Genomic DNA, 72,089 nt, shown 5'->3' with positions numbered 1-72,089 from the left:
CAAAATTTTATAGTTTTAAATTCAATATCTTCCCTGGGGCCGGACAAACTTAAATTGTGTTTGGACCATTGTGTGACACCATACATATTTTAGTATCTATACAGGGTGTACAAATAAACATAGCTTTTTCTTCAAAATTTACAGAGAGATACTTTTGAATTACAATTTTATTATATATTAACCCCTATTCCTTCGGGGGGGGGGGAATTTTGGCCCCCCCCCCCCTGTACTCAAAAAGTATTAGTCTGATGCTGTTGAAATTTTCTGACTTTTCTTAAGTACCCATGAGCCCTCCCTTTAGATTTTAAACCGGGCTTTTATACTAACTGCCTGAGTCACACTGCTTGAATGACTCGCGTTTTCCTGTAACAAACTAAATCTTTGTTTTGACCCACTTTCAGTTTTCAGTCTATGAAAATTTTAGTTTTTCAGAAAGTCTTTGAAATTAGGAAACGGATTAGTCAAGTTTTGCAAAGGAAATTTTGCTATTTATTTGCATGTAACACGTCAAAAGAAATTTGCACATTTTTAGTTTTTCGTAAAACCACATCAGGTTATTTAAAATTTTCCAAAATATTTTGCATATTTGAAATGGCATTGTCAAGGGCTTTTCAAAAATGTACATTTTATCATTTTTTGGACACTTTTATTAGCAAACATTTAATTATATAACTGGATTTTGCAAAAAAAAAAATCATACAAACTTGCAATGTCTTTCTTGCAGATTCTATAAGTAGAGAACAAGACCTTTCCGATGATTTATCATTTGTCATATTTTGCATAAAAAATGGGCGTATCCTGGTTTTCCAGTACCCCAGCAAGGAAAAAGGATTAAGAATAAGAAATCTATTTCTATATGTACACCCTGTGGCCTGTACATTTACACCCTAATGTAATAATATTTTATTAAAAACTTTCTCAAGTGCCCGGTGTTGCCCGTGCAAATTTTTGAAAACGCATTTTGGAATAAAAAATTAGATTTAAAAAAAAATTTAAAGAGAATTTTTATTTTTAGCCTGTGTTACTTCCGGGACCCTAAACAAATCCAGTTCATACGGTTAAGCCGTTCGGCCAGCTATAGCTGACATATATATATATATATATATATATATATGATCGAAGAGCTTTACAATATAGATAACAGACATTTAAAAACATTTGTTTATCCTCGCACAGGAATATTCAGTATACTTATAAACATGAGTAGTGAAATTTATATGGAGAAATACATTTAAACAGAGAAATAAAATTTTATTGAAATATGTGGAGAAATGCATTTGAATAAAAGAATGTACACTATTTGAACATAACATAACATAACATAACATAAAGAATCTATATGATTAAGCTCTTCGTTCATATTTATTTGTATGTAAGGATGTACGTATATATATTTATATGTCAGCTATAGCGGATTAACCGAAAAGGCAGGGGGTGACATTTTTTGAGGGAACTCTTAATTACCCCAGAAATAAAAAAGGGTAAACAAATCGATTTTTTTCTCTCTCCAAAAATCATTTTTTTTTAAATCACAATATTTTCAAAATTCAATTTTTTTAAATTCCACGGGCAACACCGGGTATAGTATTATCTAAATTAATGTATTTTATATAATAGAAAAATATATGGAATTCATACGAACTATGAAAATCTTATGCTATCTTTAACTCTAAAAACAAAAACGCCTATTTGGAACAGAACGAACGATCCAGCTGAAGATCCTTTTAAACGAACGTTAAACGAACGTTAAACAAACGTTAAACTAAGGTTAAACGAACGTTAAACGAACGTTAAACGAACGTTAAACGAACGTTAAACGAACTTTAAACGAACGTTAAACGAACGTTAAACAAACGTTAAACTAAGGTTAAACGAACGTTAAACGAACGTTAAACGAACGTCAAACGAAAGTTAAACGAACGTTAAACGAAAGTTAAACGAACGTTAAACGAAAGTTAAACGAACGTTAAACGAACGGTTTAGACAAATTAGACAAAAGAAGAACGTTAACTTTACGCGACATCAATGGTACGTACGACTTTGTGACTTAGTTCTTCTAGCCTTGATTTCATGCACAAGTATTAGAAAGCATTAAGAGAGGTAGGAATAAAAATAAGATTTTGATTTGACGTGAAATTTACTTTAGTTTAAAGTGCAGCTAGAGATGAGCATAGTTTTTTTGAACGAACAAAATTTTTATGAACAAACGAAAGTGTTCGTGAAAAAGGTCGTCGTTCCGAAGAAAAACGAACAATGGACAAAAGGAAATTGATCATTCGAAGAAATGAAAAAGATTTGGAAAAAATATCCTTTTTTACTGAACGAACAATTTTATTGAATAAACGATCCACTGAAAGAACGGTTTTACTGAACAAAATGATGAAAAATGAACGATACTTTAGAGTACGAACGAAATAAATTTTCTTTTGAACGATTGAAAAAACGAACGAAATGGATCGTTCACGAAGAATGAACGAGCGAAATGAAAAATGCAGCCCTAGCTCTGAAATGAAATTCTTGTCTTGATTTTAAAAGATTAGGCGGCAAAATATGTATCTGCAGTATACTTTTCAATTATTCATATTTTTGAGGAAAACTTTATATTCTTCATGTTCTGGTTCAATGTTAATAAATAAACTTTTATTTAACCCTTTTCCCAGGGGGACCCCCCACCCATATTTCCTTGTTGGGATACAAATCTAAATTTAAATTTTAAATAATCTGCAAATTTTTTGGCAAATTTACTAAATTTAAAGTATTTCTTGCAAAATTAAGTTATTTAGCAAAAAAAAATTATATAAGAAAAAGTGCACAAACTATGATAAATTTAACATTTTTGAAAAGCCCTTATCCCAGCGAATTTTAGTATTCAAAATATTTGCAAAATTTTGTTAAAATGAAAATGTATTCAAGGAAAACTGAAAATGTGCAAATTCCATTTAAAAGCGTCTTTGCAAAATTCTACAACAAATTTCTTCGCAAAAATTGTGCACCCTACTTTATTTTGTAAGCTTTTTGAAAGCCTATAAAAGTCGAAATCCAATGACTGGAAGTAGGTGTAAATATATAGATTAAGTTTGGTATAGGCAAAATAAGACATTCAGGCAGTAGGTATAAAAGGCGTGAAGGGAGGGGAAAGTGTTAGTTAGAATAGTAAACAAATTTGAACAGCCTCAGAAAAATACTATTTGAGATATGTCCAAAAAACGTTAGAGGGTCATTGTGACCCCCACACCCCAGCTGGAATAATGTTAAGAATCTTTCTCAAGAGTATACGATGCACCTCAATCTTCTGAGGTTTGCCTCCTAGAATATAAAATAAAAACTTTGAAACAGAAATGGAACTGGTAGACATAAGTTATGATTTTAACTCGTCCAAGGAATATGAAATGAATTTGTTCAATGCATGGATCATTTCACTTAATAAGTTTATTTTCAAGGAACTGAGTTGGGAACTTTAGAATGGGATACCATTAATCCCGACTGCTTAATCCGAATATCCCATGTGGCCACTTTTGATTTCTTGCTTAATCCACTCTTTTTTTTGGAAAAAGTACAGAAAAATCAAAAACCAGTTTTTTAAAATTAAGAGTCCTTCCCGTTTCTGTATATTAATTTGAAATGGCGCGCAAGATTTCAAATTTATCGGCTTCTGATACGCGACTTTGATTGGCTGAATTTTTTACACTTTTCAGGATACAAGTACAAGATTAAGTTAGTCTCGAGATTATGAAAAAGAGAGGATCAAGCATTAATCTCGATATCCACCAAGACAAACTCCTGAAAGACAAACTCCGGAAAGACAAACTCCTGAAAAGACAAACTCCTGAAAGACAAACTCCTGACGAGACAAACTCCTGACGAGTACTTGAGGAAAGAGTACTTGAAGAAACCAGTACTTAAGAGTACTTGAAGAAACAAGTACTTAAGAGTACTGAATAAAGCAGTATTTAAAAGTACTTGAAGAAAGCAGTACTTAAGTGTACTTGAAGAAAGCAGTACTTAAGAGTGCTTGAAGAAAGTAGTACTTAAGAGTACTTGAAGAAACCATGTACTTAAGAATACTTTAAGAAAGCATTTTCTATTCTTTCCTAAACTAACTCTGAGGGCTTTTGTAGTACTATAATTGTATACTACAGTTCACCCCAGAAACATAAAAAAATTTATGAAATGTCGTCTTGCTTATTTTCAATGGGTTTTAAACTATTATACGTATATTTAAGTGATTGCAAAAATAAAAAAAATAGCTATGATTCATGAATATACAGGAACAGTTTTAAAGAGCTTCGTATAAACAATTATTTAAATACTAAATATCTCTGCAGCATTTCATTATTGCAGGAACTTAAGAATACGACGTTCTATAAATTCTTCCGATGTCTCTTTATATTTGAACTTAACTGTATCTAAAATCTTTAATCTTTTCCTTTATTTTTTGGCAAGGTTTAGAAGTGTAGAAATCTTGAAAAACTAATTACACAAACAATTTCTTTCTCTATAATATATTCAGTATGGCCACATCAAATATATTGAAACTACATTTGAAAACCCATCTGTTTCTTTCTAAACATAACACAGGACTGATAGAAAAGAAAAATCTAAAATCAGCAATTGGAAAAGCCAATTTTTCAAGAATTAAACTTCTTTGAGTTTAGACAGGCAAATTAACAATAACGTCATAGTAAAGTAGGTTGCACGTTAGGTTGAAATCTTTAAGCAAAGTAAAGTAGGTTCCACGTTAGGTTGAAATAATAATCAACTCCACTTATTGAAAAACTATTAAGAAGTAAAAATTATTTGAATATATTATATGTTACCGGACAGAGGCCAAACTTAAATAATTTGAGCCGCGGCTCAAATATGGTAGGTACCACTTAGAATTGTATTCAATGTTTCAAGATTTAAGCTTGCGCTCAATTGAAACAGGTTATTGGCGAATTTGAGACACTTCTCAAATTCATTAAGTTCGGACTCTTCTAAGTTTGTTTTCTTCTATACTTGTGCACAAAATTAAAACAAGAAAAGCAACGAGTTGACAAAGTACGGGCAGCCGTAGTACATTTGAATTTCCGAGCCGAATCAACCTTTTCGGTCCCAGTTTGTACCCAAAATTTGTTCTGTTGGTATTTTTTATTTTATTTTTTTTCTTAAAAACGAAAAATATTATGATCAATTTTTACATCAAGAAATTTTAATGAACGTCTTGGAACCTGCTGGCGGAAATATCACATATTCTAGTCTGTAATGGCCAGCATATTAAAAAAACAGACCCCTAGCTTTAATGGTTCGGTTGCTATGGAGGTTTTTTAAAAAAGGAGAAAAGGTCGGAAAAATGTAAAAACTCTAGCTCTGTAAATCTGTACTGTAGTTTGAATGATAAAAAGTTATACTATTTTAATTTAAACCGTCCTATACCCTTCCCTAATCATTAAAAAAATGTATAAAATCTTTAAAAATACTGTTTCTTATTTGTCGAGATATGTCAAAAATAAGAGTGCTAGGAAAATAAATTTAGTGGGGGAGGGGGGAGGTGCCCAACGCCACCAAGCCTGTTAAGACTTTTAATTCATGAAAACACACTGCAATTCCTATTCATATCATTGAAAGCATACAAAAATTTGATATTGTTAGAAATATGAATGTCATTTTGGGTACTTTGGATGTCTTAAATTCAAATGATGATGGACGGAAAAATGTTAGGCCTTGAGTTATCTATCTATCTGTCTTTCAACACAAATTTGGAAAATGATTGTCTGAAAAGGGGTTTTTATATCAGGTTTCATGCCATCCTTTTATCCCTTTAGTTTATAATAAATGTTTGTGAAACGTAAACCGATTCTTCCAATTCAGGGATATTTAGTAAAATCATAAAAAGAAAACAAGTTCTATGACAGGAAACTCTATTAACACTTTTGACACATTTTTCATCTAATTTTAAAAACTTAGTTCTATGACAACTGTCAATTTCTGAGGCTGATGCTGTCAGTTAATTTTCCGCATGCACTGCTAAAAAGTGTCAAGACGACTTTTCATAAATTAACATTTTGATTATATATACCCTAAATGATCCCCTTAAAATCTTTTTCTGATCAATGTAAAAAATAGCGTCGTTTTTATGAAAAGTGTTTAATTTTCCTCAATTCTTACATTGTTTTTTTGTAGTAGAAATGCGTAATCCACTTTTGAAAGAAAAAAATAGAATTGAAATCATTTAGTTTCCAAAATGATGAATATGAATATCTATACTTCATACTTAATCAGACAAAGCTTTCAACTGTACTATTGTGAATCAAACATGCCATCCTATAATTTCCCTTTATGTCATCTTATCTTTTCTTATCTTTCTGTACTTTGATTCAACATTTTCAGGCCTTTCTAGAAGGTAAAAACTTCATCTGCTAATAAGTATGCAAAAGGACGCGACATTAGGATAATATGTTTTCTGGGAGATCACTTAAACCTATGGAANGTGCAATTGAATTTGATGTTTATTATTTTTTAATGTTTTGCAGTTTGTCTAATAATTCTATCTTTTTGTCTGGGTCTCTTAAAACTTGTGGCCAAGGCCCAAAGACATAGAGCATGGAAAATAAAGAGTTTAAAGGGACTGTAAAGGAAAAATAAAAGGGGGTGTAGGCTGAAACCTGAGAATCTCTGAAGTTGATTAATACATATACGAGTCACTCTGGGCTGTAGTAAATTTGAATTCGAACCGGACCTGCCCAGTTTGTACCGGCCTGCCAGATAACAGCTTGTATTGACCCGATCCTATGGTACAGTACGTCGCCCTAACCAGACTAACATACGACAGGGGTCAATTTTCTTGGCATAGTCCCGTCGAAGGGCTAACTATGACAACTAACTATAGCGCGTTCAGACTTTTTACAGTACCCGGCCTAATCCTAGGGCCTATTTGACCAACCCCACTGGCTTAGTCCACCATGGAGTTCTATCTGCTGTTCGTGTCTCAAAAAATTAATAAACTGTGTCAAAGTTATACCAAAACGAATATATGTAAAATTTTTTATACAATTTGTAGTATTAAACAGATTATATTCAACAAATACGCTCCCAATCTGAAAACATCGATATCCCAGAGGAGCCTGAGTCGCCTGAGAAACTTAAGTTTGTTCCTATTATTATTTGATTTTAATAATTTTTCATTTTTAATAGATATAATTGATATTATTATTTATGCGTCCGATGTCACCAGAACTTCAACCAATGGCAGTGCAATATTATTGTCATGTGTCTCCGTATGTATCACGTGACCAGTATAATTCACTAACATTGGAGGGAGTTCTGGTCACGTGATACGGACGTATTACATACATATATACGTTTTGGTATAATTTTGACACAGTTTGATGTCTCAATTTCTCGAGACAGGAACATCAGATAGATGTCTTTTAGGTATCTTTCAACTCCTGAGATTCTCAGGTTTCAGCCTATACCCCCTTTCATTTTTCCTTTACAGCCCCTTTAAGCTGATCACATAATCCAATCCGATCTACGTTGTTTAAATAGCGAACAATGCACATGCATGCATGTTAATTATTAATTTCAATATACACACTACATTTCAGTTCACTTGTTTCACGTCAAACTAAAGAAAATTGCATGTAAGATTGATACATTTATCTTTCAAACCTTAACTCCTCTTATTATAGAGCTTTGGAGGTCGCAAAGTTGTGCAAGTAATGTCAAATAAATTTGACCTTCTCCATCTGTCAAGTTTGCAGTTGGTTGACTACATTTTACAACCATTTGCATGTGTAACATATTACAGGATTAGGAATTTTAAAGATGGACTTCTCTGTTTCTCTCTGTGTTGAGATGGAATAAGTTTTTAAGAAAATGGTTACTAATGGTCTGCTAACCTTTACAGGAAAACTTTTCCACGAATTTGTGAAATTAATTTAAATTCTAAGAAAATAAAAGTTCTCTTTTAAGAATACGAAAAATAGATATGGATTTGAAAAAAGTTTTAAGAATAGGTATTTCATTTTTAAATGGTTTCATTTCTGGCTTGCAGTGTGATCGAAAGAATGATGGAATGTATGCTTTAANTTCCCAATATAATTTATATGAATAACATAGAAAGTAAATTTGCAATTTTATTTTCGTATAAATTTTTCCTACTCCTGCTTTTGGCAAAAAATGTGCTGAATAAATCACTTCTTCGATTTATCGCGATGGTCTTACCCTGCTGGGATAATTTAGTTAAAGGAATTTTTTTTCGATAAATGGAAATCTTTACATTTGAACATAAAAATGGAAGACTTTAAAATAGTCTGAAGAGAAAAATATATAAAAGATAGAATTATGGATTGCGTTCAAGAAACGGGCATAAAGCATAAATCATAAAAGTTGTCACTAAATTTCTGTGGTTTTTATGAAACACCCTGTGCAATGTACCATGCCGAAATCAACTTATCACTCTAAGATCTCTAGCTTTATGTAATTCCAATATAGCAAACCAAATTGATAAAAGTACATAAAGGACGGGTTCACCGATTTCAACATTGGGGTATAAGAGGGATCATGTGTGTTTATTATTAACTGTCCCATACCATGCACCTCTGAACCTTTAGTAAAAGTAAACTCAACCTAAAGTCTGACCGCGTAAACCTTGTTGCACCGGCTTGTCCTATTCAGTGTGCTTTATTTACCCAGTGTCCGGGCGATACAATACAAACTGGGACCGGGTCGGAAATTCAAATGTACTACGGCTGGTACACGACAGAAAACAATGTTTTGTACCGAAACGGAAAATCTGAGGTATATGCCATCTATTGTGAATCACCCAAATTGATTTTTTTTTATATTTTATCATAAGACTTGAAGAGTGTTTTGGCCAGCTAAAAGTAAAATACTTACTCATCAGTAGTTAAGTATCTACCTTTAAGATTAGACCTCTTTCTCTTTACGAAGTTGAATGTTGAGTTTAACCTAATTAGAATACTGCAGTTTACCAACATATAACATGAGGTTATTGGTTTCTAACAGTTCATTACATATATTGAAATAATACTGCAATACTCAGAACAAGACAAAACAAGAAAATAAGAAACCAGATACAAGAACCAGCAGGAGAACAAGAGAACAGGATAACATGATATCAGGAGATCAAGAGAACAAGAGAACAGGAGAACTGAAGAACTGGAGAACAGCAGAATAGGATAACAGGAGAACAAGAGAAAAGGAGAACAAGAGAACAGGAGAACAGGAGAACTGGAGAACTTGAGAACAGGAGAACAGTAGAACAGGAGAACAGGCGAACAGAAGAACTGGAGAATTGGAGAACAGAACAGGAGAATTGGAGAACAGGAGAATAGGAGAACAGGAGAACAGCAGAACAGGAGAACAGCAGAACAGGAGAACAGCAGAAAAGAAGAACAGGAGAACAGGAGAACAGGAGAACAGGAGAACAGGAGAACAGGAGAACAAGAGAACAAGAGAACACAAAACAAGAGAACGAGAAAACAGCAAAACATGAGAACAGGAGACTTCATTCCGATCAACGAAAATAATACAGACCTCCTAACCCCCCCCCCCACATCGACTCCCTCCCCCTTCCTCCCTTCCCGTCTCTCCCTCCTCCCTCCTGTTCACAATAAAAACTATCTATTGGTTTGTGTGTGAAGAGTGAAGAAGAAGAGTATAAACCTAATGGAGCCAAGTGTATTGGGACCACTTAATTTCTAGATTTATCTTTCAACTACTATCTTAAAAACGTGTTGTAATAAGGTACTTTATACTTTTTACAAATATATATATTTATACAAAGTATAAATTAAAGACGAAAACTTTTGATTGGTTTGACGACTCAACTCGGTATCAACAATGTGAACTTTTGAATTAAAACGTTTATGTTTTGAGTCCGATCCGGGTAGATTCAAGTATTGAAAACAGATTTTAGAGGCAAAAATTGCGATCTCTGGCGTACTTTTTTCAATAAATCTACCGAATTTCTTAAACCTGAGATCAGGGCATTTCTTTCCGATTTATTCCAGAATTAAGAAAATATAACTCTTGAACAAATAACGAATATAAGTCAAGCTCACATATAAAAACAAAACGAACATTACATCGTTGCTCTGCTTTATTTATAACTAGCCGAAGTGCCCGGCGTTGCCTCCCGTGGATTAATATAACAAAAATTCGAACTTTTGAAAACGAAAAAAAATTAGAATTTTGAACAAAATTTGAAATTATGAGCCTAGGTTACCCTAGGTTACCCATGGGTTACCTGATAAAAATTAAGCCAATTTGGTTCAGCCGTTTCGCCGCCTATAGCTAACACATATACAAATATTTACATATATGAGCTTTGTTGTTATTGACCCAGTGGTTACCTCAAAAAAAGTTATCTAATTTGGTCCAGCCGTTTGGCCAGCTATACCTAACATTCGTATAAACAAATATATAAAATCAACTTATTATTCAATCAAAAAAGAGATTTACATCCTCATACATAAGTCGTGTATATATGAGCGAAGAGCTTTATTAAATAGATAGATAAATGCACAATTTGTAATTTAAGCGTGTCCTGTTCTATAATTTAATTAAAGGAATTGTTATAATTTTTCATTTAAAACGCTCCGCTGACTAAGGATGAAGGATGAAGAGAAAAAGAGAGAAAAATAGGATTAATTGGTAAAAATGTGATGAAATAAAAGAAAGAAATTTAACAAATTAAATAACATAGAAAAGTTTAAGTTTAATAAATTAAGAAAGTTTAAACTAAGTCTATCGATGGCCCTGATTAGCTAATGCACTTAATTGAATGAAACACTTAATTAGTGAGTTAGTGAGTTAAATCTGTGCAGACCAGAAATGCAGGGGTTGCTAGAGCTAAAGGCCCTTCAGAGAATAGTTTTCTGTGTATAAAAAGCTAGTGTTAAATTGGATAATCTTCTTCCCATACTTTTAGGAAAAGTTAGCTGGAGAAGGGTATAATATGAAAAAGTAAATATTGGGCCGGATTCTAGAGTTTTATAAAGTAAAAAGTTGACATTTAGTCTTTGATCCTTTTGCAGACCAGATAAAATAAACTTTATATTATGTTTCCCTTTTCTTAAATAATTAGGTTACGCTTGCCCAGGCAAGAAATAACAATTCAATTTGGGCTTTATATCTGATTGAATCACGTACTCACATGTATTATAAAAGAAAGAATAAAAAATAAACAAAGAATAATTCTTGTAACAGACCTCAACTATATATATTCTACTTAAGTGGCGTCAAAGAAATTATTTTGGAACTAATATATCTGAAGTTGGATTAAATGGATTAATAGTATGCAACTGGATATGTGCAGTGCCTTAACTGAAATCTAGAAAATCGAGGTTTTAATGATTCCTGCATTTTCTTAAAAATTAATTTACTCATACTATGTACTAATATATTTAAAAAAAAACTTTGATAGTTTTTATTAGTGTGTATAATATAAATGTATATTATGAAAGTTGACATAGCAGAAAATAGAATGATAGGAAAAGCCTTTAAAGTTTTTATGAAGGTGTAGCATATTTATATAAAATAAGAAACATCTTATTCATTACTGGATCAAGATTATTTTTATAAATGTACACCTTGGATTATATTTCAGATTGCTGTATACACATTGCACCTTACATAAAGTATGTCCATTATTCAACCTGTCGTCTTGCCATTCGTGAGAAAATAAAAATAATAAAAGTTTTGTTTAAATTTCTTTGTAAAAGGAAATGATCAAAGAAATAAAAAATTTAATTACAAATAAAGCTTTTTTGTTTAAATTTCATAAAAAACAATGTTTGTTAAATTATTTTTTAGCGGTAAATTGATAACAAGTACTCATAGATACAGAGACTTTAACTTCTACTTTTATTTATATATAATATTAGGCTTTTAGGGCGCTTCGCGCGCATCTTCTATTTCAACTTTTAACTGTGGCTTTATCTGTGACCATATTCTCTTCGTACAGTATAAAAAATAAAATAAAAAGTTTGCGGATTTCATAATAATTTTTCGAATGAACGGACGTCTCTGTCCAGTCCATACAGATATTCTAATTTCTAACTTCTATTGTCAATGTTTCTCTAGTACGTGACAACAGTTACAGGGTGTCAATAAGTAGAAAAATGGCAAGCAACGGAAAGTCAAGAAAGTTTAAGAAAACCCCCCCATATAAAAAATACTCAAAAATCTTACTTTTGTCCTTTATAGCTATAAAAGTTTCATTAAAATGTAATGTAATGTAAATATGTCTTTGATATCATTATTTATAATAATACAATATGTGTCGTTTCTATGAAAATATAGATATTTTTTAAGAAACGTTTCCATCTCTTTTTTTCACCCACAGTATTAAGAGGGATTGTCTGATGAGTCCACTTAAGTGAATTACATAAATCATTTATTAACACTTGTTATATGGAAGTGTGTAAATAATCGAATAGTTTACATAGTTAAAAAAGGTATCAATATTTTTTCAAAAAAGGGGTTTTAAAGGGGGGGGCAAAGTGTTGCCAAGGGGGGCACAGTGTTGCCAAAGGGGGCACAACAATTTTTTCTGACACACGCCTTCAAACTTGATAGAAATTCATACAGAGCTGAAAACTTTAGAATAATGGATATTGAGATTAATGCTTGATCCTCTCTTTTTCTTAATATCGAGACTAACTTAATCTTGTACTTGTATCCTGAAAAGTGAATAAAATTCAACCAATCAGAGTCGCATGTATGAAGCCGATAAATTTGAAATATTGCACGCCATTTAAGATTAATATACAGAAACGGGAGGGACTCTCTAATTTAAAAAAAAACGGTTTTTGATTTTTCTTCTATATCCAAGAAAGAACAGTTTAAGAAGAAAATCAAAAGTGTGTCCATTGGATACTAAGTTTAAGTAATCGGGATTAAGGATATCTCATTCTAAAGTTTTCGGCTCAAGTCACTTTAACTGTAAAAAATTCCAATTTTTGATGCTTAAAATCTCATGGATTCTCAGAATGGACAGACCTCGTAGGTCACCATATAGAACAACTTAAAATTGGCCATGTTAGGTTCTTGGTATTCATTTTCTATTCTATCCAAAGCATACTTTTCACCGTTTTTGATTTTGTAGGTTTAATATTGATCATCAATACCTAAAAAGGATTGACCCCCAAAAGTCAGAATCTGAAACTTCTAAAAAAAATGTTGTATTCGGTGCACAGTTAAAGGTTTTGATGTTTGGTCCATGTTTTACTGTTAGTGATTGACCTCCACAATTGGCAATTGCATAACTCTTTAAACCCATGACTTATGAAGGATGAAAAACAGATTTATTTTAGTTTAGACTTGCGGATCTATACTGAAGAGAATATGGAGGAAATTATCTTTTTCAGATAAAAAGTGATAATATAATTTAATTGTTACTCACTCATAAAACACAATTAACTCTGGAAATACAAACTCTTGAAATACAAACTTTTTACATAAAAACTCCTGAAATACAAACTCTTGAAATACAAACTCTTGAAATACAAACTCTTCACATACAAACTCATGAAATACAAACTCATAAAATACAAACTCCTGAAATACAAACTCCTGAAATACAAACTCATGAAATACAAACTCATGAAATACAAACTCATGAAATACAAACTCATGAAATACAAACTCATGAAATACAAACTCATGAAATACAAACTCATAAAATACAAAGTTATGAAATAATAACACTTGAAATACAAACTCATGACATCTAAACTCATGAAATACAAACTCATGAAATACAAACTCGTGAAATACAAACTCGTGAAATACAAACTCATGAAATACAAACTCATGAATTACAAACTCATGAAATACAAACTCATGAAATACAACCTCATAAAATACAAACTCATGAAATACAAACTCATGAAATACAAACTCATAAAACACAAACTCATGAAATACAAACTCATGAAATACAAACTCATGAAATACAAACTCATGAAATACAAAGTTATGAAATACAAACTCATGAAATACAAACTCATGACATCTAAACTCATAAAATACAAACTCATGAAATACAAACTCATGAAATATAAACTCATAAAACACAAACTCTTGAAATACAAATTCATGAAATACAAACTCATGACATAAAAACTCATGAAATACAAACTCATATAACACAAACTCTTGAAATATAAACTCATGAAATACAAACTCATGAAATACAAACTCCTAAAATACAGAAGCATGAAAAATGATCCGAAAAACAAAAAAGTCGAGATAAAAAATTCCGAAAGGAAAATATGAATATTCATAAAATGGCATTTAAATCTTGGGTGCAAAAGCATTTTCGTGTTTTCCATGAATTTAAATTATTAAAAATGTATTTATGAAAAGAAAATCTTGAGGAAGTGAAAGAAAGACACTACTAGGTCGAACAGGGTTCCGATTAAAACCAGCACAAAAATCTCAGATCTCTACAGGAAGAAAACACTCTAAAGAATTCTTCCAACTGCAGGTTCAATCTGTAGCAGATTGCCCAATTAATTTATTATAATTATAAAATACAATATGCAGAGAATGAAAAAAATATCCATTCAAGAAAATAAAATCTTTGATAACTCGGAAATAAGTGATAATTTCTAACATGGATAAATTCGTCCTTTAAATTAAAAATAAAAAGAATAAGAAACGAATCTCAGTTCTATAAAAATAATGTAGTAATGTCTAATTCATACCTAAATGTGCTATTTCACAAAAAAATATTATGTTTAACTGATGTAAAAATGGCGGACACAGTACAGATTTTAGTAAAGTTTACAAAACAAAACTGGTTTCGTTTAGTTATTACAAACACAGTCCCTCTCTCAGCTCGGGGGTTTCACATCTTCTAAGAGAAGGGCTCAGGGGCGGGGAGTTTAAAACGAGATGATTACGTTGCGTAACATGCGTAACATTGCGTAACATGTGAAACATTGTGGGGAAGAAATAAAAAAGTTTACTGGACTGGATTTCAGGAATAAAATGTAATAAAAAATGTTCGCGAAAACTCTATTCATACATTTTTCAAGTATTTTAACAATTGTGCTGACTTGTGACAGTTCACCATCTTAGGTGTTCAAATACAAAATTCAAAATTTTATATTTTAGAACAAAACGTTGCTTCTTCGTTAAAAGAATTTTTAATGCATAACATATGTTATAATTACAAATAACATGTACAAACAATAGGAAGAAACTGCACAGAAGACATTTCGCCTACTTAAAAAACTGTGTTTGGATTTAAAATAAAAATATAAAAGTTCTGTGATTTTTGCCATGATGTGTACTTTTCGCTTCTGATGGGCCAGAATGTTAATAAACTTTGTTAAAATCTAAATAAACGTTGATCGAATCTTAAAAATCTTTGAAAGAATTTCATAAAACTATTGATAGAATCTCTGAACACTTTGATGGAATCTTGTAATACTTACAAGAATATCATACAGCATTTAAACTATTTTAGAATCTCATAACACTTTGATATAATATCATAAATATTAAATAATCTCACAAATCTTTAAAAAGAACATAAAAAAAAATTCCGCACTGAAACGTCATTAAAAGGGAATGGGCACATTACCCCCCCCCCCCATGACACAAATTTTCAAGGGGTCACGCCTTACTTTTTGGAGTCAATGAAACCACGCCTTCATTTTTGGAGCTATTTTCATGAGATTTTGCCGAAAGGTTAGATTAGTGATTAACTCTAGAAATTTTTTTTAACGTAAACAATAAAAATATAAGATAATTTTCCTCGCATTTTAATCTTTTTATTTTAATAGATTTTCTTGATTTTTAGAACAAATAGGGCCTGTATTATGGTAAATATCTTTCCTAATTTTTTATGCCTTTATGCAAATAAAAAAAATTATTTTTACCGCCATCAAAATCAGTAAAAAAAATGGGGTAAACATCATTATTTTTAAAGATAATTTACAAAAAGTTTGCAGGGAATTTAGATTCAGGTCTGGAATAAGTTAAACTAGCATTTTTGGCGGATTTTGTATTCATAAATCTTATTTTTTTGTCTTTGTTGCATCTTAATCTCACTAGTATAATTTTGCCCTCTAAAAAGGGAGTGACTGAATAATTTCCTTTCACAAAAAATTAAAAATACACTTTTGCAGCCTACAGATGCGCTTTACATACAAATACACGAATCCTTCAAGGGAAATGTGAAATAAATTCAAAAAGAAAGAATTATGTTTTCTTTTTTTCTTCCTGTTCAGTGTAATGTATGTATTGGAACTTTTTTGATTAATATACAGCTTATATTGGATTAGTTACATACACAGATTAAGAAAGTAATAAGCATAAAGAAGAAAATGATTAATAACACTTTTAACAGAATTACTCCCTCTCTCTCTCTCTTTCTCTCTCTCTGTATATATATAAACAGAGAGAGAGAAATATATATATATATACAAACGCACTGTGATTAAACTCCAACAGAGAGCAAAACTTTTGAACGTGATGTCGCTAAGCTTGAGACTTTAACTCAATAAATCTTCACAAAATTTAGATTTGAGCTGGATAAACGCTTTGAATCGGTGAATCTGGCCCTTCATTGGTGCAAATGGTTGAGCCGTCTAAGGATACAGCAATAATAAGTTTCTACCACAAACAATATAAATTTATATTGTATATCGTACAGGGTGTCCCAAATAACATTAGATCGTTTAGAGCTCATATAATCTTTACGAAAATTCAGAAAATTTAGAAAGATTGAATAGATGAATCTTTTGTCTAAAAAAGACAAAAAAAATAATCCCAAATAAGAATTAAGCAAATTCCTCAAAAAGGTTTTATTTATCATGCTGAGTCTGAGACCAGTCTTGCTGGAAATAATATAATTGTTCTTTAAGATATTTTCTTCAAATAGAATACAGATATTATTATATATGTGGAAAAGGATGGAAAGGATGGAAATAGATGGAATGGATGGAAAGGATGGAAAGGATGGAAAGGATGGAAAGGATGGAAAGAATGGAAAGGATGGAAAGGACGGAAAAGGATGGAAAGGATGGAAAGGTTGGAGAGGATGGATAGGATGGAAAGGATAGAAAATATGGAAAGGATGGAAAGGATGGAAAGGATGGAAAGGATGGTAAGGATGGAAAGGTTGGAAAGAATGGAAAGGATGGAAAGGATTGAAAGGATGTAAAGGATGGAAAGGACGGAAAGGATGGAAAGAATGGAAAGGATGGAAAGGATGGAAAGGATGGAAAGGATGGAAAGAATGGAAAGGATGGAAAGGATGGAAAGGATGGAAAAGAAGGAAAGGTTAGAAAAAATTGAAATGATGAAAAGATGGAAAGAATGGAAAAGAAAGAAAGGATAGAAAGGATGGAAAGGATGAAAAAGAAAGAAAGGATGGAAATTATGGAAAATCTATAGATTAAAAAAAAGAGTATTGTGAATACTAATTAAAGGGATTTTGTGGATTAAGAGTAAAGAACAAGATTAATGTAATAATGAGGATTAAAGAAAAATGATGAGATTCAAGAAAATACAAATAATGAAAAATGGAAATTAGGGAGACCAGCAAAACTGTGGAATATGGATGGGTTTGTTATTATTTTATTATTATTTAATTTTGAGATCAAGCATCAAGATCTATCCCGATATTCATCATTCAAAAGTTCCCAGCTCAGGATAGAAAACATAAAAAAAACCGTTTGAGAATTTAAAAAAATTTAATCCAAAAAGAATTAAGAAATATGAAGTTGGTAGTTAGACGGTTTAAGAAAAACTGACCCCCCCTCTTTACAGTTTCGTTTCCGAGATCCATCTTCTCTCTCTCTCCCTCCGCCCGGTCTCTCGGAGGTTTCAGGTTAACAGATTCTCCGAGATAGTAAGGTAACAGGAACAAAAATTCGAACCTATACGCTTGGACGAAAACTTTAGGTTGAGATGGAGCTAAGCTACAACGCGCTAATTTAGCTAAGCTCTAAGGAACGATCTGATTTAGATGTTTTCACGTATTCACAACAATGTCCAAAATCGTGGGATTTTTAGGAAAACATGGTTTACAGGTACAATTATCTAATATTAGCATTTAGCAACAAGAAAATAATATCATATTTCCAGTGTCCGAATTAATGAATTTAAGCCGCGTCTCATATCTCTCAAAAACCGGTTTCAATTGAGCGCCGGCTTAAATCTTGAAAAATTAATACAATTTTAGGTGAACCAACCATTATTGAGCCCTGGCTCAAATTTAAGTCTCGGCTTAATTTCTTTAAATCCGGCCTCGGCATAAATAACTTCTTTTGTCAGGTGAGCTTGAATTAAAGGGAGATCGGCTATGTAAGGTAGTTCAACTGAGTATGCAGTGTTGTGGACAAATTCTTTAGAATTCATTTGAGACATATAAAACTTTTTAAAGATCTGTAAATCCTTAGTTTCAGCGCAAAATCGACGTTCAAAATCGTACTTTTGAGTAAATACGTTTTCAGAATTGTTTTTTTTAAGTTATTAAATAACGACGACAAAAAATGCAAACAAAATTCTACAGTAAAGTGATTAGTTGTTAAAAACGGGTTGAGCAAATAAAAATTAATCTTATCATTGAAAATAAGTAATCTCGTTCAATTATTAGTCTATATTTTCTCATTATTCTTGTTTCTAATTATTCACAAAGATTTTCTTCAGATTTTCTGAAATTATTATTGAAACGACGACATTTGAGGAAATCTGCGAATAAATTCAAGGAAAATAAGAAATTCAATATAATGATGAAAACGAAATAATTGATTCTAACTTCGATTTATTGACACATTTTTTTTGGGAAATATGTTCCTAACGATCAAATTAGATTACTGTATAATTTTTACTCTATTTTTCGTCGTCGTTATTTAATAATCTAGAAAAACATTCTGAAAACCTATTCTGGTTTCACGACTTTATTTTCTTAATATGATTCAAATCTATAAAATTTGATACGCATTTGGAAAGCTCTTGGGCTCTATTTCAATATTCTGCAAAAAAAATGGCAAATTTTCAAAAATCAAAATATTTATTGCAAAATTTAGTTATAAAGCAAAAAAAGCGCAGAAAAATTACACTAATTGCAAAAAAATATACATTATTGAAAAGCCAGCAAATTCAAATGTGCAGAAACATTTGCAAAATTTTTAAAACATGTGTATTCAAGAAAACTGAAAATGTTCAAATTAATGATTGATTCTAACTTCGATTAATTGACACATTTTTTTGGGAAATATGTTCCTAACCATCAAATTAGATTACTGTATAATTTTTACTCTATTTTTCGTCGTCGTTATTTAATAATTTTTAAAAAACATTCTGAAAACCTATCCTTCCAAAAGTACGATTTTGATCGTCGACTTTGCGCTCAAACTCAGGATTTACAGATCTTTAAAAAGTTGTATATGTCTGAAATGAATCCTAATGAATTTGTCCACAACACTGCATACTCAGTTCAACTATCTTACATAGCCGGGTTGTCCATTTAATAAAATGATGAATTAGTGATTTTAAAAGAGAGAAAAAATACTATGGTTATCACATCAAATCCGTGGCACTTATGGTGGGACCGTGGGACGTGTCATCGTCGTTCTTTGTGTATTAACCCTATTTATTCTGATTTCATGACTTTATTTTCTTAATATGATTCAAATCTATAAAATTTGATACGCATTTGGAAAGCTCTTGGGCTCTATTTCAATATTCTGCAAAAAAAAATGGCAAATTTTCAAAAATCAAAATATTTATTGCAAAATTTAGTTATAAAGCAAAAAAAGCGCAGAAAAATTACGCAAATTGCAAAAAATTATACATTATTGAAAAGCCAGCAAATTCAAATGTGCAGAAACATTTGCAAAATTTTTAAAACATGTGTATTCAAGAAAACTGAAAATGTTCAAATTTCCTCTAAAGGCGTATGTGCAAAAATCTGTGCAAAATTTCTTTGCAGAGTTGTGCAATCATCTTTTGTTATAGGCTTTCCAAAGAGTTATAAAATGTTGAAATCCAATGACAATAAGTAGGTCTAAATGTAGATTTAGTCAATAAAATAAGGCATCTAGGCAGTTTGCCTGAGGAATCTGGAAGTAGGTACAAAAGCCCAGCTTTTAGCCTTAAGTGATGGGCGTGTTAGTTAGAATAGTCAGAAAATTTGAGCTTCCTAGCTCAAACACTTTTTGATTACCTAAGAATGGAGAAAGCAACCAACAGGCTAGTGAGAAGAAACCAGTGCTACACATACACTAGAGCCCTACTAATTGAAGCAATTCTGCCATAGATATACAAGCAAAATGTATCTAGGAATTCTGCACAGCTAGACAAACCAAATTATTTTGTCTCATGTATATAGTAACATATAGTAACATATGATAGTAAGCTTAACAATGATTAAAACTAATTCCTAACAGTTAATGATGTCTTGACTTTCATTTACACAATCAAAAACTTATTTACAAAAAGGTTTGGGGGAGTGTATTCTAGCCGGAGTGTTGCATTTTTGTCAAGTAATAAACAAATGATGGGCACTGATGGACATGTCATTTACACAGGCTGATCCAACTAAAGTGCAGAAAGAGAGAATTTTTACGGAGCCAGTGAACCCAGATAACAAAAAAAAGAAAGGAAAGGATAGACAGATGAGAATAGACAGAGGAAAACAAAATCATTTCTTAAAAGGAAACATTCCTTATTTTCTTTCTTTTTACTTTTTATGACTGACTGGGAAAAGGACAAAAGAACATAACTCAATTATGTTTAAAAATCCAGCTTTCTACAAGTTATTAGCAAATCAACGCTACATGCGAGTAAGAAAAATCAATTATCCAAACCTAATAGTTAAAACTAAGGAAAATCAGGAAGCAAGATGAACCCGCGTAAAACAAGTGTTCACTATGGTTTATAGGGATACCCATGGTCAAGTTTTTTCTTGAGACAAGGGTGCAACACAAAACCAATCTTAAGCAAAACAAAATAAGTGATAGACCTAAATAACAAACTGGAAATAGGTATAATGTATCGTTTTATTGTGTATGCGTGAGCTTATTCTTATACCTTTTAATCAAAATAAACTATTAAGTTATAAATAAGATGTCTGCCTAAAGCCTTGACCAATATAATAGTAGTAATAATGATAATTTTCTAGGCCATCATTAAACCACTTTATCTAATGCACTTTCAATATTTTAGCTTTATTGCCATAAAAAAGGTAATAACTGAACTGAAATATGATAAAAAGCTTGAAATTAAATATTCCGATACAGTGCAGAATGGCATGGTATAAGGCCAGTAACCAATCGAATGGAAAACTATTCTATTATTGCAAACTTCTCTCATCTCCTATTCCTCGACTCATCATCTTCAACTTTACTGGGGGAGCATAAACTACATAGATAGTTCAGTGTCCGAATTTAATTAATTTATGCCGCGTCTCAAATCCCCCATAACCGGTTTCGATTGAGTGCTGGCTTAAATCTTAAAAAATTGAATACGAATTTAAGTGGAACCAACCATATTTGAGCCGCCGCTTAAATTTAAGCCCCAGCTCAAATTCTTTAAATTCAGGCTCAGGGGACATTATTTAAAAAAACGCGATTCGGCCCATTTCTTAAAGGTACTGTAAACTTGCAAAGGGAAAATGAAAGGGGGTATAGACTGAAACTTAAGAACTTCACGACTTGATCGAGACCTATAAGAGATAGAAGGCTGAAATTTTGCATTCAGCCTCTAATTTTGGTCGTTTACATGGGTCACGAAGAAAATTTGAGATAGGAGGTCATTGACCTCCATTTTGACGTCCATGAATTCTGAAAATATGGGAAATTACCCCTTTTTCCGCTCTAATTCACTTATTATTAGTTAATCAGGCATGTTTTCACATTTTTTGCTTACCCTTACATCATGTGCTGATATTGACACATATATATCCGACCTCCAGCTTGACCTCCCTTCAATAAAGACCTCTAAAAAGGTCAATGAAATCAATGTAAATGGGTCATGTGAGGTATCAAATCATAGGTTTTTTGGTGTTCCGATTCCATTCTGAGACCCCTTTTTGATCTCAGATGATCTTGGAGGTCGTGACCTCCAGATATCAATGACCTGGAGGTCAAAATATTGAATCAATGAAAATGGGTCATGTGAGGTATCAAATCATAAGTTTTTTGGTGTGCCGATTTCATTCTGAGACCCCTTATTGATCTCAGATGATCCTGGAGGTCGTGAAATCCAGATATCAATGACCTCCGGAGGTCAAAATATCACGATTGGGGTTTGGTTTCTTCTGAATAACTTAAAAACGACTTACATAAGAACACTAAAACTTCTTCACTTTTTCAACATAATAGTTGTGAACAAATTTTGCAACAAAAAATTTTTTTTGATGCATAAGGTAGGGTGGAGGACGGTCAAACGGTGGGTCGGTGTTTCAAAAAAATCAGAAATGGTTAATAACTTTTTAATTAATTAAACTACAGGACAAAGACTTATGTATTTGAAAAGCCCATGAAAAATATATATAATAACGGTGGCATATGTTAATATTTGATAAAAGTAAAATTAACTATTTTTGAAAAAATTTCTATATACTTTTTAAAGTTATAAGTCTAATTTTTTTTTAATGAGCAGCTGCCTTGAAAAGTTGTACTAGGTTCATGTATCACACTGCTCTTTCTCAACTCTAATGGCAAAATTGTAGGGGTGGGGGGTGGGAAACACCCCCCACCCCAAATTATATTAGAAAAAAATAGTCCAATCTGGATCGGGTTAAACTGCAAAAAGCCTTTAATAACTATATACTGTATATTAAAGAAGACATTTAAAATTATTCACCAACTCTTATGTTTTGTGAGACACACTGTATCATATCATGTCCTTTCTGTATCATCTTAATTCCTATTTATATCATCTCATGTCCTACTTTTATCATCTCATATCCTATTTATATCATATCATGTTCCTTCTGTATCATCTCATATCCTATTTATATCATCTCATGTTCTACTTTTATCATATCATGTCCTTTCTGTATCATATCATGTCCTTTCTGTATCATCTCATGTCCTATTTATATCATCTCATGTCCTACTTATATCATCTCATATCCTATTTATATCATCTCATGTCCTAATTATATCATCTCATGTCATATTTATATAATGTCATGTCCTATTTGTATCATCTCATATCCTATCTATATCATCTCATTTCCTATTTATATCATCTCCTGTCCTATTTGTATCCTCTCAAGTCTTATTTATATAATCTCATGTCCTACTTTTATCATCTCATGTCATATTTATATAATGTCATGTCCTATTTGTATCATCTCATGTCCTATCTGTATAATCTCATGTCCTATCTGTATAATCTCATGTCCTATTTATATCATCTCATGTTCTATCTGTATAATCTCATCTCCTATTTATATCATCTCATGTCCTATCTGTATAATCTCATGTCCTATTTATATCATCTCATGTCCTATCTGTATAATCTGTGGAGAATGATGATTGAACCCCAATAACTCAATAAGAGACTGTTTGCTTTTAATTATAAGTTTAAAGAATTCCCGCTCTCTTTAGTTTATATAGAATCTAATTAAGAGAAATAAGGGACTTTATAGTACAGGGTGATTTAGGATTCACTTTAAACTTGTTTTTTCCTGTGCGAAAAAATCAAAAAGTCCCTAAAATGACTCACTTCAAGGCAGATCACTTATTTTAACCTTGGAATCTTCATATTTAAAGAGATTCAGGTCGTCTTCACAGTTTCATCCTTTGTGTGTAACCTTGTTTATACTGTATTTCTGGTTTGATTCTTTTGTAAAATATTCAATCATACTTCTGAATGATTGAATTAGATTTTTAAAAATTTACTTATTACTAGTGAATGCTATTGACGCGCCCATCTTCTATTTCAATCGTGAATATGTTCTCTTTGTACACATTGAAAAACAAATAAACAAACAAAAATTTTCAAATTTTTTAAAATCAAATTTTGTTAGAGACAAAATTTTGAAAATTCGATCATCCATAACCCTTCCCTGGGGTCACGCGATATACCACAAAAAGTTTGGGCCCGATCGGTTCAGCCGTTTTGACGTTTATTGGACACAACAGACGAACAAGCAAACAAACACCAGACAAGAAAAGTATATATATAGATTTAGATGTTGAAAAAAAATAAAATCCTAAAAGTGCAAGTTTTTCTCAATTTCTTTGGCAACTTCTGCACTGAGAACTTTAAACTCTAAAGTTTAACAATATTCAAGCAGACCTGTAGCTGAACCAGGAAGGATTGTCGAAGTACGAGTATATATATATAGAAAGGGTAGTGGATTCTATATTTTGTCCTGTCTATACCTTCATCTTGCAGGGCTCACATCACTTTACAATTGGAGAATGTTTTAGTATCTATCATTTACAATGCAATAGTATCTTTACTCACAATTAACCGAGTATTTTATATCGCATAGAACTTCCAAGCAACATTTTGTCATGTTTGAAGGGAGATAATTTACCTAAACCCTGAGAAACCCTTTCACAATATTCTAATCCTGGATAATCAGGCTTCTATAGATTTAATTCTTCTACCAGGGTTTGGATACATTCAACCAGGGATTTACATGTTTGTAAACTTCAAGGGACTGTTCAGTAATTTTAATCTGGTTTTCATTTAACCCTATCTCTGCTGGGGTACTTGAAAACCAGGATACGCTGGGGGGGGGTCAATTTGCCCCCCCCCCTCTAAATCCCATGTTTGATGTCCAAATATGACAATTGATACATCATTGGAAAGCTCTTGTGCTCTACTTTTAGAATCTGCAAAAAAAATTGCAAATTTGCAAAAATTGAATTTTTTAGTTTAAGCATTTTTTGATAGCTTATAGCTATAATAGTTACGATAAAGACTTTCGATTTGAAATTTAATTTTAACAAGCTTTTAAACAATATTTATCCACATAATCATGGAAAAAAGTAAAACTATTTACTACTCTTGCTGCTCTTTGTTTCTTTTGTAAACGTTTTATTCGAAAAATACACTGGTAAACAATCAAAACTTTAATGAAAAAGTCGTCTTCATTGTATTGATATAAACGCCGACCATGTATTTTAATTTTAAAACAGGAGAGGAAAGACTAAAACGGTAAACGATAAAGCCATGAGAATATATTTTTCTTTAATCACAAAGAATGGTTGGTTACCAAACTAAAACTTGGTATACGTAGAGGACGAATCAATTGTTTTTACTTTATGCATTCATAGAATTCATATATTAAATTTTCATTGACCAGAGCTAAAAACTTTAGAATTGGATATCCTTAATCCTGATAGCTTAATCTGAATATCCTCTGTGGAAACTTTTAATTTTCTTTTTAATCCGCTTTTGTTGGATATCACATTTCCTAACTACATGTAATAAAGATACTTTTGATTACAAATATAAAGACGATGCTATATTGATTGGGCCAATACCCGATTTAAATAAAGTCAGCTGTTCACAAGCTGGCTATAAGAGCATTTAAAGAAATATAAATTCAATCATGTTAATGTAAGGCTAATAAAAACACATATTTTATCACATTTGAGGACTATAGTCATTTTGAACGTTAGTCTTAATAAACATTTATCCAAAGCTTACGTTCGTTCAATCGATCATTAGTTCAATTGATATGACATCTCAATGCGGGAAAATTAAAAACTGGTTTTTCAAAAGTTAAAGAGCGCATCTCTTATCTCTAGAAATTAATCTGAAGACTAGATTAGTCTCCAGATTAAGAAAAAGAGATGAACAAGCATGTTGATCTCGATATCCACAATTCTAAAGTTCCAGCTGTGTAAAAATAAAAGGTTTCTATTCAGAGAACCAAATTTACCCCCTTCTTGCAGAACTTTGTAAAATCTTTAATTGAAAAGGTTTAAGCCTAAATTAATCAGCTAAAGTAATAATGTGTTTGAAAAGAAAGATATTAATCCCTGGGAAAGAAAGAAAAATACTTTAGATTTGGTGCTGTTCGTTTCTTTCAATCTACACTACATCAAAAACGATAATAAACTAGATCCCATATTATATTCAATCATTTAATGAAGATAAAAACTTTTTTAGATAAGAATACAGCAATTTGAAAATAAACTAAAATTTGATACTTTTGGATTAGAGTGCTAAAAATCTAAAACGTTATGAAGATGTTTTGCTCGTTAGTCCTGAACCTCTGAAGGTGTTTATCTACTGAACGAGGAGAAAAATAAAATAAAAACCCGCCAAAAATAAATATTGTTTGTTATCTTTTCTATTCTTTTCTTGATATTTGTGGCAGATTGCGAACAAAATTTAATATTTTCTCATTTAATAACCATGATAAAGAAAACCTGATATTCTAAAAATGTTCTTCATTGTCTCACTCTAATAAAGACACGTACTACAATTACAATTAATTATAATTTTTTAATAAAATCGAATTCAAATTCATCTCTAGTTAGACAAAGGTTTTCAGGATTAAACTGTTGGAAGTCTACTTAGCTTGAAGTCAAATGATGGATATTCGGAATATTTTGATTTTTTATTATAACTGTTTCTGAACTATAACAAATTCTGAACTTTTTTGATTTAGAGCATAAAGTTTTAAAAAGGTGGCTCGGACGAGATAATGAGGGGAAATGTGGCTCAGACGAGAAATCATTGTGGCTGGCCTTCCTCCCTTCCCTTCATTATATCATCAACTTGAATAAAATCCTCTGTAAAAAATCATCAAACAGAAATAAAAACAGCGCCAGTAGATTCAGTTTTTTAGTAAACACTCCCTTTAATTAAAGTGACTAAACCATGGACAAACAGTGAACACTCCCTTTAATTAAAATGGCTAAACCATGGACAAACAGTGAACACACCCTTTAATTAAAGTGGCTAAACCATGGACAAACAGTGAACACTCCCTTTAATTAAAGTACAGTGAACACTCCCTTTAATTAAAGTGGCTAAACCATGGACAAACAGTGAACACTCCCTTTAATTAAAGTGGCTAAACCATGGACAAACAGTGAACACTCCCTTTAATTAAAGTGACTAAACCATGGACAAACAGTGAACACACCCTTTAATTAAAGTGGCTAAACCATGGACAAACAGTAAACACTCCCTTTAATTAAAGTGGCTAAACCATGGACAAACAGTGAACACTCCCTTTAATTAAAGTGGCTAAACCATGGACAAACAGTGAACACTCCCTTTAATTAAAGTGGCTAAACCATGGACAAACAGTGAACACTCCCTTTAATTAAAGTGGCTAAACCATGGACAAACAGTGAACACTCCCTTTAATTAAAGTGGCTAAACCATGGACAAACAGTGAACACTCCCTTTAATAGTTGCTAAACCATGGACAAACAGTGAACACTCCCTTTAATTAAAGTGGCTAAACCATGGACAGTGAGCACTTTTGACCTAACAATGGATAAAAGCATAATTAGTTAAATCATGAATCTTTTGTTCACCATCAAATAAAATCACTAATTAGTCCGTTTGATTTTGTAGATTTTCTACAAAATTTACAATTTTGAACTCGGCGAGTTTGATTTTAAATTTGAATAAAGTTTATAGAATGATTTCCTAGGATTTGGCAAAATAAACCAGAAATACTTAAAACAGAAAATAAAAAACTAAATTTGCAATAAACAATATGGTGCAGATTATAAACAATATGGTGCAGATTATAAACAATATTGTGCAGATTATAAACAAAATGGTACAGATTATAAACAATATGGTGCAGATTATAAACAATATGTTGCAGATTATAAACAATATTGTGCAGATTATAAACAATATGGTGCAGATTATAAACAATATGGTGCAGATCATAAACAATATGGCGTTGATTATAAACAATATAATGCAGAATACAAACAATATGATGCAGATTATTTACAATATGGTGCAGATTATAAACAATATGGTGCAGATTATTAACAATATGGTGCAGATTATAAACAATATGATGCAGATTATTAACAATATGGTGCAGATTATAAAAAGTAGGGTGCAGATTATAGCAATATGGTGCAGATTATGGTAAATAAATTAGATTTTAAAATAAGAAGAATTCCAGGAACATCTATATTTATATTTATTTAGTAAGAACAAACAGAATATAAATCCTGTTAGTTTGCATTTTATTCAATTTAAATTGTTTGAAATCTTCAGTAAATAATAAATATGTAAGTATAGTGCATTCTCCCAACTTGTTCTCAGCAAAGTACTGAGAAATGGAATAAGAAGACGACTTTTAGATTGACTTTAGGTCTTCTTTTCTAAATATTTGCAATTACAGAGTCCATACTTGATGAAAGATGGTTGAACCTTCCAGACCTGGTTCAACCAATTCTCTTCTACAGATTGAACTGTCAACTAAGAAGTAGTTGAATAACGACAGTGCAGTTCAGCTACTTCTCGTTATTTATTAAATCTTGACCCTGAGCCCGTTATTAAGTTTTCCAGTTTTTTATTGATGTTGTAATTCACTTTATGTTTTTCGGATTAAAAAAATATGTAGGTGTGTGTGCATCAATTTAAGATTTTCTGCTTTTTCAGTTCTGCCAAAATAAAATGTTCAACAAAAAAAATATTTATTTTTTCACGATGTAACATGATAAAATTATCAAAACGTTAGGTTTGGTTCAAGAGATAATGTCACAAGAAATCTCAAGAAAACGACATATAATTACAAGAAAACGAAATATAATTACAAGAAAACGAAATATAATTACAAGAAAACGAAATATGATTACAAAAAACCGACATATAATTACAAGAAAACGACATATAATTACAAGAAAACGACATATAATTACAAGAAAACGAAATATAATTACAAGAAAACGACAAATAATTACGAGAAAACGACATATAATTACAAGAAAACGACATTTAATTACAAAAAACGACATATAATCTCAAGAAAATTACATGTTTTTACAAGAAAACGACATATAATTACGAGAAAACGAAATATAATTACAAGAAAACGAAATATAATCTCAAGAAAACGACATAAAATTTCAGAAATTAAAAAGTTCAGTAAGACACACTTATAAGATAACTTGCATGAAACTTAAAGTTTTGTCATTTTTTGTCAGACATTTATTCATGTTTATGATAATCTCTAATATTTCATGACTTGCAATTTGAAATAATGGAGATATTAAAAAATCAAGAAATATTATTATTACGGTGTATATATTTTATATATATTTTATATATATATTTTAGAATTTTATGCTTCCAACAATAGTTAGTTGCTTTTTATCAAATAATAATATTGAATTTCCCTCTCAGAGTTTTATGTCATGAATATCATTATTCTTTTATCCAAACCAAGGTTCTAATACAAGGAAAGTTATTCCAGAGGTGTGCGCATTTTTTGCACTGCAGTGTACTGTCTTTGGGCGGAAAAGTAAACACAAGGCGGATGTCTCAGTCTGACATGGGAATCAATTTTCAAAAATAATCTATGAAATATTCTGATCATAGGAAACTATTATGTGAATTATCAAAATTATCAAAATTAAATGATTTTATCTTTCTCGGATACTAGACGAACACTGATGCATCTATTCTTGTTTACAAATCTATTCTTGTTTTCAAATTCCGACCATAGAGAACTGTTTTCAATATGTACGCTGTATGTTCTTTTTTACCTTTCGTTGAAGTCTGAATAATAATTCCCGTAACCCTTACCCCCACCCACCCACAACCACCCCGTTCCCCACCTCCGAAAACCATAGTTTCGATATTATCGTGGGAGCATAGGAGAATTTAAAAGAATGTCAATATGATAGGGAATCATAAATCGCATAGTAAATTTTGAAATTTGATTGAATTTAATAAACCATTAAGAAAGGAAATCAAAAAAATAAATCAAACACATAATGAGAGCGTTAATAAGGACAAGGCAAATCTTTGCAAAATTTAATATAGTATGCTCTTTTGGAAATGTAACAAAGTACACCAAGAAATTATCAGAAAGCCCAGTGGGAGCGGGGAAAGGTGGGCGGCCATAAGCCACAACATTTTCCCTTCCATGCCACATATTAGCTTTTTTGTCTTCTGGCAGCCATAAGCCACAAACGTTCGGTCCTCCATACTACAACATTTGAGTCTTCCGTCAATTATTACGTTTTCAAATGGTAAATTTAGTGCATTGAAATTGCGATTTTTTCTTATTTGAAACCTTCCTTAGCACACTCGACATCAAAGCTAAAGGTCTCATTTTTTTTCAATGAGCTTGCCTTGAAAAGTTGGACTATGGACGTACAGGGTGTCCCAATAAACATGGGAATTCAGTGACGAATTCGATATCGTCTTTTTAAATAATTCTATGATTTAGTATAGTGATAACTACTGAGAAAGCTGTAATCTGTAAGATTTTCGTCTGCTATGTTCACATTTTTTTTATGTTTTGACTGCATACGGTTGTTCTTAGTAAAACAAGAAAATTACACTATACAAACAGAGTAAACTTTTCCGTCTTCACTGTTTATCTTGCAGAGACATTATAGACACATCTTTACAGTATTTTACCCTTTTTTTATAAAATAAACTCCAACAGACATAATAATATTATGGGTTTTGAAATTAGGTATTACATTGCTGATTCATAACAATATTCGATTTGTCACTGAATTCCCATGTTTATTAGGACACCCTGTACATGTATCAGACTCCTATATCTAATCTTCGAAAGAATATTAAAACCTCAAAAATCCCCACAATCTGTATTACACTCAAATAGCCCAAACGGGATAGGGTTAACATTTTTCTTGTTCTCAATGTACGTTGAATTGGTTTGTTTCGTTACATAGACTAAGAAAGTGTTCCAGGAGAAAATCTTCATGTCTCAGCTAAACATAACATGAAAAGACTGGGGAAGTCAGTTTTAAGAAAAAAAAAATTTGCAAGGATGGTAGAATCTCTTGAAAACAGTTTCTCTTATAACAACTTTTAAAATAAAAAAAATATTTGTGGAAAACTATTTAGATTCTAAGGTTAAAAAAGGTTTATTAGAATATGTTAAAATTCGTTCATAATTTGATATTAAAACCTAGTCGACATCATTTTCTTAAAAATAATCTTTGATTTTTCAAAGGATTAAAGAAAACAATGGATCTTTTGACCTAACAACAAAAGAACACAATTTCCATAAAAATTGAGATTTTATTTTTTTAATTAACTGCAACAAAAATTATTTTTTTGCACATTTTTATCAAACAAACAGACAAGCAAGGTATAATATATAGATGAAAAGAAATTAATGTGTTAACCCAACAATTGAACAACAAATGAATATCGTTTTATTTTTGTAGTCGACCTTGGATTCATATTCACAAGAAAAATTGTTTTCTAAAACGATAGCTTTTCGTTTTGTTTACCAGAACGTTAAGAATACAACGTTAAAAAGTATTCTGTCTAAAATAGTAAAATCTGTTTTAACCCTTTTTATAGTTATACTTTTACTTTAGTATAGTTATTCAGATATTTACCGATATTGTTTAAAGTTAATTATCTGAATTTAAAAGTTTAAATTTCCCGGAAGCTACCGATATCTCTGTGTTTTTGTACAGTATTTTCTTTAAGTCTATTTCCTGTTTTTTGTTTTTAATTCATCATCCGAACATTAAGTTAAATTCGCTAGTCGAGGTGTGTTTTATGTAAAAAGGTTTATGAAATATGGACAGAATAAAAAAATATATATTTTCCAAGGCTACTCTAATTTTGATTATAGATTTCGACAAATAAAAACTGTTATGGATATGAATTGATATATCTGTTTACATCTATATGTATATGGATAGATAAATAACATCTTACGTTCACAATTTGACTTATTTGAAATCTGTTGAGAAAGTTTTATCTGTATATAAATTTGGCTTGTCTGTCTGTTTGTCTGTCTGTCTGTCTGTTTGTATCCAATAAACGTCAAAACGGCTGAACCGATCGGGCCCAAATTTTTTGTGGGACATCTAGGGACCCCAGGGAAGGTTTATGAATGATTGAAATTTTGAAAATTTTTGTTTTAAAGTTTTTTAATTTTGTAAAAAAATTTAAATTTTTAAAAATCCGAAAATTTTTTTCCTCTTTGTTTTGAAATGTAAACAAAAAGAACATGTTCACAATTTAAATAGAAGATGGGCGCGAAGCGCCCTAAAAGCCTAGAAAGAAGGGCGCGAAGCGCCTTGAATTTCTAGTTTAAAATAAATTTTGCGTTAAAAAAAATGATTAAACTTTAAATATTAAAATTTTACCGACCAAAGAGGTTCAAATAGCCGTAAACTTTAATAACTTTTCTGTAATATAAAACGAAGAAAATGCGAAAATAGTTTTATTCAACTTAAATAGACAAAAAAATAAAATATTTTTTAGAAAATATTACGGGCATTTTAGAATTTCAAGTGTTTAAATCTCTGATACCTAAATTAATTTTACTAATATCAAAACTGTAATTATATACTTTATAGTATTAGACTTTCTGGACACTCCGCGCACATTTTCTTTTTCAACTTTTAATTGAGGCTCTACATATCACGTGGATTTAACGGTTCTGTCAATATTCCAGAAACCTGTGACTTTCGATCACAATTTTACCCATTAAACATAATTTGTTTGCCTTTTTTATTTAATACTTTTTTGTTGGCATATGCATTTTGAATGAAAATGTATAACATAAACAAATCCATAAAGTAAATGATTATTGAATTAAAGACCAAAACACGTTTGATTTCAAATAGAAGAAACCGAATGCTGCTCACTCTGGTTAGTCCGGTGTGATATGAGCATGTCTTTTCTTTGTAAAATAAAAAACAATAAAAAAAGTTCGTGGATTAAATAATATTTTTAGCGCATTTTCAAAACTTAACAAAAGTCAAAAACTGTTGGACACTAATTTTTGTAATTTTGATCATTCATAAACCTTTCCTAAAGTCATGTCAGGTCCAAACACCAGTTTCGCAGTTGTGATGGTTATTGGATACCAACGGACAAAACAGACACAGACAAGCAAAACTAATATATACTCAGTTAACTACTTTCATTAGAGATGAACAGGGGCGTTCACAGGAATTGGTTCAGGGGTGGTGCTTAATATTTTTTCCCCAGAGGTGGGGGGTGGGGGTTGCGGTCTGAAAACACATTAAAAACCATATCTTTCAGACTTTCAGTGATCAGGGGGTAAAGAAGAAATGTTGACTGTTGAACATTGGAAATGACGTTACACATGGGTAGTCTCTATATATGTACATTAACTACAGTTTAAATACACAATCGTCTCTTAAGTCTCATCCTTTGTGGTTAGCCCTGTATAGTGTATAGTGTATATCCTATAAGGTCAGTGGATACGTCTATGGGTTTATTGAATACACTGTCGTATATGTGTACTCACAGATAGTTGATTGTAAACACTTTAAATTTTTAATCTTTATACACTGTACACATTCTTTTAATTATAGCTGATATAAAATGACATGCTTTATAACAACATAATAATTATTTACGGCTACTTTACAGTGAAGTTAAGTGAATTTTACTTTACCATAGGTTCCCGAGACCAATTTTATGAGTCCAACTGTGCTTCTTTTTTTAATTAGAGTTTTTATTGCAGAAAAATGTTGTTTAAAGCAGTTGGTTCCTGTCGGAAGATAAGAGCTAGATTATTTTCCTCTGAACCACCTTCTTGGAATACAATCTCGCAATTTAGGTAAATATGTAGAATATAATTAACTTCAACGGACTGTCCCCATAATTCTAATCATGAGCCTCATTTTGCCGCGTCAAATTACAAGAGAGAGGGAAGATGAATTTTGTAGATCCAGAGTAAAAATTTCGGTAAGATGCCTGAGTAGAGACTGACAGCTGGTGGGCGTGGGAGTGGATGGAGCAAGCTGTCATTTGGTACAAGTCTTCACTTTAGTACGAGTCTCAACATTTTGGTACAAACCTTAACTTTGGTAAGAGTATCTTAAAGTTGAGACTTGTACCAAAGTTGAGACTCGTACCAAAGTTGAAACGTGTACCAAAGTTGAGACTCGTACCAAAGTTGAGACTTGTACCAAAGTTGAGACTTGTACCAAAGTTGAGACTTGTACCAAAGTTGAGACTTGTACCAAAGTTGAGACTTGTACCAAAGTTGAGACTTGTACNTTGCATCTGTAGTTTAGTTTTTGGTCAGTCTCTATGCAGGCATCCCACCTCTCTCTTTCTTGTAATTTGATGCGACACTAACATAACTGACATGGGCCGCTGCCTGAACAAAAGTTTCAAGTGCCCTTTAAAGGGAATTTCCACGAAAAATGAAAGGGTTTATGAGCTGATCTCGATTTGCATTCGATGTTGATCGCTGCTAATATTATTTTTATCTGTTACATGTATTGGGAGAAAATGGGCGAAAACGCGTCAAACCCATGTAAATTCACAGAGATCGCATTTTTTCATCCAAGCCCTAAATAATTCAAAATTAATCACTTAGATATTACAAGTTATAAATGTATAATTCAATTTGGGGATTTATATGTAGTTTAAATATCAAACTCTTTTTTTATAAACAGTGTATTTTGGACGATAACTCATTGACCACTAGGTGTCTGTCCCACGTAAAATCTCAATAGTATAGAGCTAGAGACACCTAGCTGCCAAATCATTTCGTCCAATGTAAATTGTACATTAAAAGTAAGTATAATTAGTAGTCATCAAAACTGAATTAAAATTAAGACCACTTTTATTTTTCGCAAACATTCCCTTTAAACCTTTCTGTGCTTACAACATCCTCAAATACGTATCCAAAGGAGGGCAATTGGGTCGTATTCCCTCCCTTTTGGAGCAGTAAAATTTATGGTTTACAGGGGGTGTTCAGGTCCCAACTGGTGCTCCCTGATCATACTGTAGCAATATAAAGTATTTTGAGAAAAAGTGTATTACTTCCTCCCAGCTGTTCAGGATATTAATTAGTGGATTTTGCAACAATTCCTATATGGGCATTTATGAAAATCTTTCAACATTGTATAGCTAAAAGAGTACAGAGTCTAAAACTAAAGAACGAAAAGTTTTGACTTAAATTTTAAGTTCATGGTTAAATGCCACTTCTGACTTAATTTAAACCTGAACATGCTCACTCTGGTTAGTCCGGTGTGATATGAGCATTCTTAAACTGGGGCATCAAAGCAGCAATTAGAAATACCTTGAGTTATGAATTCCTTTATCCTCTACTAAAAATTACTCCCAAGGTGTACCTGCACTTACCGTGAAACTAAATTCCCGATTTAAAAGTCTATCCGCTCAACTTTGAATCTCAAAATCAAGCTAAGAACATTTCCGTGGTTCTACCGAGTTCCCTTATCCAAATTTGAGGCAAATTATTTTATGGGTTCCTAAGTTATGATCGGACAAACAAACAAACAGACAAACAGATATATTATCCTCTATTTAAGGAAGATGAGATTCTGTAAAACTTTTTGTGAGTATTAACAAGTTGTTTTGCCTTATTTTGTTCAATTCTTTAAAAACTCTGTAAATAATCTAGGCCACCTTCTGAAAGTCATGAGCTCTCGCAAGGAAGGAGGGAACCCCCGGACGCCATGAGCCTCCGCTATGCAGACACGAGACTCCCAGATTTGCTAGACAGACCGAGCCTCTGCTGTGCAGTAATGAGCATGCCCAATACATCAAAATATTCCTGTGTAATACAGGAGGTTTTTTAAAACTTTTGTTTTAAGTTTAAATAAAAGATTTTTTACAAATCTTTCGATATGGTGGCATGAGAGGTTTCTCAAAGATGAGAAGTATTTATCAATTATCATAAATAGTGCCTAATTATGACTAATTAAGTGCTATAATAAAACTTTAAACATTTTTTACACAAAGTTGAATTTCATTTCATCTTTTATAATCTTTGATTTAAGTGATACCTTTTTTGTAGTTCAAATCAAATCTAGAAAATTTGTATCATTTATTTAAATCTTAACATTTTTTGAAAATAGGTATTGTTAAATCATAGATTACAACAAAACAAACTAAGTTTACTCCAGAAATATTTTTCCAAATATCTTCCTTTCTGCGTAAGAAATGTTTAAGTTTAGTATAAATCTTATAAACCACTTGATGAGTCCATATATATGTTTAATCATGACAATCAATAAATAACTCTATTTAGTAATATTCTTATGCCACTACGTCAAAAATATTGTTAAAATTTTTCATTACACATCAAAACCAAGATTTAAAAAAAGCTGTTCTGTACGGTGGAAGCTCGTTCATTGTATAGAGGAGGTATGGTCTGCATAGTAGAGGCTCGGTCTCCCTAGAAAATCTTGGAGGCTCATGTCTGCATAGCAGAGCCTCAGAGGCTAATGGCGTCCGGGGATTCCCTCCCTCACGCAAGTATCAGCAAAGAGTATACAATACAAGCCTGTTAGAAAAAAGTTGCTGGAAATATTAATTTTGTTAAGATGGTTCTTGCCAATACAGACAAGATGGAAGGACAATGATCAATATGGACATATTAACAATGCAGTTTACCATTCTATTTATGATACAGGTTAGTTCAAGGGTTAAGCAAAGTTCAGTTAAAAGTAGATATGGCCATCACTTTCCTGAACAAACAACTTTTCAAATGATCTTTTGAAAAAAACACATTAATTTTCTTTAACTGAGCTAATCTTTCAAATAGAAAACGACCGAATTAGATGAAAAATTAATGATAATTAGGAAAACAAACAAATTAAAACTTTTAATGAACGATAAAGGAATAAATTGAAAAAAATTGACGCACCTATTTCTAGTTTCACCTGAAAAGAAATGTTGAAAAAGTGAAAAATGCTGACATTAAATGAAATTTTTTTTAAATTATGCTGAAATAGCCTTAAACTTAAATATATTTTTTTTTTAATTGAAGACCTAAACAAGCAGATGAAATGTAATCATATTTTTAAAGTTTTTGGGGAGGTTGTTAATTAACCTTATTTGAATGACATATATTCTCAATAGTACACTCTAAGCCTTTAACTTGTAGATGAAATACATCTTTTCTACTCTACAGAAATGACTAGCAAGAAATTGGCTTTAATTTTTTCCTTTTTCAGTTTAGTAAAACAGAAAAAGGTCTGCTATTGTTATGGAAAGTTTATAGTAAAATGTGCCCTTTAAACCTTTGTCTGATCAAGTATGATTATCAATGATTATATAATTCATTATTTTAATATTTTGGTTTCTTGACAAAAGTGCATTTCTATTTTTATCTAATGCAGGAAAAAAATTATCATAAAGAAACGCTTTTAAAATTTAAAAAACTACAATATCTGCAACATTATTGATCAGATAACTGTTTCAAGGGTATCGTTGTGAAGCGGGCATTGTCATTTTTGACACATATTGTTTGTTTATTATGTTTTTTTAATAATATTGATGTTTTAATGTTTTATCTTATTTTTAATTTTACANGATTTTACCTTAACGCAAAACTGTTCCTTTAGAAAAAGAAAAAAAATAATAATAGCTATTTTTGACAGTTCTAACAATAATTTTAAAATAAAATCTTGGGATTATTATAGTTTTTTCCTTATTTAAAAGAAATCTCTATTCTTTATTTTATTATATTAACTCTTTCATCTAAAACTAATTTTAAAGGTCCAAACTAATATTGTATCTTCTTTTTTACACAATACTCGAGTTTAAAGGCTGCATAATTTTCGAAAAAGGGCAACCTTAGATGACATTGTTGCCATATGGTATTGTATGTGATAAATTTAATTTTTGTTGATTTATGTCAAGAAAAAAATAAATTAAATATCATGATTTTTAGAGGGAAAAAATCGTCCAACTATGTAATACGTATATCTCTATTATTATTAATCAAATTTGTTATAATTTTTTATTTTCCAGAAATTTTCCCGCAGTTTCTAGATTTAAACTTAGAACATATTAACTATTTAAACATAGAATGATAAGATACAGATTACAGAAGAATTCATGTTGATTTTTGTTAAGATTATTAAAAACTTAAAAATAATCATGTAAAAAAACTCTAACTAACGATTGCTAAAGAAAGATGTTAACCCATCTCAATTGTATTGGAACCTGTTAAATATACGAGGGAGGGGGTGCAGAGGTGCCATGATCCCCGCAAAAATGACCTCCGAGCCTCGGGATTTGCAGAATTACCTCCAGGCCCCGCAAAACTGGTCTCCCAGCCTCCGTGACGTCACCAAGCCTGCCCCCATTCTGTCTCCACGCCCCGCATTTTGGTCTCCGCTTGTTGTTTTATTTTTTGTTTAAATTTATTGGCTTAACCAAACAAATATCAAAATATATCTCTTCATAGTAGACTCAGATAGTTTTAAGAACCGTTTAATCAACAATTTCGACATGTTGATTCATTTAATTGTTCTGGAGTTGTTTTTCTGTAAAAGTTTATATTAAGATGGAATGAGTAAAAGACGACCTTTATAAACGACTTATCTAATATTTTTGAAGGCATCATGATTTGAAGATTTTATTAACTCTCGATTCCTTAGCATTACATTTTATCATAAAAATGCAAATTAATGAGCATCTGTCCTTTAATATACGAGTTTTTGCGCACCCCCCCCCCCCCCCCTCTGTATATCAATTTTTTCAGTCAAATGAATTCTCTCGCTAAAAGAAAAACTATTTAGAATTAAATTTAACTTATTAAAGAAACAAGATATGATACGAAGCTGCCCTAACCTGTTAGTATAGCATGTAATAGATATTTAGATTATTTTATTTCTTTGTTTCAATTTTTAAAAAATAGTTCTTCAATATTTTCTAAAGCATACGATAAAAGCACAAATACAAGGATTTCACAAAAACTACCTTGTTTTGTAAATTGCCGCTGATATTGTTTGATTCGTATATGAGACCCCTCTACAATAACATTTTTCTATCTTTATACAAAACTGCAATAGTTCTTCACAATTTAAGGAATTTGTGAAATTTAGAAAAACAAAATACAAGCCTTTAATCTCAATTAAAATTCACTTTTTAATACAAAATGTTAATGTATCATTCTGAACTATTTCATCATGTTGAGAATTTTTTAAAAAAAGGTTCTTGGTGGAAATAAAAGCAAAATATTTTTTAAATGGGGGGCGTGGAGACAGAATGGCAGGAGGCTTGGTGACCAGTTTTTCGGGGCCTGGAGGTAATTCTGCAAATCCGGAGGCTCGGAGGTCATTTTTGCGGGGATCATGGCGCCTCTGCACCCCCTCCCTCTATATACATAATTTCATGATCCAGATCTTTTAAAGCTGTGGAAGTATTAAGATTAATGACTTGGGTATCTTCTGATCATATGCAAGATACTTTTTTGATACTTTTTAACATTTAATTCAATTCATTTCCAAGATTTGTTTAATACCCCAAAGTTTTCAATTCATTGTTTAATTTTGTAATCATTTTGTAATGAAACCTGGATTAAATTTTCAATGGTCCTATTTTTTTCAGTGATCAATGTGTTTCTTATCCGCCATGTTGGATTGGATTTGGAATCAGCTGTTTTACCGCGTGGTTATATGGTGACAAACAGCTGCACTTTTCTAGGATCTGCCAGGTATACAAATCTACTAAATAGGTGGGTCTAGCTTAATGCATCTTACTTATAGCATTGTTAACTTTAACATACTTTGGTAGGCGATTATATCAAAATAATGAAGATAACTTCAATTTTGATTTATGTATAGCTTTCAAGTAGCATTAATACACAAAGACATGGAAACAAGTAGAAGCTATCAATTAAAAAAGCTTCTCTTTATTAACTTGTAAACTTGTCACTAAAAAAAAGCTTATTTACAATCAAACAATTAAAACTTAAATAAAAAAATTGTCTTTATTATATTGATATAAACTTCTTCCACCATAGATGAAAGGGGGAAATCCTTCTCCCCTCAATATCAGGATAACAGGATAAAAAACATCTTCCAGTGAATCTACAATTGATTAGAAGATTTAACTGAACTGACAAAATGAAGTTAGGTTGAAGAATGGAAAACTAAGTGTCTCATTTGAGCTGAAAACTTTAGAATGGGATATCCTTAATCCTGATCGGTTAATTAATCTGGAGATTCATAAAAAGAGGAAAACAAGCATTATTAAATTTGGAGATTAAGAAAAGAGTGGATCAAGCATTAATCCCGATATCCACCATTAAAAAAATTCCCAGCTCTGTTTGATAAAAAAATCTTGAAAAGTCTGTAATCATAATTTGAAGTAACCCTCCATTTACAGAGAGTAAATGCAATTCACAACAGCTGCATAATCAACAATAAGTTTGAGTCCTCAGTTTTTTTTAATTTTATCAAGACTTCAGGGATGAATATTTCACTGAAAAAAATATACTTTTTACAACTATGCGAAATGTTTTCATTTACATTTTGTTTCTTGTTAATTTGCATAATCCTTTAATTCTAAGTTTTTGAATTCATTACACTGTAAGACGGTATATTTGCTTATCTAGTTAAACATCATAGACAGGGAAACTTCTGGCTAAGGGACTGTACACAACTTGAAGTTTTGTTCTTTATACTTGGACTTTTTCACAAATATCATACAAGTATTTAAATAAGTTGGGATCTCAGGGAAAAACGCGATGGTTAAAAGGCTAATAGGTTGGATAAATTTGCATCTGTAGTTTAGTTTTTGAAATTTTATACCCACGACTTACTTTATTATTTCTGTAGTGAAAATCCACAAATAACTCTCTAAAAGGATGGAAAAAAATCAATTTTCACATAGAAGAAGACCTCTGACCTTGATCTGACAAAGGCTTATTGTGCATCTGATATGGCATTCCATAAATGGAGGGAAATTAAATATACGATTTCTTAAAGGTAGTGTTCCTGAAAAATATAGGCTGATCCCGAATTAAATTTTTGATCCCTGCTAATTTTACTGTTATCTGTTGCGTCTATAAGGCGGGAAATAAAAAAAAAAAACCCTAATACCCGAGAGCGCAAAACCCAAAATGCAAACTGTAAATAAGTCGATTAAATTTATATCTAATCATTTTGATATTACAATGTCGAATTCAATTCGGGCGTTCGTATTAATAACTTTATTTTTCTGTTTAAATTCTGAAATATATTAAAGATTTATAGTTTAATAGGTCTATTTTTATAAAAATACAAATAAATTGTCATGCATTATTTTTAGCCTTTGTCACCCCCAGGCTACTCATAAGTGTCCACAAAAATTGTCAGCCCATTCGGTCCAGCAGTTTGGCCGGCTTTAGGGAACATATATATATGAATGTCTTGTTTTATTACATACACTTAAACGTCATTACTACTAAAATTTTCTTACTATTAATGGCTTTAGAAAATTGAAACAACACAAACTGAAATTACAAAGAATAAAGGTTAATTTATAATTAAAAGAATTACTTAAACTCTCCATAAAGATACTATGGCTTATAATAATAGTTAGTTAGTTTGCAAGAATTAAGAAGATCCTGATTATACAAGAAACTTATATTGAAATAAAAGCCAACTTGCAAAAAAATTAAATCTAATCTACAAGTTCATTTTTTATACTTTGATTACACTTTTATTGCGACCCAAAACTCTTAAATTTAAACGATGTTAAATTTGTTCTCCTCTGACTTGAAAATACCCTTTCGCAGATAAACAATAAAGTTCTGAATAAAAAACTAGATTACAGGTTCAGGGAAAAAATAACTATGAATGTTGGACAAGATAAAATATCTGCCTTTCAAGTTTTTTCATCTTTAGCGGGTAATTGTACAGGGGCGTACACCTAAACTTGACTTAATGGAGGGGGCTGGTTATCACACATTTGGTTCTGAAACTCCCCAGAAACCATTGATTTTACTTATCCAGGGAGGGGGGGGGGGCTGAGCCCCCATAGCACCCCCCTGTGTATGCCTTTGTTCCTGAGCTTTACCTTGAGTTTACATTATTCCCAAATAAAAATCCATTTTGGAAAATGAAATGATTCGGAAATTTGTTCCGTAAAGTGGAATTCCGGATGAAATGGAGACCGGAAATTTTCCAGTTTACGTTACGTAACCTTGATTTTTTCCTGGTTTATGGAATGTAAACCGGAAATTTCTGGAACCCTGTTCCGGAATTCCGGAAAAACTCAGGTTTCTATTCTACAAACCGTTTCATTCCCTAAACATAACAAATTCCAGTTTCCTTATCGTAAACCAGAAAAATTTCCAGGTTCCATTATGTAAATTGGAAAAATTTCCGGGTTCCATTCCGTAAACCGGAAAAATTTCCGGGTTTCCATTCTGGAAACCAGAATGGGAATATGAATGTGTGTCGCAAACTCAAAATTTCTTTTTTTCCATAAGACGTAGACTGTATGTTTATCCATAGGTTCCCACTCCAATATACAAAAACAGACAAGTATATAAATAAAGTGAGAACCAGAAAATTCTGGAATAGAAGGGTGACTGCACTTGAAACACGGCAATGGTTGAGTGTATACAGACCAATTTCCGATTTCCGGATAAAATAGCCGTTCCGAAATGACGGAACCTTTCCCATAATCGAAATGGAAAAAAATTCCGGATCATTTTTGTCCGTAAATCGTAACCCGGAATTCCGGTGGAAACCCTAGGTATACCTAGGTATGGGCAGGTAGGTACTCTTAAGTATATCTACTGTACACTGTATAGGTACCCTGAAGTATACCTACTGTACACTGTATAGGTACCCTGAAGTATATCTACTGTACACTGTATAGGTACCCTGAAGTATACCTACTGTACACTGTATAGGTACCCTGAAGTATATCTACTGTACACTGTATAGGTACCCTGAAGTATATCTGCTGTACACTGTATAGGTACCCTGAAGTATACCTACTGTACACTGTATAGGTACCCTGAAGTATACCTACTGTACACTGTATAGGTACCCTGAAGTATATCTACTGTTCACTGTATAGGCACCCTGAAGTATACCTACTGTACACTGTATAGGTACCCTGAAGTATACCTACTGTACACTGTATAGGTACCCTGAAGTATACCTACTGTACACTGTATAGGTACCCTGAAGTATACCTACTGTACACTGTATAGGTACACTGAAGTATATCTACTGTACACTGTATAGGTACCCTGAAGTATACCTACTGTACACTGTATAGGTACCCTGAAGTATACCTAAGGTAAACTGTTTAGGTACCCTGAAGTATACCTGGCAGGTTTAGGTGTTAGTAAGCTTGGAAATACATCTGTACGCTACAAACTATGCTTGTTTCCTCAGGTAATTTCAAGTGACCCTCCATGCAAAGGTGCTGATGTATGATTCACAACAGCACCCTGGAAACCTTTATCTCATTAATGATGAGGAAAATATTGTCGTTTCTCTAGCGTCATAACTCATAAAGCACAACTCAAAATTACTTGTACACTTTACAGTACCTTTACCCCTCCTTGTTTATTCTTGTTGTATTCAGAAGAATCCAGAGGAAAGCCTTCTTTTGAATTTGAAGGATGGTCATAACCCGACCGATCCTGTTGTTCGGAGGTAAACAATCATTTTCAATTATTGTTAACGATCTAACCATTAAGGAACGGTAATTTTTTTAGCAATTGTTGATTAGAAGAGTCAGTTGTTATAATTGGCCCTTCATTTAAAAAGGGGCAGAGACGGTTCACAATGGTACCTACATCTGATCAGTAAAGTGTTTTATTTTTATCTGACTTGAAAAGTGTTAAATTCTGATAATATCTTTGTTTTTGAAGCACAAAATGCGTAAGTCACTTTTGCAGATAAACCGTTAAATAAAAAGAAACAGTTTTCAAAAGCAAAAACATGCATGATATCTAATCCATACTTGATCAGATAATGATTTGAAGGGTACCGTTGTGGATCTGACATCCCACTCTAGAACTGCAGGATCACTTGAAAATACGTTTACTGCAGTTCCTTTCAAAGCTTGAAATGAAAATGTTTAGATTTGCTGAGAATGGATTGGTTCAGGGTGATTTTGTTCATGTATTTGTTGATCCTAAAACTGAGAAACCTGTTCATATTTCTCAAGAGTGGAGATCCAAACTAGACCTTCTTACAAACCATTATTAACCCTAGCTAATCGGACCTCTTATGTACCCACTTCCTAATTGTGAACCCCCCCTCCTCCTCCAGTGCACGGCCCACCCCAGCCTGAATAGTGAATATGGTTAACTAAATCTGAAATACAAATTATTTTTTGTTAAGGTTTTTGTTTTCTTTAAAAGAATTATACACTCCATTGATGAACGCTATAAGATGGGTTTAAAAATAAACAAAAAATAACTTATGAAGAAATTATATTTAATATAAAATGATGTATTTTTGAAAATATATATATTTGTATATATGTTAGCCATAGCTAGCCAAACGGCTGGACCAAATTTGCTGAAAAAAATTAAACTTTTTTCAAAATTCGAATTTTTAATTATTGTTATTATCTAATTTTTAATACTTTAATGTTACGGGCCCAACTGTATAATCTTTGCTTTACTGTAGATTTAAAATAAATTTCTTGGATCAAATTAACTACAATAAATATATGGCCTGAATAAGAGAATGCAAATTGCAAACCTTTGTTGTTGTGCAGAGTGCAAAATCGGAAACTTAATGAAATAATCCAACACAGATTATTCTTGGATTAAGATAGTGAATGAAGATAAAATAATTTATGATTTAAAATTTTAAAACCAACAAATCATTAATTTTAGTGTACTTGCGTTTACATTAATAAAATACAAATAGCTAAAGTAAATAGTCAGCAGTTAGAATTGTTATTCTTTCTCTGTTTTGCAAATTTGAATTTCAAAGAGATATATTCTTTAAAAAAGTATTCCTTCACTACTCAGACTGACACTGACTCCACTGACGTGTATGAAAAGAAAAAGAAAGAAAAAATTGCAAGATCTGTATAAAACAAAGTTCTTTAACCATGGGTCACCCTGTACTCCAAGAGCAGACTTTGGGTTTCCCTGTACTCCTAGTATGGACCCCGGGTCCCCCTGGTGTCGAGCAAGTTCCTCCTTTTCTCTCATGTGTCGACCATAGATCCCTCTCTACTCCTAGTGTTGACCATGTTTCTCCTTTACTCTCTGTGTGGTCCATGGGTCCCCCTGTAATCTAGGATGAGGTGGAGGGGGGAAGGTAAAGGATTCAGATGGCGGGGAAGGTTAAGGATTCATGTGGAGGGGGAAGGAAGTGATCAGGTGGCGGGGGAAGGAAATGATCAGGTGGAAGGGGAGGAAAACATCGAAATAAATCTTTGTGACTTTTCACAACATTGCTGACACATAATTTCTAGCAAAGACTTTAATAATATGCAGCATCTATAATCTGTACATAATCTTTTGTTTCTCCCTTGGGAAACCCAGTTTTTAAAAACAAGCTCTTCATTAACCTCTGAACATTCATTGCGTTAAGGTTTAGGTCCATAAAATAAATTTTTTATTACAGTACAGGAGGCTTTACTAGTTAAGTATTGATTAACCAGCTTTTTATCGAATTAAAAATGAAAAATAATATGGAGAATTAAGCTTTATTAATTAAATTGATATAAATTAAAAATTGAAATGACAAGTCAACTTCATTGTATTGATATAATCCCCTAAAACTGTATTAGTAGTATTTAAAAAGTTTCAAAGAGTAGAACTCTTGAGCAATGATAAATGTGAGGGGGGGGGGGCAAGGACGGAAAGTGAGTATAACTAAAGTCCTATGTTAGGATTGTAAACTATGGAGAACGGAAATTGGTCGGAAACCAACGTCAGTTTTGTAACTTGCAGGAATCCACCACATTTGAAACACAGTTTACAATATAATTGTTCTAAAATCATAGTTATAACTAGGGATGTTAAAATATTCATTTTTTGAAAAGCGATAGTTTCGTTGTGAAAACACGAAAATAAAACGATAGATTTGTAAAATAGTTAGTTTTCTTAAACAGTCGTTTTCAAAACTATCGTTTTTAAAAAAGATTGCTTTTAATAAAGCTCGTCGTTTGTTAAAACTCGTTAATGATGAAACTTTGTTAACGACTGTTAACAATTACCCATTGTTAACCGATTGTTAACTATGAGAAGAGGAGATGAAACCGACCTGAAGTGCATTAGTACCTATAATTTAGTAGATTTAAAGAAAATATCAAGAAGTTTTAGCTACCCCACAACCTTTTACCAACATGTAAGAGAACATTTTATAAAGTTGCATATTTATCAATGACAGCTGTTTTCAAAAACGATTACATTTTTTAAAACTACTGTTTTTATTAAGTTTGTTGTTTCATAAACAATCGTTAACGATCGTTAATATATTTAATATTTAAAAAAAATGTTTTAAATAACAACCATGTAAAAACGGTCACTTTCAAAATTACCGTTATCAAAAACGATTGTTATTCATTTTCTAAAAGTCATAACCAATGGGTTGTTTTCAAAAACTATCATTTTCTTTCTTAAAACTAAACGATAATTTTGAAAAGTTGGAAAAACGAAACAAATGTTTAAGGATCATTTTCAAAAACAATTAACAACCCTAGCTATATCCAGTAAACTGAGGAATAAGGAGCATTATAGCAATACTTAAATGTATTTGATGCTATAACTAGTAATTTAGTTTATCACTTACTAGCTTCGGAACCCATAGTGTTGCCCAGGGTAGTCCTGGATAATCTTGCCGTTTACCCACTTTTATCTATTTTTTCCCAATAAATGTCGACCCACTCAACTTAGGATCTCAAAGCTAAGTAAATTCACATGGCCCTCCTGAATTCCACAACTAAAATTTTAGGGAAAGACAGACAAACATATATTACAACTTTATATACAAGGATTATTTTAATGGGGTCTGTTAACATCATTTATTACTTGCTGTGTCTCATTTCCATTGGTATACTTAAAGTCATAACTTAAGTCTTAAGTGGCCTTCCTATTTCAGAGTTTTCGGGTTCTCAATGTACACTTAACACTGGTATCCATAAATCTGTGAAATAGGAGTATAAAGCAAATATTCTCAACAATAAAATCAGCATGGTAATTATAGTAATAAACCAGTGCATGTGTTTTATGGTAAAAGATCAAAATCATTACTTTAGACAAAAAACCATCTTCCTATTCTACAATTTTAAGTGTCTTAAAAAATTTCTTTTTTCAAAATTTTAATTCTGTTTTTTTATAAATAGTTTATTCAAAATTTAATAAAAATTTCCTAGAAAAAATTTTAAAACAATCGATAAATAACAACAATAAAATTACGATTTTTTAAAAACCAATTAAGAATGGTTGTGACAAATTGTTGACAACTATACAAGATTAACAGAACGTAGACAAAACTTATGTTACCAGTTTTTAGTGTAATATAGCCTGTAGAGTAAGTAAAGCAACTAATGATTTAATATAGTAATATAGGTCAGTAGAAGCAAAGAAGTTTTAAAATAAAAGAATTTCTAAAATAAAAAGTATTCACAGCTTTAGTTTTTTTTACAAACCTGACTGGGCCCATATCAAAACGAATTATTTTTAATTTTGTATTTAAAGAAAATATATATGGATTCCATTTTTGGTTTTTAAATTCTTCGGTCAGTTTAAAATGTACTTGAAATTCAAATAAAAAAAATGTCTTGGGATTTTTAAAACGTGTTCTGCCATTTATACCTTTAAAGTTGACCGAGATAAAACAATTTGAAAATATTTCTATTAAATTCAAGTCAAATTATCAAAATACCTAAATTGTAATATCTCCGTCAATTTTAGTATTGCAAGAAGGCTACATTTGATTTCTGGAATACCTTTACATCCAGACAATTTTACAGTCATCTTATAATTCCCATGCTTATCTGGATTCTAAAAACTCTTTAATAGTTTTTGTTCGAGCTGAACATCTTATCCATGGCGGATAGAGGCGGAGCACTGCTAGGAGAGGAACTAGGTCTAGTAAACGGAGGCGGAGAGTGGCGGATTGGTCTAAGACTAGGCCCAGATAATACCGGCTGTATTCCACTAATAGTCTGAAATGTACCAATGATAATATGACTCAAAAGATGAATATTTCATTTTCTATTTCAGAGAAAAGTCAAGTCTTTTGACCCTTATGAGAAAAACTTCATAAATTAACCAACAAAAGAAATAAAATCTATCAATTTTTGATCATATTATTTTAGTTTCGCTAGTTTTGAGGAATAACTGCTTCAGACAATATCAGCAGTGCTTAGGATCCATTTAATTTTGATGGGGATCAAGAATCCGCACTGGAAATAAATTGATCAGGATCCAGGTCATGAAGATTTATCAAATTTATTTCTTCCTTTTTTCGCTTATCTTTATGCACCAGCTTGAAAAACCATTTTGATCGTGTTCAGCAGTTCATATCGAGATTTGAGAGCAAAAGATTTTTTTTAATGTTTTGACCTTGAATCCGCATATTTTTGAGGATCCGGATCCAGGAAGTCAAAATGTTGTGGATCCAACTGATCCTGATCCTAAGCACTGGAAATAAGCATGACAATTATCTATATTAAATTTTATGAAAACATCTAAAGGACCTGAACTGAAGGAGAAATAACGCTATGTTTAAACCACGGAGTATGAAATTGGAGGGAGATACAACTGACGCGGCCTGCCCTACCATATGATTACACATGCTTTGCAGAAAGGTACTCCATTTGTTTAAGAAATATTCAGAATAGGTTATTGTATACGCGGTAATTGTATATCAGACAAATATTTCTTATTCAAATGAAGTACCGTCTGCAAAGCATGTATAATCATATGGTAGGGCGGGCCGTGTCAGTTATATCTGTTCTATTTCATACTCCTTAGTTTAAAGTTTAAACCCAAAGGATAATCTGTATTCTGTATACAATGAAGGTGTTTATTGTTTACAGAAAGATTTGCTGATCCGATCAGAATGCTTTAGAGGGAGTAATATTTGTTCTAAAGTGGGGACTGTATAATATAAATACTGCAGCAATGAAACATTTAGTAACTTAAAGGGACTCAATGTGAAACTAAGAATATATATATGTGAAACTAAGAAAAATCCAAAATATTTTTTATTTTAGACTATTTTTTCCGGTGCCGCCGGAAAAAACGTGATTTTTTTTGTCAATTTTTGAACTTTATTGATTTTATTTCTTAAAACTTTTATAAAATCCAAAGTTTTTGACTGAGAATAATGTTTTATATCATTTTGGAAATCCCAGATAATGGTCTAAAAGATAAAACTAACTTATACTGAATATTTTGAAAATTCATAGTGTTATAAGCAGTTTTAGCCCCAAAAGCATCGATTTTATTGATGCGCACTTACACCTCACTAACATACCCTGAGAACTGAACAAAAATTTTTTTTTCATTTTCTATATTTTATACTTATTCTAAAATGTCATTACTTTTTGAAATATCTTCAAAAATGGTCGATTAATGAACAATTCAAAAAACTCCAGTTTTTTTTAGTTTTTTGAAAATTGTAACTCTCTTATAATTTAATGACGTGTTTGGACATTTTGAACTTGTTCTTTTAAAATGTTCACAAAATACATAGTTTTGCCTTGGAATGTTGTTTAATATCATTTTGGAAACCCCAGATACTACTTTATAAGACAAAATTAAAAAATTTAAAAAAATTGTTGAAAACTATTTTATTCTCATGTAAGTTTTAGTCGAAAAATAATCTGTTTTTTTACTATACACTAACCTTGTCAAAACACTCACTGACAAATATTAAAACATTTTTTTAGTCTATTCTTTTTTAAGTCAGTAGAAATATTTCCAGAGCTAAAAACTTTTGAATGAGATATTCTTAATCCCGATCAGTTAATTAATCTGGAGATTAATAACAAGAGGAGAACAAGCATTATTTAATCTCGAGATTAAGAAAAAGAGTGGATCAAGCATTAATCCCGATATCTAGAAATCAAAAGTTCCCAGCTCAGATATAATCCCATTTGCATATGAGATGAAAATATCTCTGGTACAGTAGAGAGCTTCTGTATGAATTCATCAGGTACATTGGGGAATTGTTCATTTGGCATAGGGACAAAAGGAAAAATTTTCATAGATTCAATAGACTGACAGACATAACTGTTCTCCAATCAGTCCTTTTCTTGAGAATGGCCCTGATTTTTCGCCACATTAAGTTGCTCAGTAGGTTTCTTGCTGCAAGTTCACAGAAATGTAGTAAACGGCAGTTTCAAATCCAAATTTTGTCTGCTTTATTGTGTTTCAGACGATCTCTTTTGATTGTTGTGTACAAGAATATTTTCGAAAAATTATATATTTTTCCATGACAATTGAGAAAAACTTGCAATGCTATGAGAAGAAAAAAATTATCATGTTTAACTTATAGCTTGATATTAAATTGTGTCCAACCTTGACCTGAAGTTAAAAATTGACGATTCTACAAGGATTTCAATACATTTCATTAAAGTGGAGGAAAATTACTTTTCTTCAAAAACATATCACTTCAAAATGTTTATAGATTTCTCAAGTTGTCTAGTTAGCACTAGTTATCAAGCACAAAAGTTCTCGATGGGTTCCTCTGTTGTATGTAAAGTTGCATATGGAGGAACCAGTACTGGGAACAATCAACGGGAGCTGCAGAGAGGGTGTAATATCCTAGTTGCTACTCCGGGCAGACTACTGGACTTCGTCAGCAGAGGAAACGTAGTCTTCTCTAACATCCAGTTCTATGTGCTTTATGAAGCTGATCGTATGTTAGACATGGGTTTCGGTCCAGACATTAACAAGTGCATGTCCCACCGGACCATGCAGACCAAGGAAAACCGGAACACCTTGATGTTCTCAGCCACCTTCCCCGAGGATGTGCGAATAAACGCAAGACAGTATTTACGCCAGGATAAGATTTTCCTGTCAGTTGGCATTGTTGTGTACGTCAGACTTTTTATCAGGTTGAAAAGAAAGATAAGAAGGGAAGACTTCTGGAGCTGTTGAATGACCTGGAGAGGAACCCATCTGAGAGGATGTTGATCTTCATCAACCAGAAGAAGCAGGCTGACTTTTTGGTGAGTTTTATCACTTTAGTGGGTAAGAAGCCAGCAACCAGCATTCACGGAAATCAGCTGCAGCGTGAACGAGAGCAGGCTTTGGGAGACTTCAAGCGAGGAGATCGTCCTATCCTAGTTGCTACAGCTGTAGCTCCTCGTAGTCTTGATATTCCCAACATTGAACATGTTGTTAACTATGATATGCCAACCGATGTTGATGAATATGTTCACAGGGTTGGGCATACTGGGCGTGTTGGCAACATCGGATTTGCTACAAGTTTCTTTGACCCGCAACAAGACTCGGGCATAATGGTTCCTCTATGTTCTATTCTCAAACAGTCTGGTGTAGAACTTCCGCCTTTTCTTACTCAGGGCGGATACAGAGACTATGGGGCAGCTGGAGCCGATGAGGAGTGGTGATCACTCAATGATCTAAAGGAAGAAGTCGAGTTTTTTGTTTAAACACCTTCCTAGCCTCTCGTTATCAAGTATTGTCATGCAACTTATTTAAATCAGTTATTTAGTTAACTGCTAAGTTGCATTAGAAACTAGTATGTTAATGTTCAAGATCTGACGCGTTATACTTGCGTTCAAAATTGCGATGCTTTTGGAGTACTCAGGAACTAGTTAATTAAGTCTGCGGAGCTTAAACTTTAGAATGGTGGATATCGAAATCAATGCTTGATCTCCTTTTTTTTCTGAATCTCCAGATTAGTTTACCCGTCTGGATGATATCCCATTCTAAAGTTTTCAGCTCAGATCTGATTCAGAATCTGGCAGATCTGTTGACAGGAATGGTAGTTCCTGAGCAGTTTAAAAGCGTCGCAATCAAGAGCTCTACTCCCCCCTCTATCAGATATAAATTGTGAAAATTGTGATATTGTAAATATTGCATGATAGTAATAAAGAACTGCTAAAGCATTTTCCAAGGCTGAGTCCAACCCCTTGTGCTAACTGCACTCTTGGGGAAGAAGCCTCCAGTTACCTGTAGGTTCACAACAGTAGGATTATCAATCTGTCCAGAGTATCCAGCAACAGCAGCAAGAACTTCAATATTGACTCCTTGTACAGGTTCAAAAGTTAAAACAGAAACAATAGATAATGTTTCAAAGAAACCATCCCTACCTTTCAGGATGTCAAACCCTACAATAGAAATCCATTCCTTGAAGAGGGAAGCTTCATTACAGTCTTGGAACTTTACATTCAGAAACATCTTCTTCTCCTTGATATCAAACCTCTCTAGAGCAGATATTCTAATAATTAACATCCAGGTTGTTCCATTTCCCACAACCATTCTCACTGGAAACTTACATGAATCTTTTGAATCTGTTTCTAGAATAGGAGTTGAAAAAACTTCTCTACACTTCTTGTAGTTATCCCTTTGAGTACAAGCAATCTCAGATGAAGTTTTGTCAATCTCTACCTCTTGTAATTCAGCAGCTAGGAGGACACTATAGAAGGACTTGCTATCCTTCTTTGTGTTTTCTTTGAGAAATTCCACAGCTGCCTTGATATCATAGCTTGAAGAAGTTCCAATTTCTATCTCCTTTACCTAATTAGTGTTCAGAGAGGCCTTAGAAATGGATCTACTTGACAACACTGTATCAATTTTATTCTCATTTGGATGAGCCCAAGATAGATTGTTTAAAGATATATCTGTCTTCAGATGAAATCCTAGGGAAGCTCCTTCAGGAAAACAATCTTAAACTCCTAGGTCACATGACTTACTTTGTATAGAGTTATCAAGAAATTTCTTCATAATAATCTTGTTCCTCCTGACAGAATCCAATGATTCGTGATCTAAATCAATTATCTTCTCAAGTGCAAGTTTCTCAAAGTTAGGAGCAAAATGATTTTTAGAAATAAACATCTCTTTCTGTTCAGGATCATCTATGAGATTCTTTCTCCTTCCATATCTATGTGAATTTGCAGCAGCAATTCAGAAAAACAACGTAGGTATCTCTACAATGTATCAAGTGTAACTAACAAATTTGTAGGAATAAAATGCATTTGACTAAATCTAAAAACCGGCTTCTTATGAAGATGTAGTACGAAACTTATACAGTCTGCCTCAGGGGCGCGGTAGAATTTCTTCAACATCAATAGGGGCACCTTGATCAGGACGAGACAATTTCTTCAGTTCAGACAGTTTGGAGTGATGATTTCCCATCTAGACCATGAAGATAAGAACTATTACCTTTAGCAATTGGAACATCATCTATCATGTTTGCCACCCTGGCACACAAAGTTTCCCACTGCATACAGGTCATTCTAGTATCACTCTTGATAGCAAGTTTTTCCAACATGGATCTCATAACCTTAACTTTACTCTCTACACGGCCTCTTTCCTAATGGGATTTTGCATTAGAGACTTTTACTGTTAAACCCATGCTGTCATATACACGTGCATTCAAATCTCTCAGGCTGAAGCCAGTGCTTTGAAGATTAACTAGCTGAGTTCCATTGTCAACATAAGCGTTTGCAGGGACACCATACCTGGAACTGTGACACTTAATAGCTTGAATAACATCTTGGATTTCCAGTCCTTCCAGTGCTAAAATGTTTGTTACAGATGTAAATAAGCATACTATAACCAGTGAATATATTTTAACACCTTTTCTGGCTTGCTTGTAGGGGCTGACCCTTGAATCCATATACAGTATCTATCATAACATTGTAAAACACAGGAGCAATTTGAGTCCTAGGAAAAGCATGCTTTGCCATCTCCAGTTCAACTGTCTTCTTCATGATCAACCTGCACCTAGGGCAGTCTTCTCTTATTCTCTGAATGATTCTTCTAGGATTGTTGATCACATGCATTACTTTGGATATTTCCCTGTAAGTAATTTCTACTCCAGCATGAGGTTGCACCACTGAATGGACATAAATGCATAAGCAAAAAACATTGGCGAATCTGATCCTACAACTGGAAGTACTGAGTTGATTGACTGATTGTCGTATAAAACTTCTACCTCAACATCCTTCTCTGATATGGGGTTATCATCTGAAAGTCTACCTGGGTATAAGTATATCATGAACATGAAAATGAACTGCTCTAGCTTCTTCTTGGGAAGTAGGATCTTCAATCTTTTAGATTCCTCCCTGAAGAGGCACCCTTTTGATAGCCATTCACATAGAGCTCCAACATCATCCCACTTAGAATTTTCATCCAGGATATAGCATATATGACATCTTGTCATTAGGGAATCATTAATTTTTGGTTTACACAAGTACCATGTGTTTTATTAACCATAATTTGGTATACCATGATAACTGTTTTCTTCAAAAACCTAACAGTCTTAACCCATCCAAGTTTAATGACATTGAAGTGAATGTTAGATGACAATTGCGAATCCCTTCCCCCAGCAGAGTGTGCAGTGAAGAATATAATACAATTGCAGTTGTCACAGTGATCAAAAGCATCAGATTTTTTATAGCAAGTATTCCAAGGAAATCTAGTAAATGCTTCAGGAGTACTGGATGTGCAATGATTTAAACCTTGGTTTGTAGATCCAAGTGAGGAATTTTGATCAAAACTATTCAGAGTAAACTTACTCTGAACAGTTCCAACTACAGATGAGTTGGCAATCTCAATCAAAGGTTCCAAAAAACACTCATTTAAAACTTCACTTACTTCTTTATCAGAGTATGAAAGATCTGAGAATTTAGTTATGGGCATTTGGTCTAGAGGAAGAGTCCTCCATTTGTAACCATTCATCCATAAAGAGTTTAGTCCCAAATCTAAGGGTTTGATCTTCATTGGCTTGGCTAGCATATTAGCAACATTTTCTATTCCATCTATATGGTACAATGGTAATACCTCATAGGGGCCAATTGTCCATTCTACTGTGGTTCTGATAGCTGCAACCCTTAAGTGAACAAATGTTTTCAACCTTTTGGAGGTGTTTTGGCACCAACACATGGCAATAGTGGAGTCAGTAAAGTATAGGACATCTTGAACTAAATCTCCAAGGGCCTTCTTTGTGACAAAAGCTAACTTAGCCATCTCAACAATTGCAGACAGTTCATTCCTAGGGATGCTTATATCAAATAGCTTGCTTTTGGAAGTCAGAAGCATACAACTGTAACTACCATCATGTAGTAGAAATCCTGCATAAATTGCAGTACCACCTGCACCTACAGCTGCATCGCTAACACACACAAGTCACATTTTAGTTGGATCTACAGCATTAACAGGGACCACACATCTAGGGGTCTTCAAGTTTGGAAGTTCAACAAATTCTTTAAACCTCTCTGACCAATGATGCTGCAGCTCTTCATTAAGTTCCAGATCCCAGTCTACTCCATTCAGGGTTGTTTGCTCAAGTTTCAATTGCAATTTGTATGGCTCCCAAAGGCCTATAGGGTCAAAAATCTCTGCAATTTTAGAAACAACAATTCTCCTTGAAATCTTGATGGAGGAAAGAATTATAGATGATGACTTCTCTCACTCTCCATAGGTCCCAGAACTTCCAGTGATGAGAAATACTTGACTGCAAATCTAGATATAGATGAAATGCAGAACAGAAACTATGAATTTTCAAAATATTCAGTATAGATCGATTTAATTTTTTAGGCCATTGTCTGGGATTTCCAAAATGATATAAAACATTATTCTCAGTCAAAAACTTTGGATTTTATACAAGTTTTAAGAAATAAAATCAAAAAAGTTCAAAAATGGCTAAAAAATCACGTTTTTTTCGGTGGCACTGGAAAAAATGGTCCAAAATAAAAAATATTTTGGATTTTTCTTAGTTTCATATATATCTATTCAAAAGAAAAATTGCACCTCTGAACAATTTTTAAAGGGCCGCCCTAGGCCCACCCTACCATATGATTATACATGCTTTGCAGACGGTACTCCATTTGTACAATAACCTATTCTGAATATTTCTTATACAAATGGAGTACCTGTCTTCAAAGCATGTATATTCATTAATCATATGGTAGGGCTGCGTCAGTTGTATCTCCCTTCTATTTCATATTCCTTGTTCACTAGACATAATAAATATAAATATCTAAATCCTCATATTCTGATTTAATTAATTCAGTTCATTTATTCCAATCTATTGAATTAAATCTGTTTAAACTTATATGAGTATGAACTATTAAACTGATAGCCGAGCCAAGTTTTTTGCTCTTTTTTATAATGGTATGATTGGTAATTAGGAATTTTTTCTTAATACGGGTTGTTTAGGGGGATGCACATCAACCATTAGGGGGGTGCACAATTTTATTTTTTGATGCGCTTATGCGCGACAGAAGTGCACTCCCCCCCCAAGACAAACCTCCACTACACCCCTGATTAAAAAGAGTGTGTAGAGCATAATTTTTAATTAAACCCCCCATTTATGAGAATTTCTCGTTTTCCCCTCTGAAAATTGGGAATTTTTCTTTTTAGGTTTTCTAAAAAAATAACTGGCGGATTTATGGTACAGAGACAATTAAGAAAATTAAAGAAATTTAACAATTTCTAGGTAGAAAAACGACAATTTCCTCATTATTGTTTCTCAGGTTTGAAGGGAATCACTGTAAATTAGACATGTCATTCTTTTTTTCATGCATGAAGGGTCACATAAAATGCACATTCTCTCTTCATTCCTTTTAAGCCAAGTACGACCCTTCAAAAATGGACCACCCTGAACCCCATGAACTTACTCTTTGATTGGTAGTTGGAGGTTGTGGTCTGGTTGAATCCCTCCAGATCATAGCAACAAGGAGATAAAATCCTCCCACCAACTTACTCAATATATTCATTGTACCCAGGGCTAGTGGTGTACTCCTCTCAACTAGATAACAATGTAGATTGTGAATAACTTAAAGGGAATTTAAGCGTAATTTAGTGATAGCAACGTCAAATTCCCAAGGGTATCCTTCAAGTCTTTATCTGATCACTAATATGAAAGATATTGTCTGTTTCCTTCCTAGGTTAAAAAGTATTTTGTTCTAATAATTCTTTTATGTTTTCCAGCAGTAGAAATGCGCATTGCGCAAGTAATTTTTGTAGAGCAACCACAACTGAAAACAATAAGTGTTCAAAATTATAAAAATGGATAAATAATTCATCCTGGATCAGACAGTCATCAAGGGTACCATTGTTAATCGGGCATTGCCATCTTTCCATGGAGCATCACTTGAAATTTCGCTCTCAGTCGCTGAAAGATTTACAACCAGTAAATTTGTTTCCCGCCATTTCTAGGGGAAGGTGCAAATCATTTTCGAAGATTAGAGGGACAGGCCCCGACATCATGTCAGATTGTGCCACGTGCTAGGCCTATATTAAACATTTTGAGACACAACGAGAAATTTTGAAAGACGAAATTTTTCTAAAAACTTGTTTAGGGCTAATTTACAAGAAGAAGATACATCATTTCTTTAATATTCTAAAAACCAGATTTAATGAATTTAGCAAGACAATCTTAAACAGCGCCAACGTTGTTCAACCCTAGTATTCAGTTTGAATCCGCGTAATAGTTCAACCACGTCTGCTTGCAGTTCGCTATTTATTAAATCTAGTCCCTTCGCTGCACTGGACATGTTTAGGCCTTCATGCGATAATTTATATTTAAAGGTTTGTACTTTTTATAATTTGTTTAATATTAATACAATGTAAGAAGTTGAATCGAGAATGCTTGATCCTGTAACAACTAAAAATGATTGGCTAAATATTGGATTTCTGATAAAAGGCAATGTCTTTCCATATTCTCTATTGTAAGATAAAGATAAAGGTTGATAGTAATGGTTTCTTCAGAAGCTGAACATTTTTAATCATAACTTCACATCAGCAGTCTGCAGTTTAGCATTTCATGGAATAACTCAATTCTTAAATTGTTAGATAAATCTTTTACTTCCATCTTGTTTCATTTAATTACTTGTGAATTAATAAATCTTATTATGCCATTTTTATGTTTTCAAACAATCGCTTAAAGAGACTGTAGGCATAATTCCAAGTGACCCTCAAAGCGAAGATGGCAATGCCCGATTTACAACAAAATCCTTTAAAGCTTTATAGCATGAATTATTTATGAACGTTTTCGTGTCTTTAAACTGTATATTTTGATTTGCAGTATCTCTGCGAAAAGGACTTGCGCATTTCTTCTTTATAAGAAGCAATGAAGAAACTCGCATAAATAAAGATTTTTCGACTGTATCTTCCACATTTTTGATCAGATTAAGGTTTCAAGGGTACACCGTTGTAAATCGGGCATTGTAATCTTTGCATGGAGAGTAACTTGAAAATACGCTTATACGTCTAATAATTATTTTGAATTTAAAATTTGCGGCAGAAAATATTTTGTTTTATAATAGCCCCCCGAAAATATGTAAAGCCCCAAAATAATTAGTTTGAAAACAAGCTCCAAAATTAAATTTTCTTGAAAAAAATTACAGGATGAAAGCATTCGTGCCGACAATAAATTACAAGTTTGTTTGTTTACCTAAGAATGCCAGTTCATGCAGGGTTCTTAACATGAAGTTTGCTCCTAATTTTAATCCAGACAAAATTCCAGCCAACATTGCCATCAATAATACACAACAGAGCCGGCCTAAACAACAATCAGGTTTAAAGAATGGTGTATCTTTAGACCTAAGCACATCCGCTATAATAAACTTCCGACCTACTTAGAACAATGGTTTTACAGCTCTTAGAAATTGTCATAACCTAACTCAATAAATAGACAGCTGTCGTGTTCGAATATTGCGGTAGGTCGGAGAGTTAGTAGGTCAGACGTTCAGTAAAGCGGATGTAGCGTATAGACGATGTAACATTACAGTAAAAAGTGAATTTCCACGAAACTTTCTCATCAACAAAGTACATCAGGACCAGAATTATTAAAAAGTGGCTAGTGAGAAGTAGCTGTACCGTCGACGTGGTTCATCTACTTCTCTTTTGCGCTGGTTAGAGCAGAAATTAATATTAATATTCTACCATGTTCCGCTATTCATTGAATTTAGTCCCTGGAATCTTAAAAAACGCTGACATAGAACTTATTTCCGCTTTTAAATCTTTTATAAATTACTTCTCATTATATTAAACAAAATCAACGACTGTTGACAATTAAAAATAATTAAGAATTTAGTTTAACAGTTTTGTTCATATTTGAAAAATGAATCTAAACATTTTTAAAATTTAAGAGATGAATATTAAATATGTCAAAATTGCAAATCGTTAAAATGTTTAACAAGGCTTATTTACATTTTAAATATTTAAATCTTTAAGGAGTCGCAATAACCGGATGGGTTTAAAGGGAGTGTTCGCGAAACATTAAAGAGGGTAGAGACGGATCCCGAATTGAATTCGGTTTTGAAAACCTACCTAGCTTGACAGCATTTTCATAAGAGAGATACGGAAGAACATTGTTTAAAGATTGGGTTGGGTGCCAGTGCTCTTCTAATATTTGACTCACAACACCCTCTAGAGAATATAAGAGTAAATAATGATAGGTTAATAACAAACTAGAATGCAAATTATAATTTTTTTGCTGTACAACAATTTAGGATTTAATCTTTTTTGAAAAATTGCTGTCAGTGCTTAGGATCCTGGATCTGCTGATAAGCATCGTTTTGAGGCCCGGTTTTAGATATTCTAAGTATTTCGAATTCTAAGAGGCTCCACAAAAATTTGAGACGTGAAACTTATTTTAAAATTCATGCTAGTCAAGATTGCTTTATTACGTTTTGCAATATTTTTAGCCTAACCAAAGATATTAACAAAAACGATTTTTAAAACGATTAGAACATCATTTTCTGTTCTGAAAAATCGTTTTGGTTAATGAAAAAAACGCATAATGTAAAAAAAGAAAACTTATCAAGGAAACAATTTTGCAATCTATTTAATAACCTAAATAAAATAAAAGCAAACTTATCGAGGAAACAATTTTTCAATCTATTTAATAACTTTGTGAAACACTTTTCACGCGCAAAAAATATCGAAAAACTATTGCTCATCTCTCATCAGTATCTGGATCCACACTGGAAAAAATTAATCCAGATCCAGATCCAGGTCATGAACATTTCTTGCAGTTTTACTGATTTTTAGGACAAAAGAAGTTCAAATTATGTTTCTGCTTTTTTCTCGTTATTTCTATTTTAAAACTTGATTCAAAGAAAAGGAAATTTTTGATAATCACTTATTTTTCAACATATTAGATTTTGGTTTTGAAAGAAAAAGATATTTGGTTGAAGTTTTTGGTTGACATATTACTCCTTGGATCCGGATCCGCATTCGGATTTATGGCTCTTCAAGTATTACACACTCCAGTTTGACCCGCAGCACAGTTGATAACTATCCTACTCTAAAGCATATATACTGTAGTACATCCCCTGAACTGTTTAATTTGACCAGCTGCTGATAGCTGACCTACTCTAGAGCATATATCCTGTAACACAGCTCCTAAACTGTTTAATTAGACCAGTAGCTGATAGCTGACCTACTCTAGAGCATATATCCTGTCTCCTAAACTTTCTAGTTTGACCAGCAGCTGATAACTGACCTACTCTAGAGCGTATATCCTGAAGCGTAGCTCTTAAGCTGTCCAGTTTGACCGGTGGCTGATTGCTAACTGATAACTGACTTACTCTAGAGCATATATCCTGTAGCACACCTCATAAACTGTCTAGTATGACAAGCGGCTGATAACTGACCTACTCTAGGGCATATATTCTGTAGCACAGCTCCTAAACTGTTTAGTTTGACTAGTTGCTGATAACTGACCTACTCAAGAGCATTTATCCTGTAGCACAGGTAAACTGTCTAGTTCGACAAGGGGCTGATAAATGACCTACTCTAGGGCATATATTCTGTAGCACAGCTCCTAAACTGTTCAATTTGACCAGAGGCTGATAACAGACCTACTCTAGATCATATATCATATAGCACAGCTCCTAAACTGTCTAGTTTAACCAGCAGCTGATAACTGACCTACTCTAGAGCATATATCATGTAGCACAGCTCCTAAACTGTCTAGTTTAACCAGCAGCTGATAACTGACCTTCTCTAGATCGTATGTCCTGAAGCGTAGCTCCTAAGCTGTCCAGTTTGACCGGTGGCTGATTGCTAACATTAAGTTCTCGCTGCCGACATCTCCAACAGCTTTGTTCATCAGATACTAGGAACTGTCTAAAAACATTAAAGAATTATTTAAGAACACATTGTGAACATTTTATACCATTTTAATATTTTCTAAAATGAATGCAATAGTTTGGAAAATATGGAAATATTTTATAAAATAATAATATTAAATTGAAATATTTCGTAAAATAATGTTTTGTAATATTTTGGAAAATAATACGTATAATCTGGAAAATAATGTATTGTAATATTTTGAAAAGTATTATAAATTTTTTGAAAAACTATTGCATTATCTGTTATTTTTAATTACCTCAAAACGTAAATATCACAGCAGAACCCAACATTTGGCAGAAATATAATTTGACGGATCTAAAAATAACAGGATTAAAACAAGTTAATTAATTTAAATTCATTTCATTTACAATCTTTTAAATTACTGGGAATATACTCTGTAAACCCTGGATAGAGATGGGAACTCTGTAAACCCTGGATAGAGACGGGAACTCTGTAAACCCTGGATAGAGATGGGAACTTTGTAAACCCTGGATAGAGACGGGAACTCTGTAAAACCTGGATAGAGATGGGAACTCTATAAACCCTGGATAGAGATGGGAACTAAGTAAACCCTGGATAGAGATGGGAACTCTGTAAACCCTGGGAAGAGATGGGAACTCTGTAAACCCTGGATAGAGATGGGAAATCTGTAAACCCTGGATAGAGACGGGAACTCTGTAAATCTTGGATTGGACACAAAAATGGAAACTTCTATGAGCGCAGGGCCTTGAATGGGCTAAAAGCAAGCACACCAACCTAGCTTTTTACTCTCCTTCCACTGGATACTGGATTCCTCTAAGGATTTTCCCCTTTTCAGTGAAAAGAGAACGATTCCCCATGTTGAAACTGTGAGACAGCGCAGGGATTACAGTTTATAGCTCTTTAGTCTTTATACATCTGTTACCCCCTCACTCCCATCCCAGCGCAGCTAGTGGGTTACACAAGTCTGTCACAAGCCAGAAAAGCATTAAAACAGGGGATTATGGTATATAGCTCTTTATATATCTGTTACCCCCTCACTCCCATCCTCATCTTCGCTTTTCCTCTATCTACCCTCCTAATGCCACAGTGAGCATTTTGGAATTTGTTTCTCAGTGGACAGATGCTGTCACGCTGTGAGATCCGTTCTAAAGACCACTGGGCAGAACTGTAAGAATTTTTAGACACAAAACTCCAACTGCATAATACTCTTGGGAACATTTGCCTAAACCGGGATACTGGTCCAGGCAGGCTTTGTGGGAATTGCTAAGATGAAAACTGAGAGGGGATTCTCCGAACAAATTCAAGATGATATCATAATCCGCCCTACATCCCCCCTTCCCCTTTCCTTGTCTTCAAGATTAATCAACATGGGGAAGGTCACCCAACCTCTATACGCTAAAATCTTCAAACAGAACACATTGTTGAAAATGTGACAATTATAGTATACATGTTGAAACTTACAAAGAAAATGTGTCGCCTGCAGTGCAATTTAACAAAACACCAAATGAATAACTGAGCAGAGTGTCAAGAAATTCTAGTTTCAACAAAAAAATTTTTTTTTTCAAATTACCAGACAAAGGACAGCTAACAGGAGGAAGAAGAAAAAAATTATGAAGGAGAGAAATACAGACAAAAAAAATAAAAATGGAATATTTCTGTACTGCCTGTACCCAAGTAATAAAAAATTCACAAAAATAATAAATGTTAAAAAAAACGGAATATCTCCAGCATTCCATTTTCAGTAAGTTAAGAATACAACATTTTATAAATTCTTTCGATGTCTCCAAGGCATTGGGTTAAACTGTACCAGAACTAACTTTCAGTTTTTTAAACTCGAAATAAAAAAAATTGGGGTGATATCAAAGGGGATTTGGAGATGGGGGCAAGAACAGAGAGAAGGGGGGGGGCCTAAATTACCTGAAACCAGAAATGTCCAAATGGATACTGAGCAACACTACTGCTCGAACCAAGATTCACAAAAATTTTACATTCATCTTCATCTTTCTATTACAGAATTTATCATTCATCTCTGTTCAATATAAATAAAAAAACGCTCTTAAAATCTGGATCAACTATTAGTCTCCCTGGATCCTGATCCAGTGTTTCACTCACCGAATCTAAGGTTAAGCTACCTGGATCCGGATCCAACAATAAACCCCCCGGATCCAATAATAAGCCCCCTGGATCCAGATCCAATATTAAGCTCCCTGGATTAGGTCTGATGTTTGAATGGATCCAAATCTTCATTTAAGTTTGCAAAGAAAGGATCCAGGATCAGGATGCAGGTTCAGGATCAAAATTGAAAAGATCCCGAGCACTGAAGGAATTCCTGGGACCGGGTAAAAATTCATTTAAAACCTTTTCTTCGCATCAATCTAATAATTCCTTTTCAGAAAACTCATGTCTAGACTCCCGTAGGAAAAAACAGGGGTTAATATTTCCAACCTATTTTTCCAACATTTTTAATTTTTTTAAATCCCTCATCAATTAATTCATTTTTTCCTAAAATTTAAATTTGAACTTTAAAACAAAGATTTGAAAATATTTTCAAACAGGGAAAACTGTTGAACAAAATATACACCCCGGAGGAAAGCTGAATAATGAAAGTAAGTAAATTCTGCCTGATAAGAAAACCCAATAAAAGTATTTTCTCCTAATACTTTGGCAGATTTCCTGCAAACAATAGAACATAATCTTGGTATTCTTTATCTCTCCTTCTTATCACAATAAGTTGAAATAAGTTTTGTGGGAACAAATTATAAAAAATGCGTTAAGGGTGATGTAATACAATTTGTCAAAATATTTCAAATAAAAATGTAAGTTTAACATTGAATTTTTATTAATTAAGTTTGCAATTTTTTTGTAAAGGAAATACATTAAATTAAATTATAAAAAATGTGTTAAGGGTGATGTAATACAATTTGTCAAACATATTTCAAATAAAAATGTAAGTTTAAAATTAAACTTTTATTTTATTTTTGTCTTTAAAATTAAGTTTGCAAACTTATTGAAAAGGAAATACATTAAAAAGTCGTGTTAAGTACCCCTAATATCACATTAGTAGTATATAGAAGGGAGTAACATTATGAATAATTAATAATAATGTTCTTAATTTTTTTTTTCTTCAGTTTGTAATATGTTTCATATGAGTGATATAAAAGATTAACTTTATGATTATTTTATGGCATCTAACTTTTAATTTTTTCTTATTTTTGAGTAAATTGAATGTGTTTGTTTTTATTTCTCTCCTATTTGCTGTGGTTTTTTTCATGTCATTTTATCATTGTTTTGTTTGTGATTGTTTTATCTTTTAACCTAATGTTTAATGATACCAAGATTGATTTCCTGATTGCGTATCTGACTTGTTTCACAATTGGAGTCTCTCCTTGATCTACCACCAGAACATCTTTATACCTAGATTCAGAACATTAAAGGGATTGTTCAGGGTTTCTGACCGTAATAAAATTAGTAAAAATAAATTCACGAACTTTTTGAAATTATGAATTTATGCAAAACAATCAAAATCAAATCAAATCATATTTTACAGAGATCCTAAAAACTTAAAGATAAATTTTCAAAGAGAAATACCTATGTTTATCATTCATTCTTGATCATTCACATTTTTTAAGGATACCGCTGTGAATCAAACATATAAACGGAGAGTCACTTCCAATTGCGACAACAATCCCTTCAATAAAAATTAATTAAAAAAATATTTGCTCACCTTTCTATTGGATCTATAAACCGTCTCTCCGTATACCAACCAGAGAAAACCTGGCCACATAATCCATCACGCACTGCAAATAAAATTAGATTTTTTTTCTTCTTTTAGTCCTTGGTTCAAAATAAAGAAAACATGACACTTCCCAAACCCATTTAATTCCCCTTACAACATAAATTATTATGGGCGAGAAATCATTTTCAAAAAAATCATTCCAATCAATCATGAACAAAAACATAATTTTTTCTCACAAAAAATAGTACATGTAAATGTGGATACAGGATTCTATGTTGAACTATCAAAAGAAAAACTAAAATCTTGTCTTATTACTTACAATGTTTAAGAATTGAGTCTAGGGGTTGGACCCCTGTAGAGGCTAAACTCAGGGTAGAACTTGATCTACTCAAGTTTCCTACTTCACTCACTTATTTAAGGACTTAAAGACTTGAGATTTTAAAAGCTTAAACCCAAGTAAAATCCAGAGTTGGGCTCAGATAGAAACCAAGTTAGGATTGGCTCTGATTCGACCAATTGGAGACTGCTTAGAAAGCTTTCTCTCTGTAGCAGACAGATTACTAGCAGATCAGCTGTGACAAGGAGATGTAAATTTTGAAAATTCGAACTTTACGTAGATACATTATTTGTAAAATATGTTTATTTCATACACTACAAATAAATCCTGAGATTTTAAATGTACAAATTTTAAAGGTTTTTCGAAATTTACTTTCATCAGCTGCTGAAGACCCGAGCCTCAAAAAGAGAAAAACCCAATGTGGTTGGTTTTTACTAAACTTAAGGCCATTCAAAACCCGGGTCTTCACTTGAGCTTTACTTGGGATTAAGCAGACGCAAAGACCGGGTTTTACCCGGGTTTAAGCTTTGAAAATCTCATCTCTGGTGACCGCTGTATATATTGTTAAATATATATATATTAGATAATGAGCTGCTGGAAGTATTAATTTAACGGAACAAATTAATTAAGCACTAAAAGACATTTTTACCGTGAACAATTTTAGATAAGAGCGTTAAGTCGTTTGTAATATTTTACCAGTTGTTTGAGTCAGCAGAAGAAACTTTTTTACAATAATTTTATCACCCGGACAAACCATGTAAAAAATTATTTTTTAGACCAATTTGCTGTTTAGAAAGATATTTCTTAAAAGAAGTTATCGACGAAAGTCATAGTAGAGCCGTAGAATAGATTATTTAATTATCATCATTATCTTTGCTGTTTTTTTCAAAATATCGTCTTTACAATTACAATAAAAAGGAAAACCTCCAACAAGCGACCCTAGCTGAAAGAATTTGAATAAATCTGCGAGATTTAAAAAAGAATTTTAATTATTTTTTTCAATGATGATCTAAGTTAATTATTTTGGTTTGTATACAGTATACACGCACGAATTTGTATTTGTTATTTAAGAATTGTGTAAAAATGTTTCTTCTTCTGACTGAAACAACTGGTAAAATGTTACAAACGACTTTACGCTCTTATTTAAAAATTCTACACCGTAAAAATGTCTCATTGAAATCAAATGAATCCTTAAGTTTGGACCGTCGACCATAGGGAGAAGTCATAAATTTTCATAGTAAACCCCGTATGCCAATCAGAAAGTCAGGAAATCCGGTAGCCATATTTTTTTGTGTTAACAAATTTTATCCTTTCAAAAATTTGTGTTGAAATGTTTCTGGCTCTGAGTAAATTGGTGAAGCCGATATAAATGAATTCCTTTAGAAGAGGAGTCCACTTCAGATAGATTGGTTGATAGTGTTCTTCTCCTTCTAAACAGATATTTATTTACACATCACTATCATCTACCATTCATACACAGGGAGGGAAGGGCGAGGGGGGGGAAGGTAAACCACACTAATTTATCTTCCAAGCCACAAATGACGTCCGGATTATAGATTAGATAGTGTATAATTAGATAGATTAGTGTATGATTATTATGTTATCCCGAAGGAAAAAGGGAAAAGGATTTACGGAAACATAAAATAAAAACTATATTAATTTCTTTCATGAAAATTATTGGTTTTATTTGATCAATTTTTAGTCTAATAAAAAAAACTCATTAACTTTGCCTGCCATTATCTATTCTCCGTAAATTAATTAGTTACTGAAAATTTGTTATACATTTAAATTTATAGTTTTAAAGACTGAAAGAAACTTCAGAAAACAAAGAGATTTTTGTTGTTTTTTCGAAAAGATATAAGCAGATTGGATTTAAAAATGGTATTATTTCCCGAAACAACTTTAGATCGTTTTTAGACAAATCCCAACCCTACTCTCTATTATTAGAATTATATAATTTTCTTTTCAATATATTCGCCAAAAAGTTTGGCATCATCGAGAGTTTGTCCTTACTAGTTTGAAGCGTATTGAATGAGTATTTCCCGAAATACGAACAAGTTTAAAGTCGTCTACTTTTGTCCAAAACCGCAAAAATATTTACGCCGCATTAGAGTGACAAAAATACAAAATTCTAAGGTTTTCATAAGAGATATGCATAACTCCCGTGATCTCTAATATTTTCAACAATTTGGATAGATTTCAGATCCGCTTAAAAATTTAATGAATCTTAAGAATTAAAAGAAATGAGGCCCCTAAACCCATTTTCCTTCTCTAGAATTGAATCACTTCTTTATTTAAACATTGCCCAATTAAGAAATGCATAAAGTACCAGAATTGCACAACATCCTGTTGCCAATTTTGAGTTGCAAGTTTGGCACAACATGGACCAAACAAATTAATATAAAATAAGATCTCTATAATCACTTTAACTCCAACAATTAACAAAAACATTAAATTTATGAATTTAAAATAAAATAATTTTAGCTAATTCCCGCTCTTGTAGGATTTTCTTCAAATAATTCATATTTATCGGTATTAGGGACGTATTAGGGACGTATTAGGGACGTATTAGGGACGTATTAGGGACGTATTAGGGACGTATTAGGGACGTATTAGGGACGTATTAGGGACGTATTAAGGTAGTATTAGGGACGTTATAGGGACGTATTAGGGACGTATTCAGAAAAAATAAACCTGTCATGTTTTTTTATAAAAAAATACATGTGGCAGATGCAGCCAATATTGGAAAAGTACCTGTTTGTGGGTGACACCATGGAGCTCTCAACACTACTCACGCTCATATCTGAGGTAGATCCAGAGTGCTTGGATTGGAGTAGGTTACTAAAATATTCATTATTTAAAGGACTGCTCACAAAGGTAAAAATTCAAATAATACCATAATTTAGGAGCACAGCTAACAAACAATAACGCTTGATTTCTAAGGACAACCAAATAGATTGTCAAGTACAATAGATGGCAACGAAAAGTTGTACACCTCAGTACAGCTGTATTCTGACGTCACAAGTGTCAATTCAGTTTTTGTGTCTGACAAAATTATTAATAATAGTGATAATTTTAGAATAAAGTATTTATCTTACAGTAAGATAATTGAAATTTTATTGGATCTTTATTTTCTGTTTTTACACGTGTTTATTTAATCTTGGAAAACATGTCAACTAATGTGAGGAAATTTCGTTTTCCTTGTTATATTTGACCCTTGTGACGTCGCGTATAATTGTCCATTTCTCTGTTGCCACCTATTGTACTTGATAATCTATTTGCGGACAACAATTTGAATTAAAAAGGACCAAAAAGGTCGAGACGGATTTTGGCCCTCAAGGACAATATTCAAAAGATTGGCTTAGTTCTGTCCATAGATAAAGATAGATTGCTCATTAGACGACATTTTTCATCTTAAAAGATATAAATGTACAGAGATGTTTTAAAGATATTCCTATTATATAGATTAACTAGGTCTGTTGTGAACATTGGCTGTTCTTATGTCATTGAGTACTTGTGGTGTACATGAGTTCTGTAAAAAGAAATTTAAGTTAGTTAAGTCCTTCTCATATCCTTCTCCAGTTCTCGTCAATATGATATATTGCTCAGTGAAATAATTTGATATTCTCAAAATAAAATTCACTCCTGAGTGGTTTAATAATTATGAAATCCATTAAAACACCAAACCACCCCGCTTATCATTGAAGTACACTTTGACCCCTAGAAGTATGAGTTCGCGGACTGTAGCGTACATAAGCTATCTATGTTTATTTATTTATCTATGGTTCTGTCCCTTCTTCCATAATTGTGACATCACATGTACTTTCATAAGTAGGAACAATCTCTTTAAATAAAAAAAGTAGTATAGAAAATGTTTATAATCAAGGTTAGAACTGGAACTGGGTCCAATCTTACTCCGGTACCACAGTTCCTAGATAACCTATATTTCAGATCTGATTCCAAGTAAAAGAATTGGGGGAAAGTTAAAATGAGACAACTGTCAGTTACAGGCATACAACATACACTACTTCATAACTACAATATTTGCCATGATGAAAATATACAGAGCTGAAAACTTTAGAATGGGATATCCTTAATCCCGATAGGTAAATTAATCTGGAGCTTGATAACAAGAGGAGAACAATCATGATTTAATCTGGATATTAAGAAAAAGAGGAGATCAAGCATTAATCTCGATATCCACCATTCTAAAGTTTTCAGCTCAGGTGTACTCTACAAACCTGAATGTAGATTTATTATTTTTGCTTTATTGAAAGCGATGCATTTTTTTAAACTGTGGATTAAATTTGTACCTGATATGGTCATTTGCCGAGATAAATGTTTGAGCAGAAGGTCCCGGAAGTCCGGGAGAGTATTTCCGGTTGTTTTTAGACATCCCCAGAGGACTCACTTGGCTAAGATTTCGCAGATTTTCGGCAGATTTATTTCGCGCGGTTTCAAAACCATTATTCGATCGAACTGATTCCACTTCTGATCCATTTCTATGAATCATCTCTTTCTGAAAAAAATATTCAAATTATAAAAATATACGATTATTTTTAGGGTTTCTGCATGAAAACCACGGATAACTGAAGTATTTTCTTTACATAGCAACAACTGTAAATCAACATTAAGGTCATAGAAAGCTATAAAAACATTTTGTGTGCAGTATTGTGATTTTAAAATAGTGAATATCACAGATTTGCAAATACTATGAAGTTCAGAACAATTAGTTTAAACCAAGGTTGAAGGGATAGGATTTGTAAGCACATTTTACTGTGACGTATAAGAGATGCTAAGAACTGGTTTTATCAACAAAACAACAAAAATTGTAAACAGCAGTCTTTGTTTATCTATGATAAACTGGTTTCTGAGCAGTCCTAATATGTCACAGTTAAAAACAGTGCTTAGGACCCATTTAATTTTGATGCGGATCCGGATCCCCACTGGAAAAAATGGATCCGGATCCAGGTGATGAACATTACTTCCAAATATTTACTGATTCTTTTAACAAAATAAGAATTTTTTTTTTATTTCTTTATGCTACAACTTTAAAACCCAAACCAGAGATAAGGACTTTTTTTCAGCAGTTCAGATCGAGTTTTGAGAGCAAAAGATTTCTTCATCAGTTTTTGGTTGATATTTTGCCATTGGATCCGGATCCAGGAAGCCAAAATGTTGCGGATCCAACGGATCCGAAACCTAAGCACTGGTTTAAAATAAACAAAAACATTTGACCGTGACCTTAGGGTTAATTGGATTAGTTTTCCAGGAAAAGAGCTACATTTGTGATTCAAATATTGAGATCGGTGTTGTACATCGTTTCAACATCTTTCATAAATTATGTTACATATCTATAAAAATATCTTCTCCATGATCGCAGATTTGATCGGTAGATGATCAACGATAGCATTATGATCGGTCCACACTTTTCTATCAACACTGAACAGATTCATTCATTTAAATTGCTTTAAAAAAATTGGAGTTTTTAACAATATAACAATAAAAATAATAATATATTTAAAAAAATAATATATTGAATGGTATTTTACCAGAGGGCTGCTTATGGTTCTCTTAAACAAACTTTACAAACGTATAACAACTTTTGTTTAGGTTTTTAGTCCTTTAAAAAACTTAAGTTTTTTCATATTTTTTATTCTTGCCCCAAAAAGTTTAGTTATTTCCCCCATAACAATCAATTTAGCAAGAAAACCAAAAAATTACACACCTGTAACTTTTAGGGGGAAAATCATTTTAAAATAGGGGGAGGGGTGGAATAATTTTTTAAAGAAAATATTCACAACTTAATTATTTGCTATAGTTTCCTTTCTTCGCACATCAAAGAGAAGTAAACAGAAAAGCACCTTTATTTCATAGCTTTAAAATTCGGTGATAGTGATGGACCAAACCTCTGTAGAGTAAAAAAAAGTAGATGCTAGCACATTTATTGAAAACATACTTCGGTCTGGGTTGACCCTGGTCAGTTCTAACAATATAATAACCATCAAAATCGATAAAAAAAATTGTTAAAAACCACAAGAAAATAAACAAACAAAAAAAGATTATTCAAAATAAAAATTTGGGCTGTCAAATGGACATAAGGGAAACATAGCTTTAATCTGCTCCAACTGCAGTTCACAAGTTTAATGCATCCGATTTTACAATTCCAGATGTTATAACTTTTGTTTGGATATTCAATGAACTTGATATTCATTGGAAATATTTTGAAAATAGATTTTCATTTGATCATCGAAAGTTCTGGATTTCTGGCACCATACAGGTATCCTAGGTCTAACGTTTGGTCCTTGGTTACGTGTTGTAGTCAACAATTTAAAAGTTTTGCCCCTCGGGTGTATTTTCAATTACCTAAACCGATTAGGTCTAAGAATTGATCAAATATAAGTATCCATTAATCTGTGTGATAAAACTACCAATATATACCAAATTAGCATAATGTACATTGTACATTGTACATGAAAAACTACAATTAGAATAAAGATTAATGGCGATATTCATAAAATAAAAATAGGAAGAGCCCGACATAAGAACAAGAATATATTATTCGTCGCTGCTCAATTAAATAGAATAAAGGAAGGATGAAAAGAATTAATGAATAAATAAATAAATGAATGAATAAATAATGAAAGGATAACCGAACAACCGAACAACCGAACAAATGAACAAATGAACAAATGAACAAATGAACAACTGAACAACTGAACAACTGAACAACTGAACAACTGAACAACTAAACCAATGAACAAATGAACAAATGAACAAAAGAACAAATAAAAAAATGAACAAATGAGCACATGCGCACATGAACACATAAAAAAATGAACAAATGAACAAATAAATGAATG

The 72,089-nt window shown here is 32.4% G+C and overlaps 3 protein-coding genes across 6 annotated transcripts in view; 1 reads left to right on the top strand and 2 right to left on the bottom strand.

Annotated features, from left to right (window-relative positions):
* The window catches only part of LOC111717720 (uncharacterized), a 55,243-nt gene extending 40,493 nt beyond the window's left edge, over positions 1-14,750 (bottom strand). For all 3 annotated transcript variants that reach the window (XM_023493276.1, XM_023493224.1, XM_023493343.1), the window contains exon 1: positions 14,718-14,750. The gene's annotated coding sequence lies outside the window, so the exon portion shown is untranslated. The remainder of the gene's footprint in view (positions 1-14,717) is intronic.
* Positions 14,751-33,636: 18,886 nt separating this feature from the next.
* Positions 33,637-44,340, top strand: LOC111718335 (uncharacterized). Of its 2 annotated transcripts, none has more exons than XM_023493911.1 (6): positions 33,637-33,751; positions 36,495-36,583; positions 39,511-39,616; positions 43,217-43,301; positions 43,498-43,565; positions 43,997-44,340. In XM_023493911.1, the coding sequence occupies exons 1-6, from the start codon at positions 33,660-33,662 to the stop codon at positions 44,121-44,123; spliced, it is 567 nt and encodes a 188-aa protein (XP_023349679.1). In that variant the 5' UTR covers positions 33,637-33,659; the 3' UTR covers positions 44,124-44,340. The 2 variants fall into 2 exon arrangements, with proteins under 2 accessions (XP_023349679.1, XP_023349671.1); XM_023493903.1 differs by having other exon boundaries at positions 43,495-43,565.
* A 3,370-nt stretch (positions 44,341-47,710) lies between these two features.
* LOC111718309 (uncharacterized) lies at positions 47,711-70,664 on the bottom strand. The gene is made up of 15 exons (XM_023493870.1): positions 69,540-70,664; positions 67,981-68,067; positions 66,604-66,656; positions 65,209-65,286; positions 64,878-64,950; positions 64,499-64,567; positions 63,775-63,826; positions 63,071-63,157; positions 61,428-61,486; positions 61,038-61,165; positions 60,540-60,650; positions 59,363-59,461; positions 58,485-58,592; positions 56,707-56,837; positions 47,711-48,051 (listed from the first exon to the last, which is right to left on the bottom strand). Exons 1-15 carry the CDS (start codon positions 69,737-69,739, stop codon positions 47,899-47,901), a joined length of 1,488 nt encoding a protein of 495 aa, XP_023349638.1. The 5' UTR covers positions 69,740-70,664; the 3' UTR covers positions 47,711-47,898.
* Between the last annotated feature and the right edge of the window lie 1,425 nt (positions 70,665-72,089).

The sequence above is a fragment of the Eurytemora carolleeae genome, unplaced genomic scaffold (assembly GCF_000591075.1).
Source record: "Eurytemora carolleeae unplaced genomic scaffold, Eaff_2.0 scaffold83, whole genome shotgun sequence".
Lineage (NCBI taxonomy): Eukaryota > Metazoa > Arthropoda > Copepoda > Calanoida > Temoridae > Eurytemora > Eurytemora carolleeae.
Note: the sequence above shows the minus strand (reverse complement) of the source record. Positions and strands in the feature narration are given on the sequence as shown.

Coding starts and splice junctions, on each gene's coding strand:
- LOC111718335 (XM_023493903.1), top strand. CDS start 33,660: ATGTTGTTTAAAGCAGTTGGTTCCTGTCGGAAGATAAGAGCTAGATTA. Junction 33,752..36,494: donor AATACAATCTCGCAATTTAG/GTAAATATGTAG, acceptor AATTTTGTTAAG/ATGGTTCTTGCCAATACAGA. Junction 43,302..43,494: donor AACTATGCTTGTTTCCTCAG/GTAATTTCAAGT, acceptor TGTTGTATTCAG/AAGAATCCAGAGGAAAGCCT.
- LOC111718309 (XM_023493870.1), bottom strand. CDS start 69,739: ATGATTCATAGAAATGGATCAGAAGTGGAATCAGTTCGATCGAATAAT. Junction 63,158..63,774: donor TTATTGGGTTTTCTTATCAG/GCAGAATTTACT, acceptor ATTCTGTAATAG/AAAGATGAAGATGAATGTAA. Junction 56,838..58,484: donor GCATGAACTGGCATTCTTAG/GTAAACAAACAA, acceptor ATTGTTATCTAG/TTGAGAGGAGTACACCACTA.